The sequence below is a fragment of the Pseudophryne corroboree genome, chromosome 10 (assembly GCF_028390025.1).
Source record: "Pseudophryne corroboree isolate aPseCor3 chromosome 10, aPseCor3.hap2, whole genome shotgun sequence".
Taxonomy (NCBI): domain Eukaryota; kingdom Metazoa; phylum Chordata; class Amphibia; order Anura; family Myobatrachidae; genus Pseudophryne; species Pseudophryne corroboree.
Window position 1 is genome coordinate 258,553,924 of NC_086453.1, and position 72,089 is coordinate 258,626,012.

At 45.7% G+C, this 72,089-nt stretch overlaps 1 protein-coding gene across 1 annotated transcript; it reads right to left on the reverse strand.

Moving 5' to 3' along the window:
- Positions 1-14,563: 14,563 nt before the first annotated feature.
- Positions 14,564-30,982, reverse strand: LOC134966460 (indolethylamine N-methyltransferase-like). The gene is made up of 3 exons (XM_063943216.1): positions 30,716-30,982; positions 20,086-20,293; positions 14,564-17,246 (listed from the first exon to the last, which is right to left on the reverse strand). Exons 1-3 carry the CDS (start codon positions 30,867-30,869, stop codon positions 16,808-16,810), a joined length of 801 nt encoding a protein of 266 aa, XP_063799286.1. The 5' UTR covers positions 30,870-30,982; the 3' UTR covers positions 14,564-16,807.
- Positions 30,983-72,089: the final 41,107 nt, after the last annotated feature.

Genomic DNA, 72,089 nt, shown 5'->3' on the forward strand with positions numbered 1-72,089 from the left:
ACAGTTTGCTGATGACCAGTATATACTATATGGCAGTACGGTACAGAAGGCCACTGCTCTACCTACCTCTGTATCGTCAAGTATACTATCCATCCATACCTGTGGTGCATTTCAGTTTTGCACAGTTTGCTGACCACCAGTATATAATATATAGCAGTACGGTACAGTAGGCCACTGCTCTACCTACCTCTGTGTCGTCAAGTATACTATCCATCCATACCTGTGGTGCATTTCAGTTTTGCACAGTTTGCTGACCACCAGTATATAATATATAGCAGTACGGTACAGTAGGCCACTGCACTACCTACCTCTGTGTCATCAAGTATTCTATCCATCCATACCTGTGGTGCATTTCAGTTGTGCGCAGTATATGTAGTAGTAGGCCATTGTTATTGATATATTACTGGCATATAATTCCACACATTAAAAAATGGAGAACAAAAATGTGGAGGGTAAAATAGGGAAAGATCAAGATCCACTTCCACCTCGTGCTGAAGCTGCTGCCACTAGTCATGGCCGAGACGATGAAATGCCATCAACGTCGTCTGCCAAGGCCGATGCCCAATGTCATAGTAGAGAGCATGTAAAATCCAAAAAAATAAAGCTCAGTAAAATGACCCAAAAATCTAAATCAAAATCGTCTGAGGAGAAGCGTAAACTTGCCAATGTGCCATTTACGACACGGAGTGGCAAGGAACAGCTGAGGGTCTGGCCTATGTTCAAGGCTAGTGGTTCAGTTTCACATGAGGATGGAAGCACTCATCCTCCTACTAGAAAACTTAAAAGAGTTAAGATGGCAAAAGCACAGCAAAGAACTGTGCATTCTTCTAAATCACAAATCCCCAAGGAGAGTCCAATTGTGTCGGTTGCGATTCCTGCACCTCTTTTTTTTTCATTTTTCTTTGCATCACGTGCTGTTTGGGGACTATTTTTGGAAGTGCCATCCTGTCTGACACTGCAGTGCCACTCCTAGATGGGCCAGGTGTTTGTGTCGGCCACTTGAGTCGCATAGCTTAGTCACACAGCTACCTCATTGCGCCTCTTTTTTTCTTTGCATCATGTGCTGTTTGGGGACTATTTTTTTGAAGTGCCATCCTGTCTGACACTGCAGTGCCACTCCTAGATGGGCCAGGTGTTCGTGTCGGCCACTTGTGTCGCTTAGCTTAGTCACACAGCTACCTCATTGCGCCTTTTTTTCTTTGCATCATGTGCTGTTTGGGGACTATTTTTTTGAAGTGCCATCCTGTCTGACACTGCAGTGCCACTCCTAGATGGGCCAGGTGTTTGTGTCGGCCACTTGGGTCGCTTAGCTTAGTCACACAGCTACCTCATTGCACCTCTTTTTTTCTTTGCATCATGTGCTGTTTGGGGACTATTTTTTTGAAGTGCCATCCTGCCTGACACTGCAGTGCCACTCCTAGATGGGCCAGGTGTTTGTGTCGGCCACTTGTGTCACATAGCTTAGTCACACAGCTACCTCATTGCGCCTCTTTTTTTCTTTGCATCATGTGCTGTTTGGGGACTATTTTTTTGAAGTGCCATCCTGCCTGACACTGCAGTGGCACTCCTAGATGGGCCAGGTGTTTGTGTCGGCCACTTGTGTCACATAGCTTAGTCACACAGCTACCTCATTGCGCCTCTTTTTTTCTTTGCATCATGTGCTGTTTGGGGACTATTTTTTTGAAGTGCCATCCTGTCTGACACTGCAGTGCCACTACTAGATGGGCCAGGTGTTTGTGTCGGCCACTTGGGTCGCTTAGCTTAGTCATCCAGCGACCTCGGTGCAAATTTTAGGACTAAAAATAATATTGGGGGTCATTCCGAGTTGTTCGCTCGCAAGCTGCTTTTAGCAGCTTTGCACACGCTAAGCCGCCGCCTACTGGGAGTGAATCTTAGCTTATCAAAATTGCGAACGAAAGATTAGCAGAATTGCGAATAGACACTTCTTAGCAGTTTCTGAGTAGCTCCAGACTTACTCGGCATCTGCGATCAGTTCAGTCAGTGTCGTTCCTGGTTTGACGTCACAAACACACCCAGCGTTCGCCCAGACACTCCTCCGTTTCTCCAGCCACTCCCGCGTTTTTCCCAGAAACGGTAGCGTTTTTTCACACACTCCCATAAAACGGCCAGTTTCCGCCCAGAAACACCCACTTCCTGTCGATCACACTACGATCACCAGAACGAAGAAAAAACCTCGTAATGCCGTGAGTAAAATACCTAACTGCATAGCAAATTTACTTGGCGCAGTCGCACTGCGGACATTGCGCATGCGCATTAGCGACTAATCGCTCCGTTGCGAGAAAAAAATAACGAGCGAACAACTCGGAATGACCCCCATTGTGAGGTGTGAGGTGTTCAGAATAGACTTAAAATGAGTGGAAATTATGGTTATTGAGGTTAATAATACTATGGGATCAAAATGACCCCCAAATTCTATGATTTAAGCTGTTTTTGAGGGATTTTTGTAAAAAAACACCCGAATCCAAAACACACCCGAATCCGACAAAAAATTTTCAGGGAGGTTTTGCCAAAACGCGTCCGAATCCAAAACTCGGCCGCGGAACCGAATCCAAAACCAAAACACAAAACCCGAAAAATTTTCCGGTGCACATCACTAGATCCAATGCTTTATGAAAACAATATTGTGAGGTGGTCAAAATTGACTGGAAATGGCTGGAAATTAATGTTATTGAGGTTAATAATACTGTAGGAACAAAAACAGGCCAAAATTCTGTAATTTTAGCTGCTTTTATGATTTAAAAAAAAAATACAGATCCAAAACCAAAACCCACAAAGGCGGTTTTGGCATAAACAATACAGGTCAAAAATACTAAGGAGATACAGATCCAAAACCAAAACCCAAAACCCAAGATTTGGGACAACGCACATCCCTAATTAGGACCAGTACAAACCACGCAAAAATCTAGCTACACAGGTGCACAACAGTATCAAAACTCTTGGAAGTGTCCACACAACTAATGTGCATCCATATTACATGCATAGACAACTGGATGATTCATTGTAGTTTGAGTCGCAATTAGAGTTATTGCAAACAAGCTGTGCATACAATGGGGATAGCGTACTGCAATTGGAATGCCACAATATGTTAATAATAAAAAATAAATGGTGCAGTTTTAGTAAATGTAGAAGAAATATCACTTTATTTAGCTATAAAGCATCATGACAATACCCAATGTTTCGGTTCCACAATATGGACCTTAGTCAAGGCACAAAAACATATATCAATTTCTGAGAGTGTCTTCAAGTCTCTGTCATGGAAACTAGATCACAGAAGTGTTATAATTCCCCAAAAGTTATTGGTATCATGCAGTTTCTATACTAACAATGCAATTTCTTACCAATGCACACATGCATGGCAATTGATTAATTTTTCTGTTACTTTTGTCATGAATAACTAGAAATTAGAAACTTTTTTAAAATAATATTTTTATAGTTTCATGTCCACAAAATAAACATACATACAGCCAATAATTGATTGAAAGAAAACAAAATACTAATGAGCAACACAAACTGCCAGAATAATGAAATCAACAATAGTAGACGCACTGTAATGATTACGGAATCAACAAAATATGTGAGTAACAAAGTTATAACACCAAATTCTTAAGCAAGGCACAGTGGGGTCACAGTATACAAAGATTCATTGTGTAGGTGATTAAGGCAAAGTAGGGGTGCACCATGTCTCACACCATGTTGCGGCGAAAAATCGAATATGTCGCAGCAGTGGTTCTGAGAGGATGACCATTTAGCTTTCCCAAGTCTCAAAAAATTTTGAGAGCGACTTTCCTTCGGAAGGAAAGTCTCCATCCAGTCCAAGCAAAAATTTAAAAAATGTGTTCCATAAAAATTGTTATGGACGGTGGTGTTAGCTAAATCCGCACCTGAAGAATAGTATCTTTGGTGGCTGCAGAGACTACCAGGAGTAGTTTACGTACTACCACAGAAACCCTGGTACCCACTGCTAAAATGGCAAAAATATCCCATTTCACAGTGCAGAAAGGGGAGAGAACAATTCTAAAATGTCTAAAAGGGCAGAAATATGCTCTGTGATAGATTTAAAAAAAATATTTCTACATAGGTTGGGGCAGGTAATAATTTAGATGTGATATTAAGGGCAGTGACGACGGAGTCCACAGACAAATAGGGAAGTGGTCTTACCATTTACTTTATCCAGTGGTGAGGAATCTATAATCCAAGGGGGCACTAATAAAATTGAATGAGATGATACTGCCTTATAGGAAGGAGGGCAAAGGGAAAAGAGCATGTATAGTGGGTTAGACCAGTCCAAATTACAAGCACGGTTGCTCAAGATTTGAATAGAGTATTGAGTTTGAATAAACTCTAAATTAAAAGAAATTGTGGGGGACATTTACTAAGCAGTGATAAGAGTGGAGAAGTGAGCCAGTGGAGAAGTACCCATGGCAACCAATCAGCACTGAAGTAACATCTATAATTTGCATACTATCAAATTATACAGAGCAGCTGATTGGTTGATGGGGCAACTTCTCCACTGGCTCACTTCTCCGCTCTTATCAAATCTAAAAAAGATATATCAGTTTCACTGATACTGAAAGTCAATCTTATAGAAGCACATAATAATTTAGGATGGTGCAGAAAGCCTCTAAATCCTTCATCTCCCCTCTCCATATAAAGAGTATATCATCTATAAAGCACTTCCAGGACACCAGGTTCACCCCAGCTCATTGCTACCAAATATGGTTTGTTCTTCTAAATATGCCATAAATAAATGTGCGTAGATGGGGGCAAACCTGGTGCCCATGGCAGTGCCTGTCTGCTGTACATATTAATTACCATTGAAGATAAAATAATTATTCATTAAGATAAAAACAATACTTTCAATAATAAATTCTTTTAAAATTGTTACTAAGTTACTCAGATCCAAGAAATAAGTAACCGCTGCTATACCTTTTTCTTTATCTATTATTGTATACAGTGTGCCTACATCAGCACTACATAATTAATCCCCTTCTTGCCACACATAATTAGACAATTTACGTAAAACATCACTAGTTTCTTTCAGATAGGCTTTAGTATTTTGAACCAAAGGATGCAAATAGAAGTCTACCAAAGCAGACAAATTGCTAGTAATGCTATTACAACCAGAAATGATTGGCCTTCCAGGGGGGTGGTGGGGGTCCTTATGGATTTTTGGGAGGACATATATCGAAGGAACAGAAGGTTCCTTAATATTCAAGCAAAAGAATTCCATTTCATTTAAAACCTTAGAATTCAGGGCTCTAGTGGTAAGATATTTTAGCTCTTTCATAATTCTTACAGTCGGATCATTTTTGAGTTTTTTATATGCATCACAATCACTCAATTGTCTATTTATTTCATCCATATATGCCTCCCTATCCATGATGACAGCCCCTCCACCTTTGCCTGCAGGTTTTATAATCACTGACTCATCTTCATTTAACGATTTTAGAGCAGTAAATTGTTTCTTACTTAGATTTAAATTTCCTTTATTACGCTTTTAAAATAATATTTTTTTGCTGTATGCAAGTATAAATCCTGGGGCTGCTGTGTCTGTATGGGGGTGCTCTGTCCGTCCATCCAGGGGCTCTGCCCCAGTGTTAATTAAAATTCCAGTATACTGTACATCAAGGGGCTAGTGTGTCCTATCAATATCAGTCTAGGGGTTCTCTGTCTGTCACCTGCTGTATCTGAAGAGGGTCTGCTGTGTCCTACAGGGGTGCTCTGTCCACCATCTGTCCATCCATCCAGGGGCTCCGCCCCAGTGTAAAATTAAAATAATAAAAACTAAAAAGCCTAAAATATCATTATTAAATATATATTTTTTGTTTGTGTTGTACCAAAGTGTATTATTCAATTTTTATTTTATTTTCATAAGTTCTATGACACTGCCGGTCAGACTGCAGTATATTATTATTTCATACTCATACACATATTGTTCGATGCAGTTGGTGAAGTTAAACCACAGTGTTCGATTATTATTATTATTTTTGACTCACGCACATATTGTGTGAAACTGTGGATGTAGGTGTTATCACAGTAATATACACTGCTCAAAAAAATAAAGGGAACACTTAACACATCCTAGATCTGAATGAATGAAATATTCTTATTAAATACTTTGTTCTTTACATATCTGAATGTGCTGACAACAAAATCACACAAAAATTATCAATGGAAATCAAATTTATTAACCCATGAAGGTCAAAATTAAAGTGGAAAAACTCACTACAGGCTGATCCAACTTTGATGTAATGTCCTTAAAACGAGTCAAAATGAGGCTCAGTAGTGTGTGTGGCCTCCACGTGCCTGTATGACATCCCTACAATGCCTGGGCATGCTCCTGATGAGGTGGCTGATGGTCTCCTGAGGGATCTCCTCCCAGACCTGGACTAAAGCATCTGCCAACTCCTGGACAGTCTGTGGTGCAACGTGGCGTTGGTGGATGGAGCGAGACATGATGTCCCAGATGTGCTGAATTGGATTCAGGTCTGGGGAACGGGCGGGCCAGTCCATAACATCAATGCCTTCGTCTTGCAGGAACTGCTGACACACTCCAGCCACACCCAGGGCCAACTGCACCAGCATATTGTCTCACAAGGGGTCTGAGGATCTCATCTCGGTACCTAAGGCAGTCAGGCTACCTCTGGCGAGCACATGGGGGTCTGTGCGGCCCCCCAAAGAAATGCCATCCCACACCATTACTGACCCACTGCCAAACCGGTCATGCTGGAGGATGTTGCAGGCAGCAGAACGTTCTACTTGGCGTCTTAAGTCTCTGTCACGTCTGTCACATGTGCTCAGTGAGAACCTGTTTTCATCTGTGAAGAGCACAGGGTGCCAGTGGCGAATTTGCCAATCTTGGTGTTCTCTGGCAAATGCCAAACGTCCTGCACAATGTTGGGCTGTAAGCACAACCCCCACCTGTGGACGTCGGACCCTCATACCACCCTCATGGAGTCTGTTTCTGATCATTTGAGTCAACACATGCACATTTGTGGCTTGCTGGAGGTCATTTTGCAGGGCTCTGGTAGTGCTCCTCCTGTTCCTCCTTGCACAAAGGCGGAGGTAGCGGTCCTGCTGCTGGGTTGTTGCCCTCCTACGGCCTCCTCTACGTCTCATAATGTACTAGCCTGTCTCCTGGCAGTGCCTCCATGCTCTGGACAGTACGCTGATGTAGAGATGTGCCCTATGGGCACATCAGCAGCGCTGGGTGCGTGGCGGCGGCGGGTGTCCGGTGCAGGGATTACCCTTTTCCCTGCACCGGACCAGAGGCTGCGGAGGGGTTTGAATGTTGGCGCCCTCCGGGAGCCAATCGCGGCTCCCGGAGCGGCGGCCAATCAGGGAGAGACGCGGCGAGCCAATCGGCGCTCGCCGCGTCATAGGCCCCGCCCCCGGCGTCTGACGTCAGACGCCGGGTGGGACCGAGAAGGGAGACTGCGCGCGCGGAAGAGCGCGAAGAGGAAAGAAGACGCCGCGCGGAGGAGAGAAGAAGAGCCGGACGGGGAGCCCAGACGGCGTGGACGAAGAAGACGGTGGCCGTGGGGAGAAGAGCTCCGGTGGCCGCTGAAGAGGCCGGAAGACGTCGGCCTGCAGGAGGAAGATGTCCAGCGGCGGCTGGACGCGGAGGAGAGACGGCGGCGCCGCTGGCCAGGACGGGTCAGCGGCAGAAGAGAGTGCCGGAGACCCCGTGGATCAGGTGAGGCCTCGGTGAGGCAACCTTCACCCCCTCCCCTCTTCCTCCCTCGACCACCAGGGACGGGAATTAGGCCCGAGGGCACAATTCAGGCACTAGGCCTGTGGCGCAGCTAGGAGTTTGGGGCCCCAATATTTGATTAGGTGGTTTGGGTATTAGGCCCAAGCCACCCTACCCCTGCGGCACCAGTTAGGCGGGCATTAGGCCCGAGGGACAAATCAGGCAATAGGCCTGTGGGCAATAGAGGGCATTAGGCCCTAGTGCATTTTGGCCAAGTAGGTACAGATAAGGTGACCCTGGGCACAAGGCCCAGGTCACCCAACGGGCAGCAAGTTAGGCGGGCGCTAGGCCCGTGGGCGAAGTCAGGCCTTCGGCCTGTGTGCAGTTAGGGGGGCGCTAGGCCCAGCGAGTAAGTACTCCCCCCAAGGTGAATAAAGGTGGCACTGGGCACTAGGCTCGGGCCACCCGGAGGTGTTTAGGTGGGCAGGCCGTGTGGCACCCACCCCCTTCCAGCGGCAGGTAGGGATTTAAAGGGACAACACCGTGTGATCTTGCATTCTGATATTGTGATGTATGTTGTTACCGTGCAGGGCAAATTGTCTGTGTTTGCATAGTTTTGTTGCACCACACCCACAGAGCTAGTTTGAGGGCTCTGCCGTTGTATTTAGTATAGGGTGTGACACTAGGGTAGAGTTAGGCCCTGCACGGCTGTTTCTCTTTGCCTCCTTACAGGGACCTGTAAGTGGAGAAGATCGGAGTGCAAGACTTGTGACGGTGAGTAGCATCCGTGTACGTTTGTCCCTTGTCTGTCCCCGAGCGCCGGAGTCAGGATTGCTCACGGACGTGAGAATCCCTTTCATCACACTACGTGCGAGAGCGCGAGTGTGTGAAAGCTGGGTGGCTGAGGCTTTGTGCCAGTGATGACCTTTCACCCTACCGGTGAAGGTCGTGGTCACCCCTGGGGTATCCCCTGTTCCAGTGGAAGAAGGGTCGATACCCCCCTTAAGGTAAACCTTTCTCTCCTCAGCTCGCTCGTCGGTCAGCTCCGAGAGGGAATCGTCGTGTCCGGATCCGACTGAAGATTTCCAGGTCCGTTGGAGGTTCCGGTACCTGAAGGTGAGAGAGAGCGGCGCCTGGTGAGTACAGAGTCTACACCTGCATGGCAGCAGGCACCACACGCACAGCAGCCGCACCTCTCACACTTGGCGTAGTCGGCAGGATCAGAGAGACCGGATCACGGACACGATGTGGAACGCCACCAAGAAGACCTCCCTGCGGATGGCTCCGGAACAGACTCACCCACGGACGCGTGCGGACCAGAGCGACTGGGTGACGGTGTCTGGGGCAGACATCCTGAAGATGATGCAGTGGTCGGTCCAGCGTGGAAAAGAAGAGCGCCGGGAGAAGGGGCGCAAGAAAGCCGCTGTGACGCCCTGCAAGAGATGTCGGCAAACAGGGCACTTTGCCGACGAGTGTACGTGGCGAGAGACGTCCCCAAAGAAGGTGGTCCAGGAACGGACCGAAGACGTCAGAAGGGCCAAGCGAAGAAGGAGTACCGATGTTTGATCTGCGGAAACTACGGGCATGAGCACAACAGTTGTCCTTGGGACGAAGAGTTGAGCGAAGACGAGGTTGATTCCCGGTGTGAAAGCTGTGGAGATCCCCGACATCGGCTCCTGGCATGTCCATGGACGGAAGACAGGACAGACTACGAGGCCACGGTGAAGCAGATGATGGAGTCTCGTCAGCAGCTTTGGGACCGGGTGGCTGCAGAGCCTGTGTGTGCGCTCTGCGAGGCGAGAGGACATGCGCTTCCCGATTGTCCGTGGAATGAAGACCGGATGATTGCGGATGGTCGCGCCCAGAGATGGGAGGAGGAAACCAGGGAAATGGAGCGGAAGGCCTTGCTTGAAGTTAGTTCGCAGGTGCCCATTTCCTCTGAGCCGGAACCAACGGGTGAAGATTCCCCAGTGAAGGAGGTGGACCAGGAACCCGTCTTGGAGAAGGTGGCAGTGGCCCTCCCTTGTTGGAAGTGTCGGCGACCAGGACATGCGGCCAGTGAGTGCCCCTGGGAAGATGCCGCGGACCTACTCTGTCCCAGGAAAGTGACCCCAGTAAGGCGGAATCCTTTCCCGCATGAGGCGGAGGTGGACGACTGGGAGGTGAAGAGACCACGCTGCGAAGAAAAGCGTGAAGACCCAGTGACGGAGACGTCCGGAATCTCCCCGCGATGGAACCGTCCACGACCAGGACGTGCGGAACAGGTGTGTCCTGGGTACCTAGAGATGCCAGCGGAAGCAAAGGAGTACGCTGAGGAAGTAACGATGCCAGCGGAAGCGAAGGAGTACGCTGAGGAAGCAGAGGTGCCAGCGGAAGCGAAGAAGTACGCTGAGGAGGAAAGTAATACCCCAGTCCAGATATCGGAGGAGGACTCAGACTACGGTGAGCTGTCCGCCGACGAATCCCTCCCAGAACAGATGGAGGACGACTCTGGCATCGGAAGCGCCGACGAGAGTGACTGGCAGGATCGAGTGGAGTCATGCTCCCAGTTGAATGCCCTCCGTGAAGAGGAGGAGATAGTCCTGGAGCAAGAGTACCTGCCGGGAGTGCCGAAATGGACCGACGTACGGGGACAGGACTGTGATGCCGTGGGAGGACCCGTTCCAGAGGAAGACACAGGACCTTTGGAGATGCCCCACAAGGAAATGCGACATATGGTGGCTGTTGCCCGGGAGGGAACAGATGCCCCGGAGGATTCCGCTGTTGGGTGGTGGTCGATACCACACCCGGAAGACAGGGACGAAGCCACAGACGATATAGGAGGTCGAGAGTGGGTGACTGTTGTCCCCGTGGAGGAAGATTCCCCTTGGCCAACGTCGAGTGACCGTGAGGAGATGCCACTCCCCCAGAGGATCCGCCGATGGAGGTCAGGACGCAAGAGGAACCCGGAGCTGGAGGAGGAAGGGTGTGGGGTCACGGCCGGTCCAGGCTGGGCCCTCGAACACAACCTCGCCGGAGGTACCTCGGAATTCCCTGACCCGCGTACAATGGACGTCGTGAAGACCTTTGTAGGGACTACAAAGGAGAAAGGGGGGGGAAATGTAGAGATGTGCCCTATGGGCACATCAGCAGCGCTGGGTGCATGGCGGCGGCGGGTGTCCGGTGCAGGGATTACCCTTTTCCCTGCACCGGACCAGAGGCTGCGGAGGGGTTTGAATGTTGGCGCCCTCCGGGAGCCAATCGCGGCTCCCGGAGCGGCGGCCAATCAGGGAGAGACGCGGCGAGCCAATCGGCGCTCGCCGCGTCATAGGCCCCGCCCCCGGCGTCTGACGTCAGACGCCGGGCGGGACCGAGAAGGGAGACTGCGTGCGCGGAAGAGCGCGAAGAGGAAAGAAGACGCCGCGCGGAGGAGAGAAGAAGAGCCGGACGGGGAGCCCAGACGGCGTGGACGAAGAAGACGGCGGCCGTGGGGAGAAGAGCTCCGGTGGCCGCTGAAGAGGCCGGAAGACGTCGGCCTGCAGGAGGAAGATGTCCAGCGGCGGCTGGACGCGGAGGAGAGACGGCGGCGCCGCTGGCCAGGACGGGTCAGCGGCAGAAGAGAGTGCCGGAGACCCCGTGGATCAGGTGAGGCCTCGGTGAGGCAACCTTCACCCCCTCCCCTCTTCCTCCCTCGACCACCAGGGACGGGCATTAGGCCCGAGGGCACAATTCAGGCACTAGGCCTGTGGCGCAGCTAGGAGTTTGGGGCCCCAATATTTGATTAGGTGGTTTGGGCATTAGGCCCAAGCCACCCTACCCCTGCGGCACCAGTTAGGCGGGCATTAGGCCCGAGGGACAAATCAGGCAATAGGCCTGTGGGCAATAGAGGGCATTAGGCCCTAGTGCATTTTGGCCAAGTAGGTACAGATAAGGTGACCCTGGGCACAAGGCCCAGGTCACCCAACGGGCAGCAAGTTAGGCGGGCGCTAGGCCCGTGGGCGAAGTCAGGCCTTCGGCCTGTGTGCAGTTAGGGGGGCGCTAGGCCCAGCGAGTAAGTACTCCCCCCAAGGTGAATAAAGGTGGCACTGGGCACTAGGCTCGGGCCACCCGGAGGTGTTTAGGTGGGCAGGCCGTGTGGCACCCACCCCCTTCCAGCGGCAGGTAGGGATTTAAAGGGACAACACCGTGTGATCTTGCATTCTGATATTGTGATGTATGTTGTTACCGTGCAGGGCAAATTGTCTGTGTTTGCATAGTTTTGTTGCACCACACCAACAGAGCTAGTTTGAGGGCTCTGCCGTTGTATTTAGTATAGGGTGTGACACTAGGGTAGAGTTAGGCCCTGCACGGCTGTTTCTCTTTGCCTCCTTACAGGGACCTGTAAGTGGAGAAGATCGGAGTGCAAGACTTGTGACGGTGAGTAGCATCCGTGTACGTTTGTCCCTTGTCTGTCCCCGAGCGCCGGAGTCAGGATTGCTCACGGACGTGAGAATCCCTTTCATCACACTACGTGCGAGAGCGCGAGTGTGTGAAAGCTGGGTGGCTGAGGCTTTGTGCCAGTGATGACCTTTCACCCTACCGGTGAAGGTCGCGGTCACCCCTGGGGTATCCCCTGTTCCAGTGGAAGAAGAGTCGATACCCCCCTTAAGGTAAACCTTTCTCTCCTCAGCTCGCTCGTCGGTCAGCTCCGAGAGGGAATCGCCGTGTCCGGATCCGACTGAAGATTTCCAGGTCCGTTGGAGGTTCCGGTACCTGAAGGTGAGAGAGAGCGGCGCCTGGTGAGTACAGAGTCTACACCTGCACGGCAGCAGGCACCACACGCACAGCAGCCGCACCTCTCACACTGACAGACACAGCAAACCTTCTTGCCACAGGTCGCATTGATGTGCCATCCTGGATGAGCTGCACTACCTGAGCCACTTGTGTGGGTTGTAGACTCCGTCTCATGCTACCACTAGAGTGAAAGCACCGCCAGCTTTCAAAAGTAACCAAAACATCATCCAGAAAGCATAGATGCTGAGAAGTGGTCTGTGGTCACCACCTGCAGAACAACTCCTTTATTGGAGGTGTCTTGCTAATTGCCTATAATTTCCACCTGTTGTCTATTCTATTTGCACAACAGCATGTGAAATTGATTGTCAATCAGTGCTTCCTAAGTGGACAGTTTGATTTCACAGAAGTGTGATTGACTTGGAGTTACATTGTGTTGTTTAAGTGTTCCCTTTATTTTTTTGAGCAGTGTATTTTATTTAATACTCAACACGTATTGTACAACACTATTGGTGAAATAAATTCACAGTGTTTTATTACTATTTCTGACTCCCACACGTATTGTATGACACTGTGGGTGAAAGTGGTGCCACAGTAATATATTTTATTTTGCACTCATACACATATTGTGCAACACTGTTGGTGAAATTAAACCAGTGTTTGATTACCATTTCTTCCTCATACATGTATTGTGACACTGTAGGTGGTATATTTTTTGTACAAATTGTGGTGTGTGCTGTACTCTACTTGGTACATGTTTGTCGATAGATATGGAGGACTAACAATTGGGAGTAGAGCAGGAAGCACATACTAGTGCTGCAGGTGCTGCCACCAGTCATGATGATACATCCGTCAATGTCATCTACTAAGACCGATGCCCATGGGCATAGATGGCTTAAGTCAGGGCATGTTAAATTAAAGAAAAAGTAAAAGTCAGATTATTAAAATCAATGCAATAACCAATAAAAATTGTTGTATATGCAATAAAGACCGTCACCAATGGCCCAATGATTCATTTAAATTTTTAGTGTCAAGCAAATTTAATTAAATTGCTAATCAATCATTCCTTCCACTACATAAATACTCTACCTCCCTTGGCCCTTGATCTAGTTATTGATTATTGATAAAGATCTGTGTCAGACCATTTTTGCTGATTTTGGTTTCATTTTTTTTAATTTACAAAATAAGATAAAATCACATGATTTGTTCCTAGAGTATTATTAACCCCAATAACTTTAATTTCCATGCAATTTGGACCACAGTACAAATATTGAAAAATATATATTATACAATACATATTTTTAGATGTTGTAATCATCTATACAGATTATTTTCAGCTTGTTTGACCTGACCTGGAGAAGGATCCACCCATTGGAGTAGTTTGGCAATAACGGGTGGAGTGCCTCAAGTTGCCTCTGCACCATGTAAATAAATATGTATGTTTTTGACCAATCTGCACAACTAATTTTTGTATTAATTAAACATATTTCCATTTTATTGCAGACATCCTGGCAGAATGGGAGTGAAATTGCGCCGAGTCCTGGCTGCGGCTCCCTCATATGGAATCCAAAACCTGCAAGATCCAATGCTTTATGAAAACAATATTGTGAGGTGGTCAAAATTGACTGGAAATTGCTGGAAATTAATGTTATTGAGGTTAATAATACTGTAGGAACAAAAACAGGCCAAAATTCTGTAATATTAGCTGCTTTTATGATTTAAAAAAAAAAAAAAAGATCCAAAACCAAAACCCACAAAGGCGGTTTTGGCATAAACAATACAGGTCAAAAATACTAAGGAGATACAGATCCAAAACCAAAACCCAAGATTTGGGACAACGCACATCCCTAATTAGGACCAGTACAAACCACACAAAAATCTAGCTACACAGGTGCACAACAGTATCAAAACTCTTGGAAGTGTCCACACAACTAATGTGCATCCATATTACATGCATAGACAACTGGATGATTCATTGTAGTTTGAGTCGCAATTAGAGTTATTGCAAACAAGCTGTGCATACAATGGGGATAGCGTACTGCAATTGGAATGCCACAATATGTTAATAATAAAAAATAAATGGTGCAGTTTTAGTAAATGTAGAAGAAATATCACTTTATTTAGCTACAAAGCATCATGACAATACCCAATGTTCCACAATATGGACCTTAGTCAAGGCACAAAAACATATATCAATTTCTGAGAGTGTCTTCAAGTCTCTGTCATGGAAACTAGATCACAGAAGTGTTATAATTCCCCAAAAGTTATTGGTATCATGCAGTTTCTATACTAACAATGCAATTTCTTAACAATGCACACATGCGTGATAATTGATGAATTTTTCTGTTAATTTTTTCATGAATAACTAGAAATTAGAAACTTTTTTTAAATAATATTTTTATTGTTTCATGTCCACAAAATAAACATACATACAGCCAATAATTGATTGAAAGAAAACAAAATACTAATGAGCAACACAAACTGCCAGAATAATGAAATCAACAATAGTAGACGCATTGTAATGATTACGGAATCAACAAAATATGTGAGTAACAAAATTATAACACCAAATTCTTAAGCAAGGCACAGTGGGGTCACAGTATACAAAGATTCATTGTGTAGGTGATTAAGGCAAAGTAGGGGTGCATCTGAACAAAGACGAGTCTCACACCATGTTGCGGCGAAAAATCTAATATGTCGCAGCAGTGGTTCTGAGAGGATGACCATTTAGGTTTCCCAAGTCTCAAAAAATTTTGAGAGCGACTTTCTTTCGGAAGGAAAGTCTCCATCCAGTCCAAGCAAAAATGTAAAAAATGTGTTCCATAAAAATTGTTATGGACGGTGGTGTTAGTTAAATCCACACCTGAAGAATAGTCTCTTTGGTGGCTGCAGAGACTACCAGGAGTAGTTTACGTACTACCTCAGAAACCCTGGTACCCACTGCTAAAATGTCAAAAATATCCCATTTCACAGTGCAGAAAGGGGAGAGGCCAATTTCAAATTGTCTAAAAGGGCAGAAATATGCCCTGTGATAGCTTTTTTTAAATATTTCTACATAGGTTGGGGCAGGTAATAATTTAGATGTGATATTAAGGGCAGTGACGACGGAGTCCACAGACAAATAAGGAAAGTGGTCTTACCATTTACTCAATCCAGTGGTGAGGAATCTATAATCCAAGGGGGCACTAATAAAATGTAATGAGATGATACTGCCTTATAGAAGGAGGGCAAAGGGAAAGGAGCGTGTCTAGTGGGTTAGACCAGTCCAAATTACAAGCACGGTTGCTCAAGATTTGAATAGAGTATTGAGTTTGAATAAACTCTAAATTAAAAGAAATTGTGGGGGACATTTACTAAGCAGTGATAAGAGCGGAGAAGTGAGCCAGTGGAGAAGTACCCATGGCAACCAATCAGCACTGAAGTAACATCTATAATTTGCATACTATAAAATTATACAGAGCAGCTGATTGGTTGATGGGGCAACTTCTCCACTGGCTCACTTCTCCGCTCTTATCAATGCTTAATAAATGTAAAAAATGTGTTCCATAAAAATTGGTATGGACGGTGGTGTTGGTTAAATTCACACCTGAATAATAAATAGTTTCTTTGGTGGCTGCAGAGACTACCAGGAGTAGTTTACGTACTACCACAGAAATCCTGGTACCCACTGCTTAAATGGCAAAAATATCCCATTTCACAGTGCAGAAAGGGGAGAGGCCAATTTTAAAATGTCTAAACGAGCAGAAATATGCCCTGTGATAGATTTAAAAAAAAAATATTTATACATAGGTTGGGGCAGGTAATAATTTAGATGTGATATTAAGGGCAGTGACGACGGAGTCCACAGATAAATAGGGAAAGTGGTCTTACCATTTACTTTATCCAGTGGTGAGGAATCTATAATCCAAGGGGGCACTAATAAAATGTAATGAGATGATACTGCCTTATAGGAAGGAGGACAAAGGGAAAAGAGCGTGTCTAGTGGGTTAGACCAGTCCAAATTACAAGCACGGTTGCTCAAGATTTGAATAGAGTATTGAGTTTGAATAAACTCTAAATTAAAAGAAATTGTGGGGGACATTTACTAAGCAGTGATAAGAGCGGAGAAGTGAGCCAGTGGAGAAGTACCCATGGCAACCAATCAGCACTGAAGTAACATCTATAATTTGCATACTATAAAATTATACAGAGCTGCTGATTGGTTGATGAGGCAACTTCTCCACTGGCTCACTTCTCCGCTCTTATCACTGCTTAGTAAATGTACCCCTAAACCTGGATTGGCTTCACAGGCTTGATTATAAATCAGTGGTTTGATCCCATTTTACCTTTTTTGAAGGATTCCTTTTAGACATCTCGCACTTTACGTGCAAGCACAAACAAGCTTGAGTCATGGTTACAGAGCTCAAACTGGTCTTTGTCATACTTTCTGGGTATGACCTCCAGATCCGGGATTTCAAATCCTGTATCCATAATAGCATTTCTCATAAACTTCTCGGTTAGGGCCAGACAGGAGAACCTCTTACCCCCTGATAAGTAAGAACTGCAGTTAAGGACCTCAGTTAAGATTAGGTGTCCTCCTATTTTCAACAAAGAAGAAACATTTTTAAGGACATTTTGATAGGTTTCAAGATCGCTACAAGCACATTCCAGACACCCAAGAGACATGACACAATCAACCTTGGGCAGAACCAATGGTTCCAAAGGGTTGCTTTTAAGAACATCACATTTAATGGTTTTCTTCACTGTATCTTTCAACTTCTTCCTCTTCTCTTTTATGGATGTTCTAAAAAGAAATAACCGTATATAAATGTACACTTAATAAAGAATATTATTAATCTGCAACAATCATTAGAATAAAGGCCTGATTTATAGTTGCACATAAAGGGCCAGATTCAGAGGTGGACGTAGATGGTCATGACTGCATCTGTGTCTTTTGTTGGACATTTGTCTGCGATTTTAGGCAAATGCTGCTACAAAGCCCTTCCCTGGTGTGCCTCTGTGCATATGAATGTGCAAGGATGGAGATGCCTACTGTAAGTATCTGTAGATGTGGTAACACTGCTTGGTGTGCCTCTGTGCATATTACTGTACGAGGACTAGGATGCCCACTCGCAGCATCTGTAGATGTGGTAATACTGCTTGGTGCCTCTTTAGATGCCACCATCGGTTGGCCCACTAAAACTTGCCCAGCCTTATGACAGGAGCAGATTTTCCATCTAAGTGTGGACTCCTAATTTAACAATTGAGTGTCTGTGAGTGTATGTGTACTGAAACACTTCAGTGACATACTGAACCTGCGATACTCCCATAAGACAGACCATCTCTGTGCATCTGTTTAGCCAGCTCTTAAGCATCGTTCAGGAATACCCAGCACATTTACAAGACATCTCTGATAACATGCTTCTCAACTACAACAGTGCTTTTGGCAGTGGTATGACATGGGGGGTGCTGGGGGTGCGGAAGGCACTGTGTGTCATCTGAGAAATTGACACCAAAATTTTGGCTCCTCTTCAGTGACCAGGAGCCGAGCGCTACACTGTGATGTTACTGTATTGTGCAGGAGCCAGTAGAGTGGGAAAAGTTTCTGGAAGGCACAATTGCAGGCATCTCGGAGAGTGCCGGCAATTGTGGCTGCTTTCTGTGATCAAATGTAAAGGTTGATCTTTGCCGGTATACAGAGTTGTCTACATCTATTTGATTACACCCTCGGAGTTCAGGGGGGCCCCACAGCACACCCAGATAATTATACTTACCAGCATCCAGTACTGTACACATAAATCACCGTAAAATTGGTGAGGTGGCCATTATCCTGCTGGATTGCGCATGGCCAGCAGATATGCCCCTGGGAATGTGGCACAAGTACCATCTTCCCAGATACTTTCACATGCACAGTAGATTCTGGCACAAAGCCATAATCTACAGCACTGCACCCGCTGCCAAAGAGGAGGGAGCCCACACGGAGCCTGCACACGAGCCCTCACCTCCCTTAATCTGCCCATGCGTATGATTGTGAATTTAACATAATTTCTGCGAGTTATGCATGCAGGCTCTAATCTGGGTTTGCTAAAAACAATGAGATCTGTCTGCTGACAGAATTACATACATCTCTGGATCAGGTACCTACTGTAACAATGCCTGAGTAACTAATTCAATTGTTATTTTTGTGACATGAATATCAGTAGAGAGATAATAATCAGGCATTTCCTCTAACATTAGAACCTCATGTTCCTTTATGACAGTATGTGCATACATTATGCATATAAAATAATCTATTACTATAGGTGCGGTGAGGTTGTTTGCAGTGGCATGTTCCGTGTCTTGTAAGAACATTGAAATACCTGTAGGTAGATATTTTGGAACCCTAATCCATACCCAGGGGCTCCATCAGTGGATAATAGGTAGTGTGGGTATATCCAGCAATGGGCCTGGACTGGCATGGGGGCCCACCAGTGCTGTTAAGCACACAGCTGTTAATCAGAGACAGTTTGATACCAGGATCACTTTTGCAGGCAAAAAGAGAGGAAGTGGGGCCCAGGGAGAGTCCTCTCTTTATATACAAGAGCAGGGTTGGATTGCCCAGCTGGCATTTCTGGCAAATGCCAGAAGGGCCGATGGCCAGGTGGGATGGTCAGGTCACAGAGAGAGTCGTGATGGCCGAGCACAGCACATCTTCCGGCTCTCTGCTTGTGCCCCCCGCTGCCTGAAGTACCTGTTCTAACAAAAATGGGGGCATGCCACATCTGTAGTGTTTATTCCAACAATATAAGGGCTTTCCGCGAGTCCACGCTCCCTGGCTCGCAACACTACCCCCTGCGCTGTCACCGTGCACCCTCTTCGCCGTGCACACCACCCCTCATGGCAAGCGAACACACGAGAGTGCCAGGGCCGAATTTTGGCCCCAGCCTGTCCCTATCCAAGGGTCTCCTTATATTGCCTTCTTGCAAAGTCCCTGTCCCCACATCTCCTTCCACACTTCTGTTCCTCTTTTTTTTTATCTTTAAAAGTTTAAGTTTTATTTTTTATTATAATTTTTAATTTTTATACTTTAACTTAATTTTGGTGTGTGTGTGTGTGTGTGTGTGTGCATGCGTGTAAGCAGTATGTATATTTGAATACATAATATACATACAGATGTGTCCTTCCTCATCCTACATGAAATCACTTGCCGCGTGCATTCCCATGGATGCAGGTGCATATAAATGTGCCTGCGCACAGTCGCAGGCAAACTATTTTTGGCAAATATGCTGCAAATAGTAGCTGCCAGCTTTAAGAGGAAGAGAAGCATATCTGTATACTGTATATAATTAAGGCCATAGAGGCCACCTGTCTTAAATGCCATAAGCTCTTGTATAACCTTTGTGCAGCTCTGAGTGGTGGTAGCGGGCCCAGATACAGATGTAAATGAATCATCAGACCCTTTCCCAGGCCCCTGTAAAGCAGGTAGCGTGGCCTAATCACTCTTGTGTGGCCACGCCCCCTTTAAATATAAACAAAACATGAAAAAAGCACTGTTTATGAAATAGTCTGAGGAATAGATACAGTACTGTACTGTATATGTATATTGTAGGCTCACACATGTCTCTGCTCCTAGTTTACTTGTACTGTAGATTATCTTACTTTACCCCTTTCCTTCCAGGTCACAGACTTTTTGTGTTGCTTCCGTCCAATCAAATGTTCCTGGCTCATTTCTCAAGCTTCTTTCATAGTATTCTCGATTGCGATCAGTGTAGTCAGCACCAATAATCTCCTCAAAGGACTCACAAGCTGAGAGATCCTGGTAAATTGCGGGGCCATGGCCAATGTCAATCAAAGTCTTTCCCTTCACACCTCCTGTTTAAGAAATAAAAATGACATGTCATACAGTATGGTTAATTTCTATAAAATGAACTACAAATTCACCAACCAGATGCAGAGGTGGGACATCTGAAATATTTTACAGGATGGTTGTTTTGGAATAAATCTTCTCCTAAGGGAGATTTTCCATTTTCATTTGATTGAGTTTCAGAGAATTAGTGGCAGTTCTGCATTAGGCCCGCCAGGCTTTACCTTGGACTCCACTTGTCCACTTGTGATATACATACAGATGTAGCCATGCTCATCTTTGCTGCGATGCAGCATCTCCTATATAATAGATCTGTGACTCTGTGCCTGTGTGCCTAATGCTGGGTGTGGCTAGGAGATCTCATTGGGTTAGCAGCAGGTCTTTCACAACCAGTCCACAGCTGATTGGGTGAGAAACGCCCCCCCCACACACAGGTTGCATCCAATGGGAGGCTCTGCCCTTTGGCTGCTGTGTGTTCTCAGAGCAGGATTAACAATGGGGCTGATGGAGCTGCAGCTCCAGGTCCACACCCCAAAGTAGGCCCACTTCATCTGCAGCAACATGCCCTCCAACAATTTACACCTAAAAATCGGTGCAAATTTGAAAAGGGGGTGAGACCACGGATAAAGTGCCGTGGCCACGCCCCTTTTCCAATACTTTCAATGGGAGTTTGGAGAGCCAAAAATTGGTATAGACCAGGCCTGGCCAACCTGTGGCTCTCCAGATGTTGTGAAACTACACACCCCAGCATGCACTGCCACAGTTTTAGCATTCCCTAATAGCAAAACTGTGGCAAAGCATGATGGGACTTGTAGTTTTACAACAACTGGAGAGCCACAGGTTGGCCAGGCCTGGTATAGACCATAAAAAAAAGGGACTGTACCTGCCAAAAAGGTACAGCTGGAGGGTATGCCACTGCATCTGCAGCAAGTCTCTTTGCTGTAGATAGGGGAAAAAAATCCTTTTACTGCAGCATCCTATGGGGGTCATTCCGACCACTTTTTTGCAGCAGTGCGAATGGGCCAGAACTGCGCATGCATGTGGGCGGTAATGCGCAGGCGCGTCACTGCCTGGAGATGGGCCTCGCCGGCCAGCGGCGTGAATAATGAAGAGAGCATTTGCAGCTGCAAACGCAAGAAGATTGACAGAAAGAGGCTGTCCGGAGGCGTCAACTGACCGTTTTCAGGGAGTGTCCGTCTGAATGAAGGCGTGCCCAGCCGTTTCCAGGGAGGGATCATGATATCAGCTCCGTTCTTGATGATCACAGCAGGTAAGTCCTGAGTTGTGCAGAGACTGCAAAAACTTTTGTTTGTGCAACTCTCTGCACAAGCGTTTGCAGCCTTGCACAGCGATTCCCCCTCCCCTGTAGGCGGCGACTACCTGATCGCAGCAGTGCTAAAAAGTAGCCTGCTAGCGATCAGGTCAGAATGAACCCCTATGTCCTGCTACCAGTCCTCCTGCCCCCTGCAGCATCAACAATCCCCACTCCCTAGCCACGGTGCCGGTGGAACAAAAGCTGCTGCGGCCACCGGCATAGATGTGTATGAAAGCGGCGCAGCGGAAGACTTTCAGAACCCTCCCTGCATCGCATACTCTCTGAGCCCCGGAGCCTCCTCTGTGCGTGATGTCACAGAAGTGCCTTCCAGCCACAGCCGCGCCCAGATCCAGAGAGGCCCTGACTCCGCAACACAGCACCTGGGCTGCCGGCCTGGAAGCCCTGAGATGGCTAATGTAATGGATAGAGTGGGTGATATCGCGGAGGGTAGTGTCTGGACGCTGAATCAATGTAAAAGGTGACAGTGCTGTACAGTGCAGTGGATGTGCAGTGTCACTGACACTGTACAGCACTCTTACCTTTTACATTGATTCAGCGAGTCAGTCAATTCTGCCAGCCAGTCACTATTGTTAGCGCCGGTGTCCCAAATACAGGGAAGTAGAAGCACTAAATAAACTACAGACACACTGGATGATATTGTCAATGATGTGTCTTGGGCACATTGTACACAGTATCATCTAGTGTGTATGCACTTATATCTTGTAACAAAGCCCTTCATACCAGTGGCAGCATAAGGAGGTGCAGTGGGTGCAGCCTGCATACGGGAGGGTGACACTCACATGCCGGCTCCTCTGCAGTGACAGTAGCCAGGTGTTGCAGTGTGACAGTCTCCTACAGCACTCGGCTCCTGTCATAGATGAGGAGCCGACAGCACAGGCAGACTGCTTACGGGGGCAGTCCAGTTCAGACCAGCATCTGATTTTGCTCATTTTCTAAAAAATTTGCTGTTGCGATCAGGACTGAATTAGGCCATACTTGCCTACTCTCCCGGAATGGCCGGGAGGCTCCCGAAAATCGGGTGTCCCTCCCGGCCCCACGGAAGAGCAGGCAAGTCTCCCGGAATCCGGGGTCCCCCTGCCCGTCCGCCCACTTTGTGTGTAAAGTGGGCGGTCCGGGCAGTTGATGACGCGATTCTTGCAGAATCGCGTCATCATAGCCACGCCCCCTGCAGTGTAATGCAGGAGATCGCGGCATTACAGAGCGGGGGGCGTGGCTTAAAACGGCGTCAGCGAGACCCCACCCTTGCTCCGCCCCCGTCCCGCCCTTGCTCCGCCTCCGTCACGCCCTTGCTCCGCCTCCTCAGCACATCCAGCCCTCCCCTGCCCCCTTGCTGTGCTGACCTGGCTGCTCTCTCCCGCAGAGAGCAGCCAGAATGTCGGCAACCCTGAATTAGGCCCAGTGTCCCATGTTAGCCAACGCCAACTATAAGCGACAGTGTGACCACTACTAGTGCCCAGTACAACATAATTAAAGTGTACACAGTGCTTTTGTAGGCTTAAGCATTATTCATGAGAATGTAGTCTACCATCTTACTATGAAGTAGTGACCTCACTGAAGGAAACATAGGATTATAGAAACATAATAGCACTAAATTATATTACTTGATAAAGTACATATTAATCAGGCATAAACACATATATTTATGCATGGTAAAAAGTGCTATAGATTGGTTTAGCGGTATATACACTACAGCAAAATGGCACTGTTCTACATTTTGGTGTGGTGCTCTATACTCTGTAAGAGTAGTAGATGCTTAGAACAAGTTCCCATCAGGTGTGATCAAAAACCAAGTGCGGTCCCTCTCAGCACTTCAATCACAAATTTCTAACCATGTACTTTACTATTCTTTCTCTAACGTCCTAAGTGGATGCTGGGGACTCCGTAAGGACCATGGGGAACAGCGGCTCCGCAGGAGACTGGGCACAAAGTAAAAAGCTTTAGGACTACCTGGTGTGCACTGGCTCCTCCCCCCATGACCCTCCTCCAAGCCTCAGTTAAGATTTTGTGCCCGAACGAGAAGGGTGCAATCTAGGTGGCTCTCCTGAGCTGCTTAGAGAAAAAGTTTAAAGTAGGTTTTTTACTTTCAGTGAGACCTGCTGGCAACAGGCTCACTGCATCGAGGGACTAAGGGGAGAAGAAGCGAACTCACCTGCATGCAGAGTGGATTGGGCTTCTTAGGCTACTGGACATTAGCTCCAGAGGGACGATCACAGGCCCAGCCATGGATGGGTCCCGGAGCCGCGCCGCCGTCCCCCTTACAGAGCCAGAAGACTGAAGAGTCCGGAAAATTGGCGGCAGAAGACGTCCTGTCTTCATTAAGGTAGCGCACAGCACCGCAGCTGTGCGCCATTGCTCTCAGCACACTTCACACTCCGGTTACTGAGGGTGCAGGGCGCTGGGGGGGGGGCGCCCTGAGACGCAATAGAAATACCTTTTTTTGGCTAAAAATACATCACATATAGCTCCTGGGCTATATGGATGTATTTAACCCCTGCCTAAATTACAATAAAAAAGCGGGAGAAAGGCCGCCGAAAAGGGGGCGGAGCCTATCTCCTCAGCACACTGGCGCCATTTTTTCCTCACAGCTCCGTTGGAGGAAGGCTCCCTGACTCTCCCCTGCAGTCCTGCACTACAGAAACAGGGTAAAACAAGAGAGGGGGGGGCATAAAATTGGCATATAAAGATATACAGCAGCTATATTAGGGAAAAACACTTATATAAGGTTATCCCTATATATATATATATATATATATAGCGCTCTGGTGTGTGCTGGCAAACTCTCCCTCTGTCTCCCCAAAGGGCTAGTGGGGTCCTGTCCTCTATCAGAGCATTCCCTGTGTGTGTGCGGTGTGTCGGTACGTTGTGTCGACATGTATGAGGAGGAAAATGGTGTGGAGACGGAGCAATTGCCTGTGTTAGTGATGTCACCCTCTAGGGAGTCGACACCTGACTGGATGATCTTATGGAAAGAATTACGTGATAGTGTCAGCACTTTACAAAAGTCTGTTGACGACATGAGACAGCCGGATAATCAGTTAATACAGGCGTCTCAAACACCGTCAGGGGCTCAAAAGCGCCCGTTACATCAGGTCGATACAGACACAGACACGGACACTGACTCCAGTGTCGACGGTGAAGAAACAAACGTATTTTCCAGTAGGGCTACACGTTACATGATCACGGCAATGAAGGAGGTTTTGAACATTTCTGATACTACAAGTACCACAAAAAAGGGTATTATGTGGGGTGTGAAAAAACTACCCGTAGTTTTTCCTGAATCAGATAAATTAAATGAGGTGTGTGATGAAGCGTGGGTTTCCCCCGATAAAAACTGCTAATTTCTAAAAAATTATTGGCATTATACCCTTTCCCGCCAGAGGTTAGGGCACGCTGGGAAACACCCCCTAGGGTGGATAAGGCGCTCACACGCTTATCAAAACAAGTGGCGTTACCGTCTCCTGATACGGCCGCCCTCAAGGAACCAGCTGATAGGAAGCTGGAAAATGTCCTAAAAAGTATATACACACATACTGGTATTATACTGCGACCAGCAATCGCCTCAGCCTGGATGTGCAGTGCTGGGGTGGCTTGGTCGGATTCCCTGACTGAAAATATTGATACCCTGGACAGGGACAATATATTATTGACTATAGAGCGTTTAAAAGATGCGTTTCTATATATGCGAGATGCACAGAGGGATATTTGCACTCTGGCATCAAGAGTAAGTGCGATGTCCATTTCTGCCAGAAGAGGATTATGGACGCGACAGTGGTCAGGGGATGCGGATTCCAAACGGCATATGGAAGTATTGCCGTATAAAGGGGAGGAGTTATTTGAGGTCGGTCTATCGGACTTGGTGACCACGGCAACGGCCGGGAAATCCACCTTTCTACCCCAAGTCACCTCGCAGCAGAAAAAGATACCGTCTTTTCAGGCTCAGTCCTTTCGTCCCCATAAGGGCAAGCGGGCAAAAGGCCACTCATATCTGCCCCGGGGCAGAGGAAGGGGAAAAAGACTGCAGCAGACAGCCTCTTCCCACGAACAGAAGCCGTCCCCCGCTTCTGCCAAGTCCTCAGCATGACGCTGGGGCCTTACAAGCGGACTCAGGCACGGTGGGGGCCCGTCTCAAGAATTTCAGCGCGCAGTGGGCTCACTCGCAAGTGGACCCCTGGATCCTGCAGGTAGTATCTCAGGGGTACAAATTGGAATTCGAGACGTCTCCCCCTCGCCGGTTCCTGAAGTCTGCTTTACCAACGTCTCCCCCCGACAGGGAGGCGATATTGGAAGCCATTCACAAGCTGTATTCCCAGCAGGTGATAATCAAGGTACCCCTCCTACAACAGGGAAAGGGTTATTATTCCACGCTGTTTGTGGTACCGAAGCCGGACGGCTCGGTGAGACCCATTTTAAATCTGAAATCCTTGAACACTTACATAAGAAGGTTCAAGTTCAAGATGGAGTCACTCAGAGCAGTGATAGCGAACCTGGAAGAAGGGGACTATATGGTGTCTCTGGACATCAAGGATGCTTACCTCCATGTCCCAATTTGCCCTTCTCACCAAGGGTACCTCAGGTTTGTGGTACAGAACTGTCATTATCAGTTTCAGACGCTGCCGTTTGGATTGTCCACGGCACCCCGGGTCTTTACCAAGGTAATGGCCGAAATGATGATTCTTCTTAGAAGAAAAGGCGTCTTAATTATCCCTTACTTGGACGATCTCCTGATAAGGGCAAGGTCCAGAGAACAGTTAGAGGTCGGAGTAGCACTATCTCAAATAGTACTACGACAGCACGGTTGGATTCTAAATATTCCAAAATCGCAGCTGATTCCGACGACACATCTGCTGTTCCTAGGGATGATTCTGGACACAGTACAGAAAAAGGTGTTTCTCCCGGAGGAGAAAGCCAGGGAGTTATCCGACCTAGTCAGGAACCTCCTAAGACCAGGCCAGGTGTCAGTGCATCAATGCACAAAGGTCCTGGGAAAGATGGTGGCTTCTTACGAAGCGATTCCATTCGGCAGATTCCACGCAAGAACTTTTCAGTGGGATCTGCTGGACAAATGGTCCGGATCGCATCTTCAAATGCATCAGCGGATAACCCTGTCTCCAAGGACAAGGGTGTCTCTCCTGTGGTGGTTACAGAGTGCTCATCTCCTAGAGGGCCGCAGATTCGGCATTCAGGATTGGGTCCTGGTGACCACGGATGCCAGCCTGAGAGGCTGGGGAGCAGTCACACAGGGAAAAAATTTCCAGGGCTTGTGGTCAAGCATGGAAACGTCACTTCACATAAATATCCTGGAACTAAGGGCCATTTACAATGCCCTAAGTCAGGCAAGGCCTCTGCTTCAGGGTCAGTCGGTGTTGATCCAGTCGGACAACATCACGGCAGTCGCCCACGTAAACAGACAGGGCGGCACAAGAAGCAGGAGGGCAATGACGGAAGTTGCAAGGATTCTTCGCTGGGCGGAAAATCATGTGATAGCACTGTCAGCAGTGTTCATTCCGGGAGTGGACAACTGGGAAGCAGACTTCCTCAGCAGACACAATCTCCACCCGGGGGAGTGGGGACTTCACCCAGAAGTCTTCCACATGATTGTGAACCGTTGGGAAAAACCAAAGGTGGACATGATGGCGTCCCGCCTCAACAAAAAACTGGACAGATATTGCGCCAGGTCAAGGGACCCTCAGGCAATAGCTGTGGACGCTCTGGTAACACCGTGGGTGTACCAGTCAGTGTATGTGTTCCCTCCTCTTCCTCTCATACCAAAAGTACTGAGAATCATAAGAAGGAGAGGAGTAAAGACTATACTCGTGGCTCCGGATTGGCCAAGAAGGACTTGGTACCCGGAAATTCAAGAGATGCTCACGGAAGACTCGTGGCCTCTACCTCTAAGAAAGGACCTGCTCCAGCAGGGACCATGTCTGTTCCAAGACTTACCGCGGCTGCGTTTGACGGCATGGCGGTTGAACGCCGGATCCTGAAGGAAAAAGGCATTCCGGATGAAGTCATCCCTACCCTGATCAAAGCCAGGAAGGATGTAACCATACAACATTATCACCGTATTTGGCGTAAATATGTTGCGTGGTGCGAGGCCAGGAAGGCCCCTACAGAGGAATTTCAAATGGGTCGTTTCCTGCATTTCCTGCAAACAGGACTGTCTATGGGCCTCAAATTAGGGTCCATTAAGGTTCAAATTTCGGCCCTGTCAATATTCTTCCAAAAAGAACTGGCTTCTGTTCCTGAAGTTCAGACGTTTGTCAAGGGAGTACTGCATATACAGCCTCCTTTTGTGCCTCCAGTGGCACCTTGGGATCTCAATGTAGTTTTGGGATTCCTAAAATCACATTGGTTTGAACCACTCACCACTGTGGACTTAAAATATCTCACATGGAAAGTGGTAATGCTGTTAGCCCTGGCTTCAGCCAGGCGTGTCTCAGAATTGGCGGCTTTATCCTATAAAAGCCCTTACCTAATTTTTCATACGGATAGGGCAGAATTGAGGACTCGTCCTAAATTTCTCCCTAAGGTGGTTTCAGCGTTTCACCTGAACCAGCCTATTGTGGTGCCTGCGGCTACTAGGGACTTGGAGGATTCCAAGTTGCTAGACGTAGTCAGGGCCCTGAAAATATATGTTTCCAGGACGGCTGGAGTCAGAAAATCTGACTCGCTGTTTATCCTGTATGCACCCAACAAGCTGGGTGCTCCTGCTTCTAAGCAGACGATTGCTCGTTGGATTTGTAGTACAATTCAGCTTGCACATTCTGTGGCAGGCCTGCCACAGCCAAAATCTGTAAAAGCCCATTCCACACGGAAAGTGGGCTCATCTTGGGCGGCTGCCCGAGGGGTCTCGGCTTTACAACTTTGCCGAGCAGCTACTTGGTCAGGGGCAAACACGTTTGCTAAATTCTACAAATTTGATACCCTGGCTGAGGAGGACCTGGAGTTCTCTCATTCGGTGCTGCAGAGTCATCCGCACTCTCCCGCCCGTTTGGGAGCTTTGGTATAATCCCCATGGTCCTTACGGAGTCCCCAGCATCCACTTAGGACGTTAGAGAAAATAAGAATTTACTTACCGATAATTCTATTTCTCATAGTCCGTAGTGGATGCTGGGCGCCCATCCCAAGTGCGGATTGTCTGCAATACTTGTACATAGTTATTGTTACAAAAATCGGGTTATTATTGTTGTGAGCCATCTTTTCAGAGGCTCCTTTGTTATCATGCTGTTAACTGGGTTCAGATCACAAGTTGTACGGTGTGATTGGTGTGGCTGGTTTGAGTCTTACCCGGGATTCAAAATCCTTCCTTATTGTGTACGCTCGTCCGGGCACAGTATCCTAACTGAGGCTTGGAGGAGGGTCATGGGGGGAGGAGCCAGTGCACACCAGGTAGTCCTAAAGCTTTTTACTTTGTGCCCAGTCTCCTGCGGAGCCGCTGTTCCCCATGGTCCTTACGGAGTCCCCAGCATCCACTACGGACTATGAGAAATAGAATTATCGGTAAGTAAATTCTTATTTTTTTTTCAAACACAAATTTTATTGAAGTAAAAACATAAAGTACAGAGTAGAAATAATACATATAGTAATTACAGTGTTCTATAAAATCATTACAATTCAACAAGCCAATCAAATCCAATCTGAGTTTTATGTGTAATGTTAATGAATATCTTAAGAGAGGAAAAGTCCACAGTTAAATTAGTATAGCAACAGAAACGTAAATCTGTATATAGGCCCTCATTCCGAGTTGATCGGTCGCAAGGCGATTTTAGCAGAGTTACACACGCTAAGCCGCCGCCTACTGGGAGTGAATCTTAGCTTCTTAAAATTGCGAACGATGCATTCGCAATATTGCGATAACAAACTTCTTAGCAGTTTCAGAGTAGCTTCAGACTTACTCGGCATCTGCGATCAGTTCAGTGCTTGTCGTTCCTGGTTTGACGTCACAAACACACCCAGCGTTCGCCCAGACACTCCCCCGTTTCTCCGGCCACTCCTGCGTTTTTTCCGGAAACGGTAGCGTTTTCATCCACACGCCCCTAAAACGCTGTGTTTCCGCCCAGTAACACCCATTTCCTGTCAATCACATTACGTTCGCCGGAGCGAAGAAAAAGCCGTGAGTAAAAAAACTATCTTCATAGCAAAATTACTTGGCGCAGTCGCAGTGCGAACATTGCGCATGCGTACTAAGCAGAAAAACGCTGCGATGCGAAGAAAATTACCGAGCGAACGACTCGGAATGAGGGCCATAGTGTAGATCGTAAGACATCTTCAAGCAGGTCAAACTTGCAGGTAGGAAATATGGAAGATCTGGGTTTTCTGTCAAATATACATTATGATAGGAGGTCGATCAGACTTGTACGTTTAGGAAGTGGAATCATGACGCAAGTCCAACAAATAGATGGAGATAATAGGAAAAATAGCTATGTAGTTGACGCAGTAATAAAATAGTGGTAAAACATCAAAAATGGTACTTTACTAAATAAATGGTTTCATATGATATGATGCCCAGATCAGTAGAAAAAGTCTGTGAACAGTATTTTGGCAAAGTCATCAAATCGTTATGGAAAATGTTGCACAGTAAACCTTTGAAAGCCTGTGAAATTGAATGAAACTGTTGCTATACAGTAACTCATTTTTATAAATCAGCTTTATTGATATGAGATTTCTAAAGAAATTTGCACTCATTTCCCCAACTTTTTGCAGCCACAACATTAATCACAATTGCTAATGTTTAAGCATGATGCAGATATATACAAATCTGTTCTAAAACTTAACAATCAATTTAAAAAATGTAAAGCCTGTGTTGACTTGTTTCTCAATGCTTCTATGCAAATTAGCAGCAATTAAAGAAGATTAAAATGTTTGTAGTTGCACTTGGTATATTTATTATGCAACGGATTTACAAAACAAACAATACTATACTTGCAGATATTCCCAGCCTTATTTAAAAGGTTTTTAAAACCAGGCTCTTTTGCATTAAATACTATTGCCCTTTTAAATCTGTATGGCATAGTCTTCAAATATTGAGGGTTTTGAAAATCCACTGCTAAGTATATCCTTATGAAAGTATAGGATCATAAAACAAAGTACTTACTTAACACAAAAGCCTCATGAAGCTTCTTTAATGCAAAATCTAGAAATCCATCAACCACCAAAATTCCTGATTTTGGATTATAATAGGTATGCAGATATCCTTCTGGATCAAATATATCTTGATATGTATCTTTGTCTGTGAAATCTGTCTCCATTTTCTGTTCTGTTCACAGTATAGCAAAAATAGAAATACTTGAGTATGTCAGCCTGTGAATATATACTAAGGACTTATGAGTTAGCAAACTGTGAGTTTCACATCAGAAAAAGTTTGGCAACTACCAACATTCCTGAGAAAAAGCTATGTCTAAATAACAAAGTGTTGTGCAATGTAATAAGACCTCTGCATTGGATGAGAGCCACTGTCTGTTAACCATTTATTAGCAGAAATGTTAGCTCTGAGTGTAAATGATAGAAAGAGTAAAACAAATATACTGATTAATGGACAACTCTTTTACCCCTGATGCTCCAAGCTTGTAGAATAGTGGTTGATCCTGTTGCTATAACAGCATTCATAGACACTCAGCTATTCAGGTGCCTCAGGTCAAGTGCATCACAGAAAAAAAAGGAGACAAGAAGACATTTAAACAGGGCCCCGAGACTAGTGTCGTGGATCAGGGTGCTAGACTGAGAGTGTTACACTCTGACACACTGTTTTACTATGTGATGTAAGGCACCCAGCAGCAAGGAATGCCATAGTGTATGACCTTAGGCAGCCACCTTCATGTTCCCTATCACTTGCAGTATGACATTATGACATAATTTGTGACACAGGACCAGTATGCAGTCACTCTGCTACGGCACTGCATTCAAACATAGGGGCCTGTTTATCAATGTAACACTTTATTTCCCATCTAACGGGGGTATTACCAATAGTTAGTGCCTCCACCCAAGCTGCTTTAATCATTAAAGGTGTCTACCTAGGCCAGCTTGGTATAGCCTATGCTTATTTTGATAGTAATGTGATGCAATGTATTGGTGTCATCTAAATACATATAAATATATCTACATGGTCGAGTCACATTATTATGACCACCTCCTACATTTGATGTCGGCAGTGCATAGCCCATGAAGTACGTCACGTGTCGTGTGCTGGGTTGGTGGATATATAAGATGTGCGATAGGCCATCTGTACATACAGGGCCGGCGCTACCATTAGGCAGCTTTAGGCAGCTGCCTAGGAGCGCCGGCCGCTGGAGGGCGGCACTTAGTCAGCAGCACAACATGAGCAATGAGCGGCCGCCACTGTCCCCCTTCTCCGCAACCCACAGCACCAGTTTTGTTTTTGTGTTTTATGTTTCTGCGGGTTCCGGAGGGGCGGGAGGATTGAGGATAAGCAACGGCTATTAATTAGAGGCAGCAGCTGCCTGCCCCTCAACCATCACAGCCGCCAGCCAGCAGCAGCAACGGGAGCAGTGCCTCCCCGCCAGCAGCAGCAGGCTGCAGCCAAGCAATGTTAACCCAGACGTCACCATGAGCCGGGAGATGGCAGCAGCGGGGAGAAGTAATCCCTCCACTACTTACTTGCCAGCGGAAAGATGCAGCTGTCCCTGCCTGGAGTCACACCCCGGGGAAGAGGTAATGACCAAAGTCTGCCGCCCTGGATGGGGGAGGAGAGGGGTTGGATTTAAGTATGGAGACCATGTAAATATGGATTTATGTATATATGGAGGAAGTGTATGCAGGGCCGGTGCAAGGTTTCTTGGCACCCTAGGCAAAACTTCTGCCTAGCGGCCCTCAACACCATCAATTACCCACTTTCCCAGTCAGTAAGGGGAAAGCGCAGAGGCGGTGTCTTATACGTTTCCCAGCCGTCTGACTGCATTGAGTATGACAAGATGTATTGCTCAAAGACATCCTAAATGATTTGATGGGTACACTCAGTGGCACCCCCTTCCCAGATCCTGGCACCCTACCCAGCAGCCTATCTCTTTCTATTTCATTCTGTCTCTCATACATATATACATACATACATACATACATACATACAAACATACTGTACATACACTGCCTCTCCCATACATACATACATACATACACTGCCTCTCTCATACATACATACATATATACATCCATATACTGCCCCTGTCATACATACATACATACATACTGTACATACACTGCCTCTCTCATACATACATACATACATACATACATACATATATACATCCATGCATATATACATCCATACACTGCCCCTTTCATACATAGATACAGCCATACACTGATGCTTTCATACATGCATACAGTATAAACATCCATACACTGCCTCTCTCATATATATATACAAACATACATCCATACACTGCCTCCATACATACATATATACATCCATACACTGCCTCCATACATATGTACATATATACATCCATACACTGCCTCCATACATCCATACATACATCCATACACTACCTTCATACATACATACACTGCCTCCATACATATGTACATATACACACCCATACATACATCCATACACTGCCTCCGTTCATACGTACATATATACATCCATACACTGCCTCCGTACATACGTACATATACACATCCATACACTGCCTCCATACATACATACATACGTACATACATACATACGCACATATATAATCCATACACTGCCTACATACAGCTACACTCTGCCTCATATATATATATATATATATATATATATATATATTCATTCTATCTCCACCCACACATACACTTCCTCCATATATACATACATCCATATTTACATGGTCTCCATACTTAAATCCAACCCCTCTCCTCCCCCATCCAGGGCGGCAGACTTTGGTCATTACCTCTTCCCCGGGGTGTGACTCCAGGCAGGGACAGCTGCATCTTTCCGCTGGCAAGTAAGTAGTGGAGGGATTACTTCTCCCCGCTGCTGCCATCTCCCGGCTCATGGTGACGTCTGGGTTAACATTGCTTGGCTGCAGCCTGCTGCTGCTGGCGGGGAGGCACTGCTCCCGTTGCTGCTGCTGGCTGGCGGCTGTGATGGTTGAGGGGCAGGCGGCTGCTGCCTCTAATTAATAGCCGTTGCTTATTCTCAATCCTCCCGCCCCTCCGGAACCCGCAGAAACATAAAACACAAAAACAAAACTGGTGCTGTGGGTTGCGGAGAAGGGGGACAGTGGCGGCCGCTCATTGCTCATGTTGTGCTGCTGACTAAGTGCCGCCCTCCAGCGGCCGGCGCTCCTAGGCAGCTGCCTAAAGCTGCCTAATGGTAGCGCCGGCCCTGAGTGTATGTGTGGGTGGAGATAGAATGAATATATATATATATATATATATATATGAGGCAGAGTGTAGCTGTATGTAGGCAGTGTATGGATTATATATGTGCGTACGTATGTATGTATGTATGTATGTATGTATGTATGTATGGAGGCAGTGTATGGATGTGTATATGTACGTATGTACGGAGGCAGTGTATGGATGTATATATGTACGTATGAACGGAGGCAGTGTATGGATGTATGTATGGGTGTGTATATGTACATTTGTATGGAGGCAGTGTATGTATGTATGGAGGTAGTGTATGGATGTATGTATGGATGTATGGAGGCAGTGTATGGATGTATATATGTACATATGTATGGAGGCAGTGTATGGATGTATATATGTATGTATGGAGGCAGTGTATGGATGTATGTTTGTATATATGTATGAGAGAGGCAGTGTATGGATGTTTATACTGTATGCATGTATGAAAGCATCAGTGTATGGCTGTATCTATGTATGAAAGGGGCAGTGTATGGATGTATATATGCATGGATGTATATATGTATGTATGTATGTATGTATGTATGAGAGAGGCAGTGTATGTACAGTATGTATGTATGTATGTATGTATGTATGACAGGGGCAGTATATGGATGTATATATGTATGTATGTATGTATGTATGTATGAGAGAGGCAGTGTATGTATGTATGTATGTATGTATGTATGTATGTATGGGAGAGGCAGTGTATGTACAGTATGTTTGTATGTATGTATGTATGTATGTATGCATGTATGTATGTATGTATGTATGTATGTATGTATGAGAGACAGAATGAAATAGAAAGAGATAGGCTGCTGGGTAGGGTGCCAGGATCTGGGAAGGGGGTGCCACTGAGTGTACCCATCAAATCATTTAGGATGTCTTTGAGCAATACATCTTGTCATACTCAATGCAGTCAGACGGCTGGGAAACGTATAAGACACCGCCTCTGCGCTTTCCCCTTACTGACTGGGAAAGTGGGTAATTGATGGTGTTGAGGGCCGCTAGGCAGAAGTTTTGCCTAGGGTGCCAAGAAACCTTGCACATGCCCTGTGTGCATATATCACTCACTGCTATCATGGGTAAAAGGGGCGATTTATACAAGTTGCAAAAGGGATGATTATCGTCTTTCGGGCCAAGGGTGGCAGTAATACTGAAACAGCGCAGATTGTGTACTGTTTGTGTGCTGCTGGGGTGAAGGTGTATTATGACTGGACAAATGGCACAATTGCAAATAACCGTGGAAGTTGCGGAGCACTACGTGCCACCGATGTGAGAAGTCGGTTACGAAGGAGCGTGAGGGCCGACCAACATGCTACAGTGGATCAGCTCACCATGAAAATGAACCTGGGGCTACCAGACGTGTATCCAAAATGACAGTTCAGCCCGTCTAGCTGCTGTCTGTGCTGTACACATGGGGTTATTTTGGCTATTAGATGGTGGTCATAATAATGTGATTCAGCTGTGTATATACACTTTATAATTGTTCTTCTTTTATCTCTTTAGGTCCTTCGCCTCTTTTTAATAATGACAACAAACTATTAAGTACAGAAACATATATTTTTTTCTTATACTTATACTAGCTCCACACACTAGAATACATGAAATGTACTAAGAACATAACAACATAAGCAAGTCATATATTTTCTTTTGCATAACATTAAAATAAGTATACAATTACAAAGTACCTGCATGCTATACAAAAAATAACCATTGTAGGTAAAAATAGACCTTCCACAATTATATACAGAATACCTGGGTACCCTTAGTTTTGTTGTGCTCAGTTGGGCCCCTTAATTGAGGTATGTGATCAACAACTTATAAGTAACAAGTACTTAAATAACAATGGTAACTCCTCCAGTCCTGAGTTTTCTCTCTATTGTTAAGGAAATATACCTATGCTATCATGGGGCTCTGTATTCTTTCCTTATTGCTCTTCATGAGCTATTTCAATGGATGTGTATGAGAGTAACATTTTTTAAATGTCCAATTAGCATCACTTTCACTAGTATTTTGTCTAATGAGTCAAGGTTGTCTTAAGGGGCCTACACACTGGGCGATGGTAGCGCTATTATCGACCAGCTATATTACTGATGGTCGATATTATCACCAATGATTTATAGCCTACACATTGGATGATATCGATGGCCAATATGGATGATATGTAAGTACAGACATCGATATCGTCCAAATTGACTGGCATGTTTTAACAATGATCGTTGAACGATGAACGATTGCTGGTACGAGCATCATTCATCGTTGTAGCATACACACTGAAAGATATGATAGTTTTATTGTTCTTTTATCAACAATATTATTCATATCTTTCAAGATATCGCCCAGTGTGTACGCCCCTTAAGAAACAAAGGGGAACATGTACTAAGCAGTTATAAAAGTGGAGAAGTGAGCCAGTGGAGAAGTTGCCCATGGCAACCAATCAGCATTGACTTAACATTTATAATTTGCATACTATAAACGTATACAGAGCAGCTGATTGGTTGCCATGTGCAACTTCTCTGCTGGCTCACTTTTATCACTGCTTAGTACATGTCCCCCAAAGTTACAATCCTTCACTTTCTAGTTGAGGTAATGGCTCACAATACAGTAGTTTCAGGTTAGGACTGCAAATTGTTACTTCCACACCTACTTCATATTGTATGCTCCCTAGTTGGCTACTTTCTGTCTAGCCAACCAGTCAATTGCTTCCCCTGTTTCGACTCTCATATATAGTGGTAGATGCTCAATTATTTATTTATTATTTATTAACAGTTTCTTATATAGCGCAGCATATTCCATTGCGCTTTACAATTAGAACAACAGTAATAGAACAAAACTGGGTAAAAACAGGCAGACAGAGGTAGGAAGGCCCTGCTCGCAAGCTTACAATCTATAGGGCTTAGTGATATCATTCAGGTGCTTGAAAGGGATGGGTATTTCTAAGCAAGAAAAAAAGGGCATTTTGTTTCTCCCAGCACCCTGAATGATAACAGTAACCAGATTTAAATCCCACACAATGCACTTCCGGTGTGCGGGGCATCCATCATTGCCACTTTTTAATCTCTCTCTGTACAAGGATTAGAGTGATCCACTCCAATCCTCCTTTTCCTGCCTTCATGGGGATACCTATCCCATGGGAGTGTGTCCCCAGAGTGTAAAGGAACATTTTGATACTTTACTCGCCCCTGTGGACCTATTCTCCACTGAAGTTAATGTAGACGGCGTGGATGGCTGCCTGCCTTTGGCGCGAACCTTGGGAGGAACGCGCCTGAAGCTACAGAGCACCGACTACCTTGCCTTCTTCATCAACCCTTATCCCCCACATCATTGCTTTGCTTTTCCTGAGAGACCACATTACAGGGCACCCTTCTACTTGACTCGTGGGGCGGCGTCCCCATTGTGACTGCCCGAGTCTCTGGCCATGGGTTCCCGGGGCTGTGCTCGAGAGGCCTGAGCCACCGGGCGGAGGGTCACTTCATTGCGACATCATAGCGGGGTGTCCTGCTCTATACGGAGCTGCTGCCTGCCGGATGGAGGAAGCCACCCTGCCTCTCTGCATCGTGGGTCAGGGCGCAGCACGGGCTGTCCCCCTGTTGCTCACCAGGCCAGCCGCTCCTCAAGCACAGCTGATTCGTCTGGGATCTTTGTAGCCCGCCCGGCTCTGTACTGCCGGAGATGCCCGTGGGGATTACCGCGGCTGTGCACTCACCCTCTGCTGCGGACGCTTCCCTTGCAGAGGCCACCTAACCCACGGAAGCGGTTCCTAACTGCCCCCACCCATGCCCTTGTGAATGGCAGCGGGAGCCGACGGGGCTGTGGACCTGCTGCACGGCTATGTGTCCGTCCCTGCTTGGATCCGATAACATCATGGTGCCCCATCCCTGATTGTGCCGCTGAAGGCTAACGCTGAGACTGCCTCTCCCTACTGCTGACATCCAGGGGGCTTCGGGATTGAGACTCCTAAGGCTGTCTACAGATTGGTGATCCTGGAGATGCCCCGATTCCTGCTGCCATTGTTCCTGTGCAGGACCTTGCAACTGCCCCAGGTATTAACACTGTTTGTCCCCCTTACTGCCTTTTACTAACAATCTCCCCTTTCCTCTTTTACATTACCCCATTCTTGGTACCACCCCCCCTCATGTGTGAGCCTATTCCCCCCTCGCAATGCATTCCTCTCCTCCCTAATCACAGTTACCCTCACTTACTCTTCTCTTCTTTCTTTCTTTCTTTCTTTCTTTCTTTCTTTCTTTCTTTCTTTCTTTCTTTCTTTCTTTCTTTCTTTCTTTCTTTCTTTCTTTCTTTCTTTCTCCTCCCCGCACATTCCTTTTATGCACCACAAGTGTGTTTGGGAGCCTCTTATGTGCTTGTGGACCGGACTGGCCCCCTCTACTGGCTTTTCCTGGTCCCTTTTCCCCATTGTATTACAATAGGGATGTACTGACATTTCTTATAGACTGTGTTGCTGAGGTTCCTGTCGGGGTGCTTACTGCATCCTCCAATGCTACATAGCACCAACTGGTGCTACATCGGGACGTCGCACTCCCAGAAGAGGACTCTATATAATATTTGCCTGATTATTGAATCTCAGCCTTACTTGCTATATAAGCAATACTGTTACACCTGGAAGTTAAGTTAGGGGTTGTGCGGATTGCATGGTGCTGCAGCTGAGGGAATAGTGCCACCCAGTGGTTCTTTGTTAGAAGACTTACAAAGTGACTGCATATATATTTCGTGTCTCTATTTTAACCATATTTTCCGCTCTGCTGGCTCCCAAAGTAGCATATCTGTACCGATTATTGTTTTTCATATACTATCGAATGTGATATTTTTTGTTTTTCATCTCCTGGGAAAAATTTTTTTGTAACGTGTGTTATTTTTCTCACTCCAAGGCTTCTATGTGATATATTTCTATTTTCCCTTGCTGAGGATTTTTTGGGACGTTTGTTATTTTTCTCACACTAAGGATTCTGTGATATATTTTTCTACTTTTCTCTCGCTGAGTACTGTATGTGACGTTTGTTATTTTCACCCAACACTTCTCTTCTATATTGCTTGACAGTTCAATTTGTTCTCTACCATGGGTTCTTGCCCTGCCCATGTTTGGCATAGCTTATTGCTGGAGTCATCCTCAAGTGCCCTCTCAAAATTTATAGGCTAGCACTGAGTATAACTGCAGTTTTCTAGTGGGGATGTGGATTGATTGAAATATGTTTTGAATTATTTGGTGTGGTTTCACACTTTCGCCTGAGCCTCATATATATTCACATCTGTTTTAACATTAACACCCGTAACTGTGGGATCTGTGCCTTAAGGAGACACCGATTGCTCTATACCTCATTCCCTGGGGTATGGATAAATACCTCGACAAGAACATGCCTCCAAAACAATCAAATACCTCCTATAAAGCGGGGTAGGGGAAGGACGCTCCTCCCAAGTCAGGCCTGCCCTCCCCGGCTGGTTCTGGGGCGGAATCGTCTAGCTTATCTAGTGATAAAAACTCCCCCTTGACAGCTTTAGAAATTTCAGATTTCCTTATGCCCCTGCTTGACAAACGATTTGACGACCTACAAGCCCGCTTAGATGCAGGATTAGCTCGCATAGATTCATATGCGACACGCATCTCCACTCTGGAAACAAGAATGAGTGACACTGAGGACCTGGTCCAGTCTTGTCAGGAGGGGGTATTAACCCAAGGCAAATATATACAACTGCAAGACAAGGTTGAGGACCTGGAAAATAGATCTCGCAGGTATAACCTTAGGTTTATAGGTATACCAGCGTCCTTGACAAGTCAAGCTCTTTCCTCCTATCTTAGCGTGGACCTGCCTACCTCATTGGGTCTCATAGATGATATTGAAGTTCCACACATTGAAAGGGCCCATAGGCTGGGAGCGGTGCAGGACAGGACGCGGAAGCGCTCTCGGCCAGTCATTGCTCGGTATTTGGATTATAGGGCTAATGAACAAATTCTTGCCACATACCACAAAACCAGGAAACTGTTAGTCAAGGGTCACAAAATCTTGATATTTCAGGATTTTTTGGTAGCCGTGGCTCAGAAAAGAAAAGAATTCTCTGACGTTTGTTCCTTCTTACATGATAAAAATATCCGATTTGCCCTGCTCTACCCAGCTATATTGCGGGTTTTAGAAAATGGGAGTCAGGTATTTTATACAGACCCTGAGATAGTGAGATCACACTTTCTAAATCACAGATCCCCGTCAAGGTCGCCCATTAGCTAAAATAAGAATTGATAATATGATATACTATCAGAGAGCGCATATAAATGTGTAAATGACAAATTTATTAATATACAATAAAATAAACACATGCACAAAAAAATAATAAAAAAATATATATATATATATATATATATATATATATATATATATATATCAATTAATTAAATAATTAAAAAATCCCCCATGCTGCAGTGATGTGGTTTGGAAAAAACACTTGTATATCCAGATTAAAAGTTCAAGATGTAAAATATGGTCCTGAGAGAAAGTCCTGTGCAAAAGAACAAAGCTGATATCTATCATTAGTGTCCAGCTGTGAGCATATGTGCGTGCTCAGAATAGACTCCAATGAGTCACCGGCTTTTGACTCCCGGTAATTGCTGCCAGCAGGCAGCCAAATTGTTTGAAGTGTTATAACTTTAAAGTCCGTAATTTGTGGATTTATAGGACCATACTCGCTGTGCTAATAGGGCCACTTTGCAATATTGTCCACTATACTCACGACCAGAAGCGTGCCTGTTGATAGTCCGTGGACGGCCCCCGTTTTGCAGTGTCAGTCACAGCCGAGTAGTAACACTTCTCCTTATTACAGGATGCACCTGAGATTCTCTCAATGGTCTGTTTCCAAATAACCAAGATGATATTGGTAGGTATAAATCGCTGGCAGGATAAGAGGACATCAGAAAGGAATATAGCCCCAGTCCTTACACGTTTCTCCTCAATTATCCGTGTGCGGTTTCGTCAGAGGATGATGATCCTCTGACGAAACCGCACACGGATAATAGTTGGTGCCCACCATGATTTTGGTTATTAGGAAAATGTTAGAAAATGGAGTCATGAGTCATTATGGTTTACTACTTGACTACTACTTGAAATAACTGATTGTCTGTCAAGCATCTCTCTGCCCGTGGGGGTTGGGTAGCCATGCCGTCAGTAGCTTCTTCCTCGTCTGAGGTACTACCCCCGAAACCTATACACTTTATTTCCTGGAATGTTGGACGGCTTAATTCCAAAGTCAAACGACGCCACATGGCCACGCACCTCAAACGCTCTCACCCAGATGTGGTTTTCTTACAGGAAACCCACTGGATGATGGGCGAGGAGGGTGTATTGAAAGCCCCTTGGCTTGGTTCCTGTATCTCTGCTCCCTTTCACACAAAGGCCAGAGGGGTGGCCATACTTTTTCGAAAAAACCTTCCTGTTACTGTTTTGACAGAAATTATTGACCCCGAAGGCAGATATATAATATTGGATATAGAGCTTTTTCATTCTAAATTTACCCTTGTCAACCTGTATGCCCCGAATATCAACACACACATTTATATTCAACACCTCAGCCACATTCTTCAAGGTAGAACCAACTACTCCTTGATAGTGGGTGGGGATTACAACATGGTGGAAGATCCCACAGTTGACAGATCACCGATTATACTGAGAACTACTGACCCCCATAGTAGACACTTGTTGGCATTTTGGGACTGTTTAGACCTTTCTGATCCATGGAGATTGCTGTACCCTCCCAACAAAACCCACACCCATCTATCACTGGCACATGGGACGTTGTCTCGTATTGACAAATTCCTAATTGCAGATGATTTGATGTCTCAAGTTGCTGGGGTGGATATACTCGACATAAAGATCTCTGATCATGCCCCAGTCACGCTGGCTCTGACCCATCCCCATATGCATTCAACAGATCGTATTTGGCGATTACCACAATACCTGGCAGACTCGGAGGACTTTAAACTATATCTCACTCACCATTGGACCAACTATGTTGATGAAAATATAGATTACTGGGATAGACCCGATATCTTCTGGAATGCCTCTAAGGCTGTGATGAGGGGTCACATTATTAGCTATGTCACCCGGAAAAAAAGGGAATCCAAGGCGGAATATACCGCACTGAAAGCAGCAATGTCTATGGCTTTCCGAACATATACTTCTGCGCCCACAGATTCCACTCTCACTGAATATAGACAAGCCAGATGCCTGCTTGAAACCTATTTAGCGACCCAGGCGAAACGCTCCTTAGACTTTACCAAAAATAAATGTTATAGATGGGGCAATAAGCCTGGTAGGTTACTAGCTGTCACGTCCCGACCTCCTAAAAGACGACATACCATAACTGCTAAACACCACCCCATGTCAGGCCGTATCATTACCAAATCTCAGGACATATTAACACAATTCCAAACTTATTTCCAGGCCTTGTTTAGTTCTACATCGGTAGACAACGACTTACAAATGCGATTGCTTACAAATGAGGTACTACCCCCTCTGACCCGGAACCAGAGAGAAGCTCTTGTGGGTAACATAACGGTGGAGGAAATTAGCACTGCCATCTCCAATCTGCTCCATGGTAAATTTCCGGGCCCAGATGGCCTATCGGGAGATTACTATCGCATATTACAAGCCCATATTGTCCCTGCTTTATTAGAATTATTTCGAGCCATACATGAAAGAAGTTCTCCATCCCCACTGTTTAATGAAGCATTTAAAACCCTTATCACTAAACCCGGCAGGGACACTAACTTTCTTTCTTCTTATAGACCAATTAGTCGGTTAAATGTTGACTATAAATTATTGGCAAAGATAATGGCATTGAGGCTTCAATCCAGTCTCCCTGATATTCTTACTACAACACAGATGGGTTTTGTGACTGGCAGACATGCGGTTAAAGCAATTCGCATGGCGCAGGCAGCGGTGACGGCATCTCAATCTCCATGTACAGACTCAAATATGCTTCTTAGCCTCGACACCAATAAGGCTTTCGATATGGTCCTGTGGCCACATTTGTTCACTGTGTTGGAAAAAAGAGGCTTTGACACAGACTTTATTAATTATATTCGGTATATCTACGACAAACCATCTGCTTCTCTGTTAGTAAACGGGATCAGGGGCCAAAGGTTCTTTTTAGAAAGAGGCACCCGTCAAGGATGCTCCTTATCGCCACTATTATTTAATTCAGCTCTAGATCCACTGCTTCGGACATTGCAGGATTGGCCAGATTTTCGGGGTATTAGAGTGGGCGGACAGGAAGTTAAATTGTCGCCCTTTGCCGATGATATCCTCCTTTACATATCTGACCTCGAGCATTCCCTTACTTTGATCCTGGACAAAATCCAATCATTTGGTCGTATCTCAGGCTTTAGTATCAATATGGACAAATCTAAAGCGTTATTGCTATATGGCAACGTGACATGTCCACATTGGACCTCACGCTTCCCTTTACACTGGGTATCGACGTATATTACATATTTGGGTATTATGGTGCCATGATATATATCTGAACTATACAAACTCAACGTAAGCAAGGCCATACGTACTCTAACCGACAAAACTAAGGGATGGGAACATCATCTGCTGTCATAGTTGGTCAGGGCAAACCTGCTAAAAATGGTAGCTATACCACGCATATTGTACCCATTACAAACACTCCCTGTACTGCAGACTAAACAAGACGCGCAAACAATTAACAAACTTATCAGAACATTTATATGGAAGGGGGGCCATGCACGTATTGCTTTACGTAAACTTATCCAACCCAAATCCAATGGAGGGATTAACTTCCCGGATGTGGTAATTTATAACCAGGCAGCACTCTTGAGACACTTAAGAGACTGGCTACAAAACAGCTCTATATATACGAATACCTGCTTAGAACAAAATTTCCTAGTGAATATAGATTTGACATGTTTTCTCCACCAACATGATTGGGAAATACCGGACCACGTTAAGTCAAACCCACTCTTATGGTCTACCAGGAAAGTGTGGCACATATTGCGCCACAATGCGAAATTGAATCAGTACCATTCTTTACATTTGCCCTTAATCAAAAACCCAGAATTTTTTGATGGCATGGCTGCTCACCCCTTTGTGATGTGGAGGGAGGCCAGTATAATAGCCATTCGCTCATTGGTATCTGTGGAGGACCACGGCTTGCTAACTTTCTCGGAGGTCTCAACGAGAAACGTTGTGGTTACTTCGTCCCCCCTTCCATTTCTGCAAACACAATTTTATGTTAGGCACGATCTTACACATTTTGCGGAGGGGGATTGGACTAATGTATAGCCTCTTAATACACCCTGTACCTAGCCACAAAGCCATATCCATACATTATACATATTTGAGTACAATCCTGGATCATGCTACCGTGGCGGGTGGCATGTCCAAATGGTTGACCCACTTTCCTAGGCTGACTATACCGTAATGGAAAAAGCATTATCTTATCCCCGAAAGGTCCTGCCAGCAAGTATGTATATTGAATTATTTCTTAATATATATCACAATACCTACCTATCCCCGCTGCTGCGTTTCCATATGGGAACGTCGGGAACACACTCCTGCCCAAAATGCCACCAGAGTGAGGCAGATACCTATCATTGTTTTTGGGCATGCCCTATTGTGCAGTATTTCTGGCACCTCATTAGGATGCAGAGGCTAAACTAATAACTTATGTGCCATTCACCCCCGAATGGGCAGTTTTGGGTATCATTGATCCTACTCTCTGAATGCCATCGGAATTTAGAAAACTATTGATAGCCCTCAGCGCAGCCGGGAAAAAAACGATTTTACAGGGGTGGATAGATAGCGCGCCTCCACAAATACCTTTATTTTTTAATAAATTACACCACATATTCAGGATGGACTGGGTGGAAGCCATTGTGGATAGAGGCAAACAAGTAGATTGGTGTTTTAATCTTTGGGAATCATATATATCCACTTTCCCCCTCAACACGTGGCTGCAAATCCATAATAGTCTAAAGAATACCACATGGTACCAAACTAAACTGGCAGCACAAGACCAGCCTGTATCTTTGATTTGAGAGCTGACATATATGGAGGCTCCCCCCAGGGTTACTTACATTGTTCATACGGGGTCATTCCGAGTTGTTCGCTCTGTAAATTTTTTCGCATCGCAGCGATTTTCCGCTTAGTGCGCATGCGCAATGTCCGCAGTGCGACTGCGCAAAGTAAATTTGCTATGCAGTTAGGTATTTTACTCACGGTTTTTTCTTCGTTCTGGTGATCGGAGTGTGATTGACAGGAAGTGGGTGTTTCTGGTCGGAAACTGGCCGTTTTATGGGTGTGTGCGAAAAAACGCTACCGTTTCTGGGAAAAACGCGGGAGTGGCTGGAGAAACGGAGGAGTGTCTGGGCGAACGCTGGGTGTGTTTATGACGTCAAACCAGGAACGACAAGCACTGAACTGATCGCAGATGCCGAGTAAGTCTAGAGCTACTCAGAAACTGCACAGAGATGTCTTTTCGCTATATTGCGAATCTTTCATTCGCACTTTTAAGAAGCTAAGATTCACTCCCAGTAGGTGGCGGCTTAGCGTGTGTAAAGCTGCTAAAAGCAGCTTTCGAGCGAACAACTCGGAATGACCCCCATAGTACTGTAAATGACACGAATGAAGGAATACTCACTCTGTAACAGTTTTTATTATTGTACATATGTGAAATCAATGCACAACGCACATTTGTAACCCTTCTTTACTGCAACTTTTCATTGTCTTTTCATCTCTTTGGAATGTATTTACCATGATGTCTCGATAAAAAATTGTTTAAAAAAAAAAAAATCCCACACAATATTAGAATTCAGAGATCTCGGTTACATATATTTGCGCAAATGTATGAATAAGCCCCAAAGCCGCATCAAAGTGTCTCTGTATATTTGGGGTCCCTAGCGCTATATATATGTGCAGGGTATCGCACCCCAAAGCACCAGCATAAACCAGAAAGCCCAGGGCAGCATACCAGTGAAAAAAATAGTGTTAATAAATTAGTGTTAGGAAGCCGAAGCTATAAAGGTGATACAAAAATGAGATGTAATTAAAATGGAGAAATAGTGTTAAAGAAATTAGTATGTGAAATGTGTTAATAGAATGTAAAGGTATGCCACACTAAAGCCATCCAGCTCAGCCAGTCCAGAGGCACCACACCCCACACCTCCATTACCCCAATCTGGGTCTATGATTAACCAGCAAGGAGCCACATGATAATGGCTCCTTACTACTGTTTCAACTCTGCAATAGTTTGAAGTCTTTTGATATAACTAGAACTGTCCTCAGTAGCTATTACAATGCAATACTTTAATTCACCAATCTCCTTGTAAAAAGTCAATACAGCTAGCATATAAATGACCTTTAATAGTGCTTTCTTCCTGAGAGAGTCATAGATCTAATGCTGCTATCCACTATCCTTTACTTTATAGTCTCCAGATGTGCTTCCCTTGCAAGCATTTCTATTTCCCCTCATTTAACAGTATTTATTTGTCTGCAATGTCTTTAACTCTTTGGGGGGAATTTAAATGTTTGAAAAGTCGGTTGGGTGTCTGTTTTTTCCTGTCTATTAGATAGGAAAATGCAGACACCCAACTGACTTTTCAACAATTCCCCCCTTTGTATTAAGAGGATCATTCAGACCCTAACGCAGGTGCGTGTCAGTATGCACAAGCTGCATTCGGGTGGTCTGCGCACGTGCACTGGCCACAATATGCATGCGCGACCTTACACATTGTGGCTGCATCCCGGAAGGATGTGACCACAGTGTGATTGACAGCGGCAGGCGTTTGCCGGGTGGCGGCATGACATAGGGAGGGGGGGGCATAGTGGGCCGAACGGGATTATAGGTGAACCACTGCTTTATTAGGAAAGTATATAGAGGGTGCTTCAGACCCGACTGCAACAGAAAACGGGGCGGGCTGGGCCCATTTTTGGGGCGGCTGCGTGACGTCACATTGTCACCGACCACCTGCCGGGGGTCAACCTTAGATGCAATGCAATCGCAATTAGATTGCAGACAAATCGGAAGGCGACCCCACACATGCTGGGCAGCCTTGTCCTGTGCTGCGCAGCACTCAGCATGTGCAGAGATGAACGTAGATCTGGATATGTGGCACCCTGAAAAGTGTCACCTTACTATTAGGACTGGTGGGGTCCTGTGTTCCCCCTAATTCAACCTATTGCTCACTAGCCTGCCCAGCAGCACTACAAGGGATAACACCCCTCCCTCATGACTCCCCAAGGATGACTTCAGTGGCTGTTCCGGCTGCAACACGCTGGACACTAGGACCCCGGAGTTTACCTGCAGTTTCATTGAGAGCGGGGAGCCGAGGACAATGCGGATTGGCTGTGGCTGGGCGGGAGCCGGAGAGAGGCGGGTCTCGCGTGCAGTCCTGAGGAGTGTGAGGTGACACACTGAGGAGAAGCTGAACTGCAAGAGGGACCTGGCGAGGTGACCCGGATAGCGGCTGAGAAGAGCCGGACTGTCTGAAGAGAGCTTTGCAGTGGGAGAGGCCCATCGAGACACCAGGGACAGAGCAGCGGGGAGATTGCCAAGCGCTGTGCAGAGGGGAAGAAGCACAGCAGGGGAGGCACGGTGCGGAGGATACCATGTTCCAGTGGAGGAGTTTGCCGACCCACAGAGCCTGGAGGCTGTGGCAAGAAGCAGCCAGGAGGGAGAAGTTCAGGAACACCAAGAGCAGCGGCAGCCACAGGTACATCACCACACTTCCCCCCTTGTCAGCTCCCCAAGACTCCAGAAATCCAGTAGTGGGAGCTGGGCATTATTAGGGGTCACCTTCAGTTAGCCATCTCCTGCCCCTAGCTGCTCTTCACCCCATGCTACTAAGTGTTTAATCTTTTGATAGTGCCGGGGATTAGTGGCCATCCCTACCGGTGGCCACCTGTATAGCAGCTTGCTCATAGACTGTACACTAGGTTAGGGACATCGGGTCCCAGGGTAGGTAAGCAGAGACTCAGCTGATACTAAAAAAGGGAGCCTCATTCAGATTAAGAGAAGCCACCCTGTCAGGTGGTGAGAGGCAGCATAACCCAGGATCTATATTGCTACCTCCAATATCACGCAATTGCTTCATCCTCTGCCACCTGCTTTCAACAGTGTTTTTGTCATAAGGCTGCTTCAAGTATAACTTTTATTACCCTTTGCAAAACAAATGACATAGACAGTGGCTGCATGGTACTATCCTGAGACATTTCTGGCTACCAGCCTACTCCTGCATGTCTGCACAGGGCAAGTACTTTGAACTAAACTGTGATCACTGAGTGACAGCCTACACTCATTTGGTATTATCAGCTCTTGCTCATAGGTCTACCAGATTACTAAGGATTGAATGGTGCTGTGATGTGTGACAGTTAATTACATGCTCATCTCTCAGGGGAAGTGACTAAAGTGCATGCTACTCTCCTCTTACATTGCTAAGCTGCCTGACTTATCCATACTCAATGCTTATTGACCCTTGTTAGAAACTGCAAGATAGTATTAACTGGCTCATATTAGAAGTAGCCGGTGCTGTTCATCTGCCTGCTTACAGACTACAGTATAGCTATATGTTGTCACAGACTACAGTATAGCTGTATGTCATGTTATGAATGCTTTTATATTGACTAAGCATTGTTAGGAATCTGCATGCCATCCATCACTTTCACTGAACTGCTTGCCTTAAACTGTATACTTGTTGCCTGCTATTTAGCATTACGGAACTATATTTAATTCTGCTATTTCGCATTATGTAACTGTGCTATAAACTGTGCTTTTGACTTTCAATTACCAGCTTTACCTGCTACCTTTAAAATTGTGGATTATAAAGGGTTCACTATATTGACTCCTTTGCTACTTAGAGTAGCTTCGAACTGAGTACATGCTTTAAATTAGAAGCAGATTAAGGTGACAGCTGAGTTTATACTGCCACCATGTGTACATGTTAGGGTATTACAGGTGATCAGTACATTTATGGTATAAGGAGGTTATTACTAGTACACTGTGACATTATTGCCTACAATATTATTGTACATTCTTGTTTGCTTTGCCTACTTTTATTTCAAATTGTATTTGCCTTTTAACCCATTAATTCCATAGTGGTGACCAGTTTGTTCCCTAATAATAAATTTTATGTCACCGTCCTAACGTGGTGGTTTGTGTGCTGGGTCCTCCGGGGTTGAGGTTCCTCGCCTTTCTGCCTAGGGTTCCAGCAGTGAGATCCGGTCCAAGAAGGTGATCCCGGGTGAAGAATCCAGGTACGACACCTGCACTTGCAACAACACTTCACCTTACATACCTGTTACAGATTCATATGCAGCCATCTGCGTTCATCTCTGAATAACCCCCATAGTGGGGCTGCTGGATATAAGGCTCTTGCTCTGTTACTGCTGCCACTCAAATCATAAGGTGCTATACACAGTTACTATTTGCTAGTGTCATCTGTCACTGCTTCCTTGTCTACTCTTTCCCTGATGCTGGGCTCAGTAGCTAAGTTATGCTTGCCATACATTAGTACGACCAGCATAAGATCCGATTCCACAGTTGATTTTGCTCCAGTCATCCTGGGAGCTCCTGGCACACAATTTGGTTTTTATTTTACATACGATGAGGCATATGATCTATCATATGATTGTATGCCTCACCAAAGCATGTGATCACTAAAAAAAAAAGTAATGTAAAGGGACGCTGATTGTATGCACCATCGTACGATGCATCGTATGTGCATACAATTACGATTGATAATATGGCCTGCACATATGATCTGAGGATGCGACATTCGACCCACAGGGACGCGCATCGTAATCATATGCAAAACGCACACGATGTGCATACAATGCATCGTATGATGGGTAAAATCGTATGTCCGTATACAAGATCGCTCTAGTGTATGGCCAGCGTTAGGAAACTGGTCGCTGATAACAGCCATTGGGCAGCCTTATGCAAGTCTCTAGAAACATGTTGCACTGCAGGTGGGGCAGATATAACATTTGCAGAGAGAGTTAGATTTGGGTGGGGTGTGTTCAAACTGAAATCTAAACTGCAGTGTAAAAATAAAGCAGCCAGTATTTACCCTGCACAGAAACAAAATAACCCACCCAAATCTAACTCTCTCTGCAAATGTTATATCTGTCCCACCTGCAGTGCAACATGGTTTTGCCCATTAGAGAACAAATTTGCTGCTCCGATTAGATCTGAATTAGGCCCATGGTTTTGCCCATTAGAGAAAAATGTTGCTGCTGCAATCAGGTCTGTATTATACTCAAGGGTGGTCATTCCGAGTTGTTCGCTAGCTGTTTTCGGTCGCTGCGCAGGGATCAGGCAAAAAAAATGGCACTTATGCGCAGGCGTATGTGGCACAATGCGCACGCGTGACGTACTTTCACAACAGCCAAAGTAGTTTCACACAAGGTCTTGCAACGCTTTTCAGTCGCACTGCTCGCCGCAGAGTGATTGACAGGAAGTGGGTGTTTCTGGGAGGTAACTGACCGTTTTTAGGGGAGTGTGTGTAAAAACGTAGGCATGTCAGATACAAACGCAGGCATGCCTGGGGAAATGCAGGCATGGATGGCCGAACGAACGCAGGGCGTGTTTGTGACGTCAAAACAGAAACTAAACAGTCTGAAGTGATCGCAAGCTAGGAGTAGGTCTGGAGCTGCTCAGAAACTGCACAATCTTTTTTTGTAGCAGCGCTGCGATCCTTTCATTCGCACTTCTGCTAAGCTAAAATACACTCCCAGAGGGCGGCGGCTTAGCGTTTGCGCGGCTGCTAAAAGCAGCTAGCGAGCGAACAACTTGGAATGAGGGCCAATGTTGCTATATTGTATTGTGCAACACCACTTGAGACTGCAAGTGGCTAGGTACAATTACAGCTTTTCTTGATTTTAAAAAGCAGTTTTTTTCCTCCACATGAAAGTATCACATCCATCTTCTAAATTCCTGTGTCAGGGCCGTTTGCATTTTAGTAGTTCTCTCCTTGGCTGCTCTAGCTTATTACCATCAGCCGAAAGCAGAAACAAATGTGCTTGCGTAAAACCTGACACTACCTTTGTTTTTACAATGGTTAGCTCTCACCCCACATTCAATGCAAATGCAATTGATGGGCAGCTGAACTCCCAAAACACTTATCGGCCTATTTTCTATTCTCCACATTGTTACCAGAAAAGAACTAGATATTAAAATTTATGAATAAGAGATTCTCTCATGCTAAATTAGGTTTATTTTAACTGGTGTATCTTAAACTTATATATCTGTGTGTTTATCATTTTGTGTCTATATTTCGTCTTTTACATGTTTTGTAGTATGTTGTGTACTTCCAATTTAGATTGAAATATAATATTAAAAGTTTAGTTTGCTCTTTTGCCTATTGTATCCTGACTGAAAATATCAGTCATACAAGAGTGCCCTAACCCATGAGAGTCTTTTGACGTATCTTTACGGTTTTCTTTTTGCATTCAAATTACCAATCAGCATCCGTCACATGTTGTACAGCTCCAGTTCTTCCATTCATTATCTTAGGGGCTTCGCTTTTTCCCTCATCGATTCATCCAATCTAAACTTGCTTTTCAGTATCAAAATACATCACAGTCAGGTGCAATAGAGTGGTCAGCAATTGAATCGTATTCTGTAAATATATCATGTAAAATCTGCCTAGCTGCTCTCTAACCAATTTTTTTTAAATAATTATTTTCAATATCATTAATCATTTGACTCAGCTCTATTTTTCTATGGGGGACATGTATTGATTGTTTGCTTGCACTCTCCTATTGTAAATATATAAACCGGAAACATTTGTACTTTCCTTCGCTTTGGAATTCTATTTTCATTGGTGATATACGTTTCTGAGATCTCTGTATAGGGTACATTTTGCAACTTAGGGTACCTTTAGCATACCTCCCAACTGTCTCGAATACAGTGGGACAGCCCCGCTAATTAGACACTGTCCCACAGGTCGCAGTGTCCCGTGGGTAGGGGCACATTGGGGGAGGCAGTGATCACCGCTGCTCTGCTCCACAAAGCAGCCGGTGATCACTGAATAGATGCCGTAAGCATACGCATGGCATCGAACAGTGCAGGGAGGGTAAGCTGGGCACGCCCCCAAATTGATGAAAAAGGGGCTTGTGGCACTAGGCCATGCCTCTCCACTTGAGGCCATGCCCACTCCTTCCGTGGCCATGCCCATTATTCGGCCATGCCCTCAGCACGCCAGGCCCTGTGTGAAGTGCTTTGAAAGTTGAGAGGTATGCCTTTAGCGATTTGCTCTATGCCCTCTTGAACTTGTAGAGCCTCTTGCAGATTTTGCAGATTTTTGCACCGGAGATTTGTTTACAAAGATGCAGCGACGGGATGCAAGTAATGACCACCTCTGAATGAGGCCCTATGTCCATTTTTTATGCTTAACCCCCCCCCCCCCCCCCCCCTTCCCATTCCCATTTGTTTTCAAGCTTTTTGAAAAGAGCAAAGTGGACATCATCCCAGGAGGCTATATACTATACTATAGTTCAGGGTAACTGTAGAATTGTGGGAATCTTGGTGATGGAACACACACAGGTTAAGTAATTAGAGGAGATGAACTTTTGTATTAGTAAAGGAAAACAGAATGCAAGTTGCTCCTATCAATTTGACAATATACTTCAGGTGCTTGAAAGGGAGGGGTAATTCCAAGCAAGAGACAGAAAGGGGATTAACCCCGGTGCCCCACAGCACACCAAATTACACTGGCAACATGACTTGAAAAACTATATATATCTGTATATGTATCTCTATATATCTATTTCTATCTATTTCTATCTATTTCTATCTATTTCTATCTATCTATCTATGAACTATAGAATCCTTATCTTGTGCCCAAACAGGAGCAGCACTACAGGAGAGATCTCTGTTGACAGATCTTAATTAAATACAAAATAAAACACAATTCCCAAGCGCGCTATATTAAACGTATTTACAGCAACCCGAGTGGAAGTACAATATATGCACTGGAGAATAATATTTCCTGGGGATCTGAAACAGACAACCCCTCACCAGATAATCACCCAAACAAATATTGGTTTAATATCACAGATTAAAAAAATGTTTTTTTACACAATCTTTGCATATAAAAATATAAAGGACAATAAGTTATGTCCAGTATGTTCAGTGTATGTTCTTGATTTTAGCTACTCTCTCACCTCTTGTCATGATGTGAGCTCAAATGGGAGTATTTTCACAAACTGGGTTGATAGCTGATGACCGACAGAACTAACGAGGTTCGTCAACACGACTTCGCGTTGTGTAAAAAACATTTTTTTAATCTGTGATATTAAACCAATATTTTCTACTAATTGGCCTCGGTCCTCTTGTTTGGGTGATTATCTGGTGAGGGGTTGTCTGTTTCAGGTCCCCAGGAAATATTATTCTCCAGTGCATATTTTACATCCACTCGGGATATATTTATATTTATATATATATATATATATATATATATATATATATACAGGTTGAGTATCCCTTATCCAAAATGCTTGGGACCAGAGGTATTTTGGATATGGTATTTTTCCGTATTTTGGAATAATTGCATGCTATAATGAGATATAATGGTGATGGGACCTAAATGTAAGCACAGAATGCATTTATATTTGATATACACCTTATACACACAGCCTGAAGGTACTTTTAGCCAATATTTTTAATAACTTAGTGCATTAAACAAAGTGTGTGTACATTCACACAATTCATTTATGTTTCATATACACCTTATACACACAGCCTGAAGGTCATTTAATACAGTATTTTAAATAACTTTGTGTATTAAACAAAGTTTGTGTACATTGAGCCATCAGAAAACAAAGGTTTCACTATCTCACTCTCACTCAAAAAAGTCCGTATTTCGGAATATTCCGTATTTCGGAATATTTGGATATGGGATACTCAACCTGTATATATATATATAATTAGTGATGTGCACCGGACATTTTTCGGGTTTTGTGGTTTGGTTTTGGATTCGGTTCCGCGGCCGTGTTTTGGATTCGGACGCGTTTTGGCTAGAGATGTGCACTTGAAATTTTTCGGGTTTTGTGTTTTGGTTTTGGGTTCGGTTCCGCGGCCGTGTTTTGGGTTCGACCGCGTTTTGGCAAAACCTCACCGAATTTTTTTTGTCGGATTCGGGTGTGTTTTGGATTTGGGTGTTTTTTTCAAAAAACACTAAAAAACAGCTTAAATCATAGAATTTGGGGGTCATTTTGATCCCAAAGTATTATTAACCTCAAAATCCATAATTTCCACTCATTTTCAGTCTATTCTGAATACCTCACACCTCACAATATTATTTTTAGTCCTAAAATTTGCACCGAGGTCGCTGGATGACTAAGCTAAGCAACCCTAGTGGCCGACACAAACACCGGGCCCATCTAGGAGTGGCACTGCAGTGTCACGCAGGATGGCCCTTCCAAAAAACACTCCCCAAACAGCACATGACGCAAAGAAAAAAAGAGGCGCAATGAGGTAGCTGTGTGAGTAAGATAAGCGACCCTAGTGGCCGACACAAACACCGGGCCCATCTAGGAGTGGCACTGCAGTGTCACGCAGGATGGCCCTTCCAAAAAACACTCCCCAAACAGCACATGACGCAAAGAAAAAAAGAGGCGCAATGAGGTAGCTGTGTGAGTAAGCTAAGCGACCCTAGTGGCCGACACAAACACCTGGCCCATCTAGGAGTGGCACTGCAGTGTCACGCAGGATGGCCCTTCCAAAAAACACTCCCCAAACAGCACATGACGCAAAGAAGAAAAAAAGAGGCGCAATGAGGTAGCTGTGTGAGTAAGATAAGCGACCCTAGTGGCCGACACAAACACCGGGCCCATCTAGGAGTGGCACTGCAGTGTCACGCAGGATGGCCCTTCCAAAAAACACTCCCCAAACAGCACATGACGCAAATAAAAATGAAAGAAAAAAGAGGTGCAAGATGGAATTGTCCTTGGGCCCTCCCACCCACCCTTATGTTGTATAAACAGGACATGCACACTTTAACCAACCCATCATTTCAGTGACAGGGTCTGCCACACGACTGTGACTGAAATGACGGGTTGGTTTGGACCCCCACCGAAAAAGAAGCAATTAATCTCTCCTTGCACAAACTGGCTCTACAGAGGCAAGATGTCCACCTCATCATCATCCTCCGATATATCACTGTGTACATCCCGCTCCTCACAGATTATCAATTCATCCCCACTGGAATCCACCATCTCAGCTCCCTGTGTACTTTGTGGAGGCAATTGCTGCTGGTCAATGTCTCCACGGAGGAATTGATTATAATTCATTTTAATGAACATCATCTTCTCCACATTTTCTGGAAGTAACCTCGTACGCCGATTGCTGACAAGGTGAGCGGCGGCACTAAACACTCTTTCGGAGTACACACTTGTGGGAGGGCAACTTAGGTAGAATAAAGCCAGTTTGTGCAAGGGCCTCCAAATTGCCTCTTTTTCCTGCCAGTATAAGTACGGACTGTCTGACGTGCCTACTTGGATGCGGTCACTCATATAATCCTCCACCATTCTTTCAATGGTGACAGAATCATATGCAGTGACAGTAGACGACATGTCCGTAATCGTTGTCAGGTCCTTCAGTCCGGACCAGATGTCAGCATCAGCAGTCGCTCCAGACTGCCCTGCATCACCGCCTGCGGGTGGGCTCGGAATTCTGAGCCTTTTCCTCGCACCCCCAGTTGCGGGAGAATGTGAAGGAGGAGATGTTGACAGGTCGCGTTCCGCTTGACTTGACAATTTTGTCACCAGCAGGTCTTTGAACCCCAGCAGACTTGTGTCTGCCGGAAAGAGAGATCCAAGGTAGGTTTTAAATCTAGGATCGAGCACGGTGGCCAAAATGTAGTGCTCTGATTTCAACAGATTGACCACCCGTGAATCCTTGTTAAGCGAATTAAGGGCTGCATCCACAAGTCCCACATGCCTAGCGGAATCGCTCCCTTTTAGCTCCTCCTTCAATGCCTCCAGCTTCTTCTGCAAAAGCCTGATGAGGGGAATGACCTGACTCAGGCTGGCAGTGTCTGAACTGACTTCACGTGTGGCAAGTTCAAAAGGTTGCAGAACCTTGCACAACGTTGAAATCATTCTCCACTGCGCTTGAGACAGGTACATTCCACCTCCTATATCGTGCTCAATTTTATAGGCTTGAATGGCCTTTTGCTGCTCCTCCAACCTCTGAAGCATATAGAGGGTTGAATTCCACCTCGTTACCACTTCTTGCTTCAGATGATGGCAGGGCAGGTTCAGGCGTTTTTGGTGGTGCTCCAGATTTCTGTACGTGGTGCCTGTACGCCGAAAGTGTCCCGCAATTCTTCTGGCCACCGACAGCATCTCTTGCACGCCCCACTCGTTTTTTTAAAAATTCTGCACCACCAAATTCAAGGTATGTGCAAAACATGGGACGTGCTGGAATTTGCCCATATTTAATGCACACACAATATTGCTGGCGTTGTCCGATGCCACAAATCCACAGGAGAGTCCAATTGGGGTAAGCCATTCCGCGATGATCTTCCTCAGTTGCCGTAAGAGGTTTTCAGCTGTGTGCGTATTCTGGAAACCGGTGATACAAAGCGTAGCCTGCCTAGGAAAGAGTTGGCGTTTGCGAGATGCTGCTACTGGTGCCGCCACTGCTGTTCTTGCGGCGGGAGTCCATACATCTACCCAGTGGGCTGTCACAGTCATATAGTCCTGACCCTGCCCTGCTCCACTTGTCCACATGTCCGTGGTTAAGTGGACATTGGGTACAGCTGCATTTTTTAGGACACTGGAGACTCTTTTTCTGAGGTCTGTGTACATTTTCGGTATCGCCTGCCTAGAGAAATGGAACCTAGATGGTATTTGGTACCGGGGACACAGTACCTCCAACAAGTCTCTAGTTGGCTCTGCAGTAATGATGGATACCGGAACCACGTTTCTCACCACCCAGGATGCCAAGGCCTCAGTTATCCGCTTTGCAGCAGGATGACTGCTGTGATATTTCATCTTCCTCGCAAAGGACTGTTGGACAGTCAATTGCTTGGTGGAAGTAGTAAAAGTGGTCTTACGAGTACGACTTCCCCTCTGGGATGACCATCGACTCCCAGCAGCAACAACAGCAGCGCCAGCAGCAGTAGGCGTTACACGCAAGGATGCATCGGAGGAATCCCAGGCAGGAGAGGACTCGTCAGAATTGCCAGTGACATGGCCTGCAGGACTATTGGCATTCCTGGGGAAGGAGGAAATTGACACTGAGGGAGTTGGTGGGGTGGTTTGCGTGAGCTTGGTTACAAGAGGAAGGGATTTACTGGTCAGTGGACTGCTTCCGCTGTCGCCCAAAGTTTTTGAACTTGTCACTGACTTATTATGAATGCGCTGCAGGTGACGTATAAGGGAGGATGTTCCGAGGTGGTTAACGTCCTTACCCCTACTTATTACAGCTTGACAAAGGCAACACACGGCTTGACAAATGTTGTCCGCATTTCTGGTGAAATACTTCCACACCGAAGAGCTGATTTTTTTGGTATTTTCACCAGGCATGTCAACGGCCCTATTCCTCCCACGGACAACAGGTGTCTCCCCGGGTGCCTGACTTAAACAAACCACCTCACCATCAGAATCCTCCTTGTCAATTTCCTCCCCAGCGCCAGCAACACCCATATCCTCCTCATCCTGGTGTACTTCAACACTGACATCTTTAATCTGACTATCAGGAACTGGACTGCGGGTGCTCCTTCCAGCACTTGCAGGGGGCGTGCAAATGGTGGAAGGCGCATGCTCTTCACGTCCAGTGTTGGGAAGGTCAGGCATCGCAACCGACACAATTGGACTCTCCTTGTGGATTTGGGATTTGGAAGAACGCACAGTTCTTTGCGGTGCTTTTGCCAGCTTGAGTCTTTTCAGTTTTCTAGAGAGAGGCTGAGTGCTTCCATCCTCATGTGAAGCTGAACCACTAGCCATGAACATAGGCCAGGGCCTCAGCCGTTCCTTGCCACTCCTTGTGGTAAATGGCATATTGGCAAGTTTACGCTTCTCCTCCGACAATTTTATTTTAGATTTTGGAGTCCTTTTTTTACTGATATTTGGTGTTTTGGATTTTACATGCTCTGTACTATGACATTGGGCATCGGCCTTGGCAGACGACGTTGCTGGCATTTCATCGTCTCGGCCATGACTAGTGGCAGCAGCTTCAGCACGAGGTGGAAGTGGATCTTGATCTTTCCCTAATTTTGGAACCTCAACATTTTTGTTCTCCATATTTTAATAGGCACAACTAAAAGACACAGAGGTAGCTACAGCCGTGGACTACCGTACTGTGTCTGCTGCTAATATAGACTGGATGATAATGAGATGAAATCAATATTTATATATATATAATATCACTAGTACTGCAGCCGGACAGGTATATAATATATATTTATTATGTACTAATGACTGATGACGGACCTGCTGGACACTGTCAGCTCAGCAGCACCGCAGACTGCTACAGTAAGCTACTATAGTAGTATGTATCAAGAACAAAGAAAAAAAAAAAACCACGGGTAGGTGGTATACAATTATGGATGGACCAGCGACTGCCGACACAGAGGTAGCTACAGCCGTGGACTACCGTACTGTGTCTGCTGCTAATATAGACTGGATGATAATGAGATGAAATCAATATATATATATATATAATATCACACTAGTACTGCAGCCGGACAGGTATATAATATATATTTATTATGTACTAATGACTGATGACGGACCTGCTGGACACTGTCAGCTCAGCAGCACCGCAGACTGCTACAGTAAGCTACTATAGTAGTATGTATCAAGAAGAAAGAAAAAAAAAAACCACGGGTAGGTGGTATACAATTATGGATGGACCAGCGACTGCCGACACAGAGGTAGCTACAGCCGTGGACTACCGTACTGTGTCTGCTGCTAATATAGACTGGATGATAATGAGATGAAATCAATATATATATATATATATAATATCACACTAGTACTGCAGCCGGACAGGTATATAATATATATTTATTATGTACTAATGACTGATGACGGACCTGCTGTACACTGTCAGCTCAGCAGCACCGCAGACTGCTACAGTAAGCTACTATAGTAGTATGTATCAAGAAGAAAGAAAAGAAAAAAACCACGGGTAGGTGGTATACAATTATGGATGGACCAGCGACTGCCGACACAGAGGTAGCTACAGCCGTGGACTACCGTACTGTGTCTGCTGCTAATATAGACTGGATGATAATGAGATGAAATCAATATATATATATATATAATATCACACTAGTACTGCAGCCGGACAGGTATATAATATATATTTATTATGTACTAATGACTGATGACGGACCTGCTGGACACTGTCAGCTCAGCAGCACCGCAGACTGCTACAGTAAGCTACTATAGTAGTATGTATCAAGAAGAAAGAAAAAAAAAAAACACGGGTAGGTGGTATACAATTATGGATGGACCAGCGACTGCCGACACAGAGGTAGCTACAGCCGTGGACTACCGTACTGTGTCTGCTGCTAATATAGACTGGATGATAATGAGATGAAATCAATATATATATATATATAATATCACTAGTACTGCAGCCGGACAGGTATATAATATATATTTATTATGTAATGACTGATGACGGACCTGCTGGACACTGTCAGCTCAGCAGCACCGCAGACTGCTACAGTAAGCTACTATAGTAGTATGTATCAAGAAGAAAGAAAAAAAAAAACCACGGGTAGGTGGTATACAATATTATATATATATTATATACAATTATATATATATATATTATATATATTAAACTGGTGGTGATTATTATAAACTGGTGGTCAGGTCACTGGTCACACTATCAGCAATTTGCAAGTAGTACTCCTAAGCAGACAATCACAATATATATTATACTGGTGGTCAGTGTGGTCACAATGGCAGTGTGGCACTCTGGCAGCAAAAGTGTGCACTGTACGTTATATGTACTCCTGAGTCCTGCTCTCAGACTCTAACTGCTCCCCACAAGTCAGATATACATTATACAGTCACACTATCTATCTATTACTTCAGCAAGTAGTAGTACTCCTCCTAAAGTACTCCTCCTAATGCTCCCCAAAATTACTACTGTGTCTCTCTCTACTCTAGTCTCACTCTCTATAAACGGAGAGGACGCCAGCCACGTCCTCTCCCTATCAATCTCAATGCACGTGTGAAAATGGCGGCGACGCGCGGCTCCTTATATAGAATCCGAGTCTCGCGATAGAATCCGAGCCTCGCGAGAATCCGACAGCGGGATGATGACGTTCGGGCGCGCTCGGGTTAACCGAGCAAGGCGGGAAGATCCGAGTCGCTCGGACCCGTGTAAAAAAACATGAAGTTCGGGCGGGTTCGGATTCCGAGGAACCGAACCCGCTCATCTCTAGTTTTGGCAAAACCTCCATGAAATTTTTTTGCTGGATTCGGGTGTGTTTTGGATTCGGATGCTTTTTTACAAAAACAGCTTAAATCATAGACTTTGGGGGTCATTTTGATCCCATAGTATTATTAACCTCAATAACCATAATTTCCACTCATTTTCAGTCTATTCTGAACACCTCACACCTCACAATATTATTTTTAGTCCTAAAATTTGCACCGAGGTCGCTGGATGGCTAAGCTAAGCGACACAAGTGGCCGACACAAACACCTGGCCCATCTAGGAGTGGCACTGCAGTGTCAGGCAGGATGGCACTTCAAAAAAATAGTCCCCAAACAGCACATGATGCAAAGAAAAATGAAAGAAAAAAGAGGTGCAAGATGGAATTGTCCTTGGGCCCTCCCACCCACCCTTATGTTGTATAAACAGGACATGCACACTTTAACAAACCCATAATTTCAGCCACAGGGTCTGCCACACAACTGTGGCTGAAATGACTGGTTGGTTTGGGCCCCCACCAAAAAAGAAGCAATCAATCTCTCCTTGCCCAAACTGGCTCTACAAAGGCAAGATGTCCACCTCCTCCTCATCGTCCGATTCCTCACCCCTTTCACTGTGTACATCCCCCTCCTCACAGATTATTAATTCGTCCCCACTGGAATCCACCATCTCAGGTCCCTGTGTACTTTCTGGAGGCAATTGCTGGTGAATGTCTCCACGCAGGAATTGATTATAATTCATTTTGATGAACATCATCTTCTCCACATTTTCTGGAAGTAACCTCGTACGCCGATTGCTGACAAGGTGAGCGGCTGCACTAAACACTCTTTCGGAGTACACACTGGAGGGAGGGCAATTTAGGTAGAATAAAGCCAGTTTGTGCAAGGGCCTCCAAATTGCCTCTTTTTCCTACCAGTATACGTACGGACTGTCTGACGTGCCTACTTGGATGCGGTCACTCATAAAATCCTCCACCATTCTTTCAATGGTGAGAGAATCATATGCAGTGACAGTAGACGACATGTCAGTAATCGTTGGCAGGTCCTTCAGTCCGGACCAGATGTCAGCACTTGCTCCAGACTGCCCTGCATCACCGCCAGCGGGTGGCCTCGGAATTCTTATCCTTTTCCTCGCACCCCCAGTTGTGGGAGAATGTGAAGGAGGAGATGTTGACGGGTCACGTTCCGCTTGACTTGACAATTTTCTCACCAGCAGGTCTTTGAACCTCTGCAGACTTGTGTCTGCCGGAAAGAGAGATACAACGTAGGTTTTAAATCTAGGATCGAGCACGGTGGCCAAAATGTAGTGCTCTGATTTCAACAGACTGATTACCCGTGAATCCTGGTTAAGCGAATTAAGGGCTCCATCCACAAGTCCCACATGCCTAGCGGAATCGCTCTGTTTTAGCTCCTCCTTCAATGTCTCCAGCTTCTTCTGCAAAAGCCTGATGAGGGGAATGACCTGACTCAGGCTGGCAGTGTCTGAACTGACTTCACGTGTGGCAAGTTCAAAGGGTTCCAGAACCTTGCACAACGTTGAAATCATTCTCCACTGCGCTTGAGTCAGGTGCATACCCCCTCCTTTGCCTATATCGTAGGCAGATGTATAGGCTTGAATGACCTTTTGCTGCTCCTCCATCCTCTGAAGCATATAGAGGGTTGAATTCCACCTCGTTACCACCTCTTGCTTCAGATGATGGCAGGGCAGGTTCAGGACTGTTTGCTGGTGCTCCAGTCTTCGGCACACGGTGGCTGAATGCCGAAAGTGGCCCGCAATTCATCGCATCAAAGCAGCTCTTGCACGCCCCTGTCGTTTTTTAAATAATTCTGCAACACCAAATTCAATGTATGTGCAAAACATGAGACGTGCTGGAATTTGCCCAGATGTAATGCAGGCACAATATTGGTGGCATTGTCCGATGTCACAAATCCCCAGGAGAGTCCAATTGGGGTAAGCCATTCTGCGATGATGTTCCTCAGTTTCCGTAAGAGGTTGTCAGCTGTGTGCCTCTTCTGGAAAGTGGTGATACAAAGCGTAGCCTGCCTAGGAATGAGTTGGCGTTTGTGAAATGCTGCTACTGGTGCCGCCACTGCTGTTCTTGCTGCGGGAGGCAATACATCTACCCAGTGGGCTGTCACAGTCATATAGTCCTGAGTTTGCCCTGCTCCACTTGTCCACATGTCCGTGGTTAAGTGGACATTGGGTACAACTGCATTTTTTAGGACACTGGAGACTCTTTTTCTGACGTCTGTGTACATTTTCGGTATCGCCTGCCTAGAGAAATGGAACATAGATGGTATTTGGTACCGGGGACACAGTACCTCAATGAAGTCTCTAGTTGCCTGTGAATTAACGGTGGATACCGGACACACGTTTCTCACCGCCCAGGCTGCCAAGGCCTGAGTAATCCGCTTTGCCGCAGGATGACTGCTGTGATATTTCATCTTCCTCGCAAAGGACTGTTGGACAGTCAATTGCTTACTGGAAGTAGTACAAGTGGTCTTCCGACTTCCCCTCTGGGATGACGATCGATTCCCAGCAGCAACAACAGCAGCGCCAGCAGCAGTAGGCATTACACTCAAGGATTCATCGGAGGAATCCCAGGCAGGAGAGGACTCGTCAGACTTGACAGTGACATGGCCTGCAGGACTATTGGCTTTCCTGTGTAAGGAGGAAATTGACACTGAGGGAGTTGGTGGTGTGGTTTGCAGGAGCTTGGTTACAAGAGGAAGGGATTTAGTGGTCAGTGGACTGCTTCCGCTGTCATCCAAAGTTTTTGAACTTGTCACTGACTTCTGATGAATGCAGTCCAGGTGACGTATAAGGGAGGATGTTCCTAGGTGGTTAACGTCCTTAACCCTAGTTATTACAGCTTGACAAAGGCAACACACGGCTAGACACCCGTTGTCTGCATTTCTGTTGAAATAATTCCACACCGAAGAGGTGATTTTTTTTGTATTTTGACCAGGAATGTCAATGGCCATATTCGTCCCACGGACAACAGGTGTCTCCCCGGGTGCCTGACGTAAACAAACCACCTCACCATCAGAATCCTCCTTGTCAATTTCCTCCCCAGCGCCAGCAACACCCATATCCTCATCCTGGTGTACTTCAACAGTGACATCTTCAATTTGACTATCAGGAACTGGACTGCGGGTGCTCCTTCCAGCAATTGCAGGGGACGTGCAAATGGTGGAAGGCGCAACCTCTTCCCGTCCAGTGTTGGGAAGGTCAGGCATCGCAACCGACACAATTGGACTCTCCTTGGGGATTTGTGATTTAGAAGAACGCACAGTTCTTTGCTGTGCTTTTGCCATCTTAACTCTTTTAAGTTTTCTAGCAGGAGGATGACTGCTTCCATCTGCAGGTGAAGCTGAACCACTAGCCTTGAACATAGGCCAGGGCCTCAGCCGTTCCTTGCCACTCTGTGTCGTAAATGGCACATTGGCAAGTTTACGCGTCTCCTCAGACGATTTTGATTTAGATTTTTGGGTCATTTTACTGAGCTTTATTTTTTTGGATTTTACATGCTCTCTACTATGACATTGGGCATCGGCCTTGGCAGATGACGTTGATGGCATTTCATCGTCTCGGCCATGACTAGTGGCAGCAGCTTCAGCACGAGGTGGAAGTGGATCTTGATCTTTCCCTATTTTACCCTCCACATTTTTGTTCTCCATTTTTTAATGTGTGGAATTATATGCCAGTAATAGATCAACGTATAATACTGGTGGTCACTGGTCAGCAAAACTTTGCACTGTACTCCTCCTATATAATATACTGGTGGTCCCCAGTCCCCACAATAAAGCAGTGTGAGCACAGATATATGCAGCACACTGAGCACAGATGTGGAGCGTTTTTCAGGCAGAGAACGTATAATACTGGTGGTCACTGGTCAGCAAAACTCTGCACTGTACTCCTCCTATATAATATACGGATGGTCCCCAGTCCCCACAATAAAGCAGTGTGAGCACAGATATATGCAGCACACTGAGCACAGATATGGAGCGTTTTTCAGGCAGAGAACGTATAATACTGGTGGTCACTGGTCAGCAAAATTCTGCACTGTACTCCTCCTATATAATATACTGGTGGTCCCCAGTCCCCACAATAAAGCAGTGTGAGCACAGATATATGCAGCACACTGAGCACAGATATGGAGCGTTTTTCAGGCAGAGAACGTATAATACTGGTGGTCACTGGTCAGCAAAACTCTGCACTGTACTCCTCCTATATAATATACTGGTGGTCCCCAGTCCCCACAATAAAGCAGTGTGAGCACAGATATATGCAGCACACTAAGCACAGATATGGAGCATTTTTCAGGCAAAGAACGTATAATACTGGTGGTCACTGGTCAGCAAAACTCTGCACTGTACTCCTCCTATATAATATACTGGTGGTCCCCAGTCCCCACAATAAAGCAGTGTGAGCACAGATATATGCAGCACACTGAGCACAGATATGGAGCATTTTTCAGGCAGAGAACGTATAATACTGGTGGTCACTGGTCAGCAAAACTCTGCACTGTACTCCTCCTATATAATATACTGGTGGTCCCCAGTCCCCACAATAAAGCAGTGTGAGCACAGATATATGCAGCACACTGAGCACAGATGTGGAGCGTTTTTCAGGCAGAGAACGTATAATACTGGTGGTCACTGGTCAGCAAAACTCTGCACTGTACTCCTCTTATATAATATATGGGTGGTCCCCAGTCCCCACAATAAAGCAGTGTGAGCACAGATATATGCAGCACACTGAGCACAGATATGGAGCGTTTTTCAGGCATAGAACGTATAATACTGGTGGTCACTGGTCAGCAAAATTCTGCACTGTACTCCTCCTATATAATATACTGGTGGTCCCCAGTCCCCACAATAAAGCAGTGTGAGCACAGATATATGCAGCACACTGAGCACAGATATGGAGCATTTTTCAGGCAGAGAACGTATAATACTGGTGGTCACTGGTCAGCAAAACTCTGCACTGTACTCCTCCTATATAATATACAGGTGGTCCCCAGTCCCCACAATAAAGCAGTGTGAGCACAGATATATGCAGCACACTGAGCACAGATATGGAGCATTTTTCAGGCAGAGAACGTATAATACTGGTGGTCACTGGTCAGCAAAATCTGCACTGTACTCCTCCTATAATACTGCTGGTCCCCAGAATAAAGGTATTTGCAGCCCCCTGAAACAAAGTGAGAGGACGCCAGCCACGTCCTCCCACTATCATTTCCAATGCACGAGTGAAAACTGGCGGCGATGCACGGCTCCTTATATAGAATCCGAATCTCACGAGAATCCGACAGCGGGATGATGACGTTCGGGCGAGCTCAGGTTAACCGAGCAAGGCGGGAGGATCCGAGTCGCTCGGACCCGTGAAAAAAAAGGTGAAGTTCGGGCGGGTTCGGATCCTGAGGATCCGAACCCGCTCATCACTAATATATATATATATATATATATATATATATATATTCCAGTATATCTGCAAAATTTGGTAAAGCCACCTGGCCTCGACAAGGCTCCTCTGATGTAAATAGATTTTGCATTCCCTTTAGTTAACACATACTAACACTTTACCCTCTCATATGTGTGCTTCCCTGGGATGGCTGGCCTGTGCCGATTTGTGGGGTTCTGCACCCCGGGCTCAGATATAGTACTAGGGACCACCAGCATCAGAGGAGCCTTGTCGATACCCATTCTGTCTCTTGTATTAGTAAAGGAAACAGTGTTTCAATTATTAAAAACTAAAAGGCTGATAAGGAATGGATTGTACATAAGTCTGCTATAATTAGCCCTATATTGTGTACATGGAACTAAATGCACATATTAACCCACATGCTGAGTGGTACACTTAGGCCCAGATTTATCAAGCTTTGAAAAGTGATAAATTGCATGGTGATAAACTACCAACCAATGAGCAACTGTCATTTTTTTTTGTAAACATAGCTTGTAACATGACAGTTAGGAGCTAGTTGATTGGTACTTTATCACCGTGCAATTTATCATTCTCCAAGGCTTGATAAATCTGGACATTAGGAGAGGCATTTGATATGCCCGCTGTCGGATTCCCGGCACTCACCATACCGACGCCGGAATCCCGACAGCTTGCATACCAACAACTATTCTCCCTATATTCTCAGCGAGCCCGCAAGGGGCTCTTTTGCGCTCATCCAGCTGCCTTCATGCCGGTGGTCAGGATCCCGGCGCTGGTATGCTGGGCACCCGGATCCTAAGCGCCGGCATAACATACTACACTCGGACATTAGTAGTTTCATAGTTGTCATCATTATCAATATACATTTGCTCTAACTCTATACTTAGGGCATAATTCATGTTTGTATGCACTGGGCTGGCCGATGCTCACACAACAAAGTGATTATCAGCAGACTGCGCATGTGCGGGGCAGCAATGAGCATGCACCAGGGTTCTGCTGTTAACCCGTTCTCAATGAGGATTTCATGTGGAAGTGATTGACAGGAAGTGCTCATTGGTGGTGTTAACAGGGAGTGGTTGGAAAAACAGGTGTGTCATGGCTGTTTTCAGTGCATGTATCTGTAATTGGCTGCAAGCTCGTATGTGCAAAAACATGTTGCCTGAGTTGGTACTGATGTGTCCAGTATACATAGTCCTAGGCCATGGCCGCAACTGGGGGGAGGGGGGGCCTAAGGGGTCACGTGCCCCAGGTGCCAGATTTGTTAGGGCGTTGAGAACGCTGACGGCTCCATCAGCTAGCTATTCCCCCCGCACGCGCTCAGCGATCCTCACTTGCCGCCGCAATCTCCTCCCTCCGCAGCATTATGTTAAGGGTCCGCAGCTGCTGCAAGGCACCGACCGCCCACGCCACCCTCTGCCCAACTGCCCATCAGCACCTCCTGCAAACATGCCTGGCTGCAAGCCTGTCAGGAACTCCCATACAGAAGGTGAAGACAGCCGGCGACAAAGTTCCTCCCCCGGGCTGAGGCAAGTGAAGTGGGCAATGTGAGGGGGGAGGCCAGGCAGGCCGAGCATCCTTTTCTATAAATGCAGTATACTCCCCACCCCTAGGTTGGGGTGCGGTGGGCTGTGACCACTGGACTCAAATATACATATACAGAGAGCCCTGCACTCTCCTTGGCAGCTTCATTCACCTTAATGCTTTAGTATACATCTGAATAAACAATGAGGTTTTGGTTTATGAATTGTACAATGCATATAAGCTTGCGGCCCAATCCACAGGACCCCAATTCACCGCAAGTCCTACTCTATCACACTGCTGTCTCATAGGGGCAAACATGGTTACCTGGTTTAAAGCTTACCTGCCACACTTATGGCTTTTAAAAGGTAAGACAGTCACCAACACAACTACACAAGTGTGCTTACGTGGTTTAAAGCTCACATGCCAACTAACTTCTGGCTTTCAAAGTGAGACAGTCACCAAAACACCTAAACAGCAGCTGACCCAGGTTAAAAGTACATGAGATTAGGGGTGCATGAGAAAGATATGATCACAAATCGACCAATTAAAAATTATCCCTATTATAAACACACGAGGATCCACTGCACTCACCATTACCAGGAGAGGGGTGCACTCACGTACTCCCATCCCTAGGTTGGGGTGCGGTGGGCTGTGACCACCGAACTCAAATAGTAGAGATGAGCGGGTTCGGTTCCCTGAGAAATGAACCCCTCGAACTTTACTACCCGAGCCCGCATCCGAGTCAGGCTCGGGTTTTCCCACCTGACTCGGAAACCAAAATGAGGCAAAACGTCATCATCCCGCTGTTGGATTCTCGCGGGGTTTGGATTCCATATAAGGAACCGCGTGTTGCCGCCATTTTCACTCCAGCATTGGAGAGTGTAGAGAGAGGACGTGTCTCCATCCTCAGTGTCCTGCATCAGTTCAGTGGTAGTGTCTTGTGCTGCATCAGTCCAGTCACAGTGGTGGTGTCCTCTGCTGCCATATGTCCAGTGCTGCTGTATAAGTCCAGTCCAGTGGTGCTGTGCTGCATCAGTCCAGTGGTGGTGTCTTGTGCTGCATCAGTCCAGTCACAGTGGTGGTATCCTCTGATGCCATATGTCCAGTTCTGCTTTATAAGTCCAGTATGTTGCAGTGGTGCTGTGTAATCCTGCATCAGCCCAGTGGTGGTATCCCTGTGCTGCTGTATATGTCCAGTGGTACTGCCGTATATGTCCAGAGATACTGCCGCATATATCCAGCGGTACTGCCGTATAAATCCAGTGATACTTCCGTATATGTCCAGTGGTACTGCCATATAATTTCAGTGGTACTGGCGTAAATCCAGTCCAGTGATACTGCCGTGTATGTCCAGTGGAACTGCTCTATAATTCCAGTGGTACTGCCGTATAATTCCTGTGGTACTGCTGCATAATTCCAGTGGAACTGCTCTATAATTCCAGTGGTACTGCCGTATAATTCCTGTGGTACTGCTGCATAATTCCAGTGATACTGCCATATAATTCCAGTGGCGTATAATTCCAGTGGTACTGGCGTATAAATCCAGTCCAATGATACTGCCGTATATGTCCAGTGGTACTGCCATATAAATCCAGTGATACTGCTGTATATGTCCAGTGGTACTGCCATATAAATCCAGTGGTACTGTCGTATAAATCCAGTCCAGTGATACTGCCGTATATGTCCAGTGGTCCTGCCGTATACATCCAGTGGTACTAGCATATAAATCCAGTCCAGTGATACTGCCATATAAGTCCAGTGGTACTGCTGTATAATTCCAGTGATAATACTGTATAATTCCAGTGGTACTGGCGTATAAAGCCAGTGATACTGCCATATATATACAGTCCGGTGTAATGCCGTATAAATCCAGTGTACTGCCATATAATTCCAGTTATAGTGCCGTATAATTCCAGTGATACTGCCGTATAATTCCAGTGATACTACCGTATAAGTCCAGTGATACTGACGCATAAATCCAGTCCAGTGGTACTGCCGTATAAGTCCAGTGGTACTGCCATATAATTCCAGTGATACTGCTGTAGAATTCCAGTGGTACTGGCGTACAAGTCCAGTGGTACTTTCTTATACATTTAGTGGTACTGGCATAGAAATCCAGTCCAGTGATACTGCCATATAAATCCAGTGGTACTGCCGTATAATTCCAGTGATAATACTGTATAATTCCAGTGGTACTGGCATATAAATCCAGTGATACTGCCGTATAAATCCAGTCCAGTGTAATGCCTTATAAGTCCAGTGGTACTGCCGCGTAAATCCAGTGATACTGCCGTAGAATTCCAGTGGTACTGGCGTATAAGTCCAATGATACTGCCGTATAAATCCAGTCCAGTGGTACTGCCAAATAAATCCACTGGTACTTCCGAATAAATCCAGTGGTACTGCTGTATAATTCCAGTGGTACTGCTGTATAATTACAGTGATACTGCTGTATAATTCCAGTGGTACTGCCGTATATGTCCAGTTCAGTGGTGCTGTCATATAAGATCAATGGTGCTGTCCTGTGCTGTATATTATTTACTCCAAATAAAGGGGTTATTAATATTTAATCCAAATAATTTTCACAGGTTTGCCCTGTGTGGTGTGGAGGTACGCTCTCCTCTACAGCATATTGTTATATAACTCCGGAAGAATAATGGAGAACAAAAATTTGGAGGATAAAATAGGGAAAGATCAAGAACCACTTCCTCCTACTGCTGAAGCTGCTGCATGACTCATGACATAGACGATGAAATGCCAATGTGATAGTAGAGGGCATGCAAAATCCAAAAAGCCAAAGTTCAGTAAAAAGACCCAAAAAAATAAATTGAAATGGTCTGAGGAGAAACGTAAACTTACCAATATGCCATTTACGACATGGAGTGGCAAGGAACGGCTAAGGCCCTGGCTTATGTTCATGACTAGTAGTTCAGCTTCACATGACGCTGGAAGCCCTCATCCTCCCGCTAGAAAAATGATAAAAGTTAAGCTGGCAAAAGCACAGCAAAGAACTGTGCATTCTAAGATGGTATCACAAATCCCCAAGGAGAGTCCAAGTGCGTCAGCGGTTGCGATGCCTGACCTCCACAATGCTGGTCGGGAAGAGGTGGCTCCTTCCACCATTTGCACATCCTCTGCAAGTGCTGGAAGTAGCACCCACAGCCCAGTTTCTGATATTCAAATTGAAGATGTCACTGTTGAAGTACACCAGGATGAGGATATGGGTGTTGCTGGCACTGAGGAAGAAGTTGACGATGAGGATTCTGATGGTGATGTGGTTTGTTTAAATAAGGCACCGTGGGAGACACCTGTTGTCCATGGGATGAATAAGCCCATAGTGATGCCTGGGCAAAATACCAAAAAAGCCACCTCTTCAGTGTGCAATTATTTCTCCACAAATCCGGACAACGGGTGTCAAGCCATGTGCTGCCTCTGTCAATCTGTAATAAGTAGGGATAAGGACGTACCCACTGTCTACTTAACCACGGACATGTGGGCAAGTGGAACAGGGCAGACTAAGGACTATATGACTGTGACAGCCCACTGGGTAGAAGTATTACCTCCCACAGCAACAACAGCAGCAGCACCAGTAGCAGCAACTCGCAAACGCCAATTCATTCCTAGGCATTCTAAGCTATGTATCACCGCTTTCCGTAAGAGGCACACCGCTGACAACCTCTAACGGAAACTGAGGGACATCATTGCACACTGACTTAACCCAATTAGACTCTCCTGGGGATTTTGTGATATCAGACAACGCCACCAATATTGTGCGTGCATTACATCTGGGCAAATTCCAGCACGTCCCATGTTTTGTACATACAATTAATTTGGTGGTACAGAATTTTCAGAAAAATGACAGGAGCATGCAGGAGATGATGTCGGTGTCCCGAAAAATTTCGGGCCACTTTCAACATTCAGCCACCGCGTGCCGAAGACTGGAGCACCAGCAAACACTCCTGAACCTGCCCTGCCATCACCTGAAGCAAGAGGTGGTAATAAGGTGGAATTCAACACTCTATATGCTTCAGAGGACAGAGGAGCAGCAAAAGGCCATTCAAGCCTATACATCCACCTACAATATAGGCAAAGGAGGGGGAATGCACCTGACTCAAGTGCAGTGGAGAATGATTTCCGTCTTGTGCAAGGTTCTCCAACCCTTCGAACTTGCCACACGTGAAGTCAGTTCAGACACTACCAGCTTGAGTCAGGTCATTACCCTCATCAGGCTTTTGTAGAAGCAGCTGGAGAAATTCAAGACGGAGCTAAGACGGAGCGATTCCGCAAAGTATGTGAGACTTGTGGATGGAGCCCTTAATTCGCTTTGTCAGGATTCAAGGGTGGTCAATCTGTTGAAGTCAGAGCACTACATTTTGGCCACCATGCTCGATCCTAGGTTTAAAGCCTATGTTGTATCTCTCTTTCCGGCAGACACAAGTCTGCAGAGGTTCAAAGACCTGCTGGTGAGAAAATTGTCAACTCAAACAGAACGTGACCCATCAACAGCTCCTCCTTCATTTTCTCCCACAACTGGGGCTGCGAGGAAAAGGATAAGATTTCCTAGCCAACCCGCTGGCGGTGATGCAGGGTAGTCAGGAGTGAGTGCTGACGTCTGGTCTGGACTGAAGGACTTGCCAATGATTACTGACATGTCTACTGTCACTGCATATGATTCTGTCACCATTGAAAGAATGGTGGAGGATTATATGAGTGACAGAATCCAA

What these genes read in the sequence shown, in the direction of transcription:
- LOC134966460 (XM_063943216.1), bottom strand. Translation starts at nt 30,869, where the DNA reads ATGGAGACAGATTTCACAGACAAAGATACATATCAAGATATATTTGAT. An exon ending in TCATGAGGCTTTTGTGTTAA is followed by an intron (nt 20,294 to 30,715) that starts GTAAGTACTTTG and finishes TTTCTTAAACAG; the next exon opens with GAGGTGTGAAGGGAAAGACT. An exon ending in TGTGACCTGGAAGGAAAGGG is followed by an intron (nt 17,247 to 20,085) that starts GTAAAGTAAGAT and finishes ATTTCTTTTTAG; the next exon opens with AACATCCATAAAAGAGAAGA.